This window comes from Anas platyrhynchos, chromosome 6 (assembly GCF_047663525.1).
Source record: "Anas platyrhynchos isolate ZD024472 breed Pekin duck chromosome 6, IASCAAS_PekinDuck_T2T, whole genome shotgun sequence".
NCBI lineage: Eukaryota > Metazoa > Chordata > Aves > Anseriformes > Anatidae > Anas > Anas platyrhynchos.
Window position 1 is genome coordinate 34,813,276 of NC_092592.1, and position 72,089 is coordinate 34,885,364.

At 38.7% G+C, this 72,089-nt stretch overlaps 1 protein-coding gene and 1 long non-coding RNA gene across 2 annotated transcripts; both read right to left on the bottom strand.

Moving 5' to 3' along the window:
- Positions 1–6,299: 6,299 nt before the first annotated feature.
- Positions 6,300–41,986, bottom strand: RAB11FIP2 (RAB11 family interacting protein 2). Its single transcript, XM_005021115.5, has 5 exons — positions 41,304–41,986; positions 29,537–29,979; positions 28,384–28,846; positions 14,706–14,751; positions 6,300–10,959 (listed from the first exon to the last, which is right to left on the bottom strand). The coding sequence occupies exons 1-5, from the start codon at positions 41,654–41,656 to the stop codon at positions 10,732–10,734; spliced, it is 1,533 nt and encodes a 510-aa protein (XP_005021172.1). The 5' UTR covers positions 41,657–41,986; the 3' UTR covers positions 6,300–10,731.
- Positions 41,987–53,249: 11,263 nt separating this feature from the next.
- Positions 53,250–55,675, bottom strand: LOC106017596 (uncharacterized). Its single transcript, XR_001191128.5, has 3 exons — positions 55,502–55,675; positions 54,576–54,723; positions 53,250–54,005 (listed from the first exon to the last, which is right to left on the bottom strand). It is a non-coding gene; the product is annotated as an uncharacterized lncRNA (long non-coding RNA).
- Positions 55,676–72,089: the final 16,414 nt, after the last annotated feature.

Genomic DNA, 72,089 nt, shown 5'->3' on the forward strand with positions numbered 1-72,089 from the left:
ATATCTGGAAAATATGTTCAATGAGCATTAGTAAAGAAATGCAAAATGTTTGGACAGTACGCTGTTTATTATTGTTCTGCAACTAATTTTTACAGCTTTCTGAAGTGCAAAGTCTATACCAATTAGAAGCCAAATTTAAAATACAGGTGAACCAGCTTGTAAGAGTATTCCAACAGCTAATGAAATGGCTTATTCAGAATTGATGTGCAAATCAATGTCTTCAGCTGCTTACCTGTGTGTCAGAGGAAGGATAGGTCTCAGAAAGGAATGGACCGATGCTGCTGCCATCTCTCAAAGATCTTGGAATACAAACACATTATTTTTTTATATAAGTTTACCATTAGACAACCCAGAATATTTCCTGGCAACCAGGATTTATATTCATCCCTAAATTTTCCTGTGTTTCAATAAAGCTAATCACTACTTTGAAAACAGGTGTAGTAAGGATCTGCTGCCCTGGATCCAAGATAGTCATTAACATTAATGCAAAGTGGGAATAACTGCTAATATTAGAATTTAGTGGCCTTTTGAGCTCATATTGACCTGGCATAATGCCAAAGTCTGACATTAATGTCAAAGTTTGAAGAAAAAAAAAAAAAGGTTTATTGAGAATTTCACAACTTTCTACTTAGTAAGGGCCTATAGACAAAACAAAAAACCACTTCACAAGTGGATTGATTATGGTCATTGGCAGGTTTGCTTCCATCTTTCCTCACAGGTAGCAATAGACAGTGAAAACTCCAGGGCCACAACTAAAATAAACAGATTTTGTACCTGAGGGAAGCAGGGGATGTCAGTTTTCCAATGCCTAAATAATTAATATCCAGCAGTTGAGAGATACAAGTTAATATAATATACTGTGGTTTCAAAGTGTACTATAGAAAAAGAATAACAATAATCTAAATGTCATGCTGAGATCTGCCACTGTACAAACCATAAGGTCTCCAGACAGCTTGCTCAAAGGTTTTCAGATTGACGTTGCTGTCCAAGCACCGCCCCTAGATCTACCCTGAGAAAAAGGTGATGCTCTTATGCCTAAGTCTCTTAATGAGCACAGACTTCTAAAATACATTGAAAGTATCACTTTGCATTTGGGGTTGCAGTGAGTGAGTGTTTCATCTGGCCACTGATGTACGAATACCTCTTCCCAAACCAGACTGATAGCTACCCTGTACGGGGATGAAATCAGGGAAGGGTGTTTCCCAGGACATTAAGACCACATATCACAACAAGTGCTGAGTGCTCCTGACCAATGATCACCATTGCACTAAAAAGATTTTAGTTGTAGAAAGAGCTCTACCAGCCTAATGTGTCTCCTCCTCACTCCCTGTTCCTGTGTCAGTCTTTGAACAGAGCAAGGACTCCATTGGCTTTTTGTCATATTAAAAACCACAATTTGTCTTCTGAAGCTGAGTCAAAGAAAGACTCCTATAAAGCAATGAAATATTTAATATTTTATTTAATATTTTATGTATCTGCTAATTGTCCTTTGGGCAAACAGAGAAATATATAAATAAAAACAGGGACTTGCAATTCAAGTAATTTATTTTGGGAGAATATTTGTGTACTTTTCTCCAGGTAATAGAAAAATCTCAGAAATCTCTTCCTATTTGTGTTCACAGCATCTAGCACACTCTTAAGTGTGATGCTTACTGTTGCTACCCAGTTATTGCCTCCTGTAAACAGCAGGTTATTGCTTCTCATGCCTGCCACAGGAAAACTCAGCAAGCTCATTCCTCACCTTCTATATTTGGAGTGAGATGCTGTTCCTGTCTACAGCTACCTTATATATTAACATATGGTCAATAATACAGTGCCTATCTAAAAACTGTCTTACTTCCTCTCCTAAAATTAGCATTTCACTTTTTTACCTAAATGCATAACTCACAGTTGTTTAAAACCATCACAGCCGAATGTTGTTTTTTTTTTCTACTTCTTTGTTCCTGAACACCTTAGAATCCCAGAACTTTGAAAAATACTGTGTTTGTGAGAGAGGCTTTGGTTAGGTTTTTCACAGAACTCTTTTCTCCAAAGCTAGCTTTTCTTTATTAACACACATATTCAACTGCAAAGTACAGCCATCTACTCAGTTACATCAGTTGTAATGCTACACAATTCTCAGCTGTATACATGGGAAGGAAAAAGATGGTCTCTTTATTCAGATGAACAGGCTAATACTAATGAATTTAAGCTAAATGTTCACATATTTTAAAAATTTTCATCTCCAAACCTAGTAACTTTTCAGACAAGTTAATGTACCACATGACATTATCAAGAAGAGCTACTTTATATGTTAACGTGTCTTAGCTAAAGAGCATTGAACTATTTGTGTGTACTAAGCCTAAACAGGACCTGCTTATCCCATCCTGATGGATATGCATTTGGAAACCCATCTGCTTATTTGCTTCCCTTCACTTATGACAAGGTAGTTGCAAATCTTCACCTGTAATCAAGAACTTTGTTCCTACCTTGGCTATTCACTATCTCTTGTTCTATTTAGACTGTGGCTTTCAGTCATTCTTCCAAGGCTTAAGATAATTTTCAAATGAGCCCTTTATAAATTTGCTTTGATCCCAGTTTTGGCAGGCAGCTCCTGTCACATATTTTGATTGTTACTTTACATAGAGGTCCCCATCCAACCCAGCCAAAGAGCAAAGAAGAGGAACGGCCTCCAAATATGGCGAGAGCGGAGCCGCTTTCTGGAGCGGTTTAGCACATCAGCACGCATAAGAATGAAGAGAACTGGAACAAGTTTTAAATAATGCTCTAAATAGAATGTGGTGAAATGTTCAGAACTTAAAACTACTACAGAAAATTGTGAAACAGATAGGATAACTAAGTCCCCATTAGTAAATACAATCATGTGCAACTCTAGCAAAAAAAGGATGCTTCAACTCTCTGAAATAATGCCCAGTGTAACAAAGGTTAAGCATAAGTCTTTCACATAATATTTGGTTTATAAAGAGCTAGATAAATGTATACCATCAAACATGAAGGGTGTTTTTATTTTTTTTAATTATTTTTTTTTTTTCTTCCAAGCTGTTATACTGGACATTTGTAATTGCTTGCCAGAAAAAACAGTTTTCAGTACCCACCAACTGAATCTTAATTCAGATCACATAATTCTTTTGCTTTTAATTAGGATTATTTTATTTCTCCCCACTGCTGTTGGCTGCTCCTTTCATTTAGTCTCTCAACTTAAAATTTATGCTACTTCTCTGTATTCTGTGTGTGGATTATGATGAGGCCAATTACAAGAAGGTCTCAAACTGCAGTAACATTAATCAAGTGAACTTGATTAATACATGCATTAATACATGTATTGTAGCCAACAATAACTATTTCGCATTGTTAAAGGCCACATTATTTATACAAGTCTTTAAATAGGAAAATATAAGAAATGTCTGATTCTGGAAATACATAAGCCTGGCACTCACATACTTCATGCGCACACAAAAGTCAAGACCACATCTCTCATTGAGTCAATATATTTTTTTCCATAATAGCAGTACCTAGCACCTGTTGTAATGTGACTCCTATTCTCGTCCTCCGTTTTATAAACAAAGGAAAGCAAATTTGATGCTAGCCTCTTTGATAAAGGAGTGCTTTGGGCTATATACCCAAAAGTAGTTGCACTGCAGTTTATCCCAAAGGTTTGTATAATTTAATTTATTTATTTAATTAACTTAGGAAAATCTCAATTCTCCCAGAGCTCATTTTTAACTTCTACAGTACACAAAAGAGTATATCAGATACTTTGGCTATGTAAATTTTGAAAAGTAATAATTTGTGATCTCACAATGTTACTTTAAAAGTTAAATATCTAACTGTGGTAGCTTTCGAATCCTAAAATATGGGAGCTGATATCTATAAAGGAATTGAAACAATAAACAGCATAAACACTTTGAATTGCTTTTTGTTATACAACTGTGATGATTTAATTTAGAAGAGCATGTAAAAATTCCCTTAAAATAGTGCATTGAAGAATGCTTATTGAAATGAAATTCTATGCACAAGGCAAGTCTTTTTTTTTTTAAGTGACATTTTGCATTTTGTGATTGTGTTCCTTAAAAATAAGTACTAAGTAATCTAAAATTAGCAAAATATAAGCATGTTTAAGCTATGAATTGTAAGTTAATGAAATAAGCTACTTTAATGACAAAAACTTATTACCAGGAAATAGAAATACTTATGGCTTGAGAGTCAGCAGCTGTTTTTAAAGGATGCATTAAGCTGCTGTTATTTGGACAAAGCTCTGGCCTCCAAGAGGCAGATTTTAATGCATTGTACAAGTCCTTAGCGAATTGCAAAATAAATTCATTAAATTTAAATGGAGAGTGTTTTCTGTAAAGATGTCCCAGGGAGTCAATTTTCAAGGAATTTGTAACGTAAGCAGCAAGTTATCGGAGAAGGAGACATTCATCACCTAAGAAGGCCCCAAATTAATCATTTAGAGAAAGAGGTGGTATGACACTTTTTGGCACTGCACTTGTCAGACTCCACGAGAAGCCAGACACCCACTTCAAGTACCAGTAGAGGCAATCTGGCCAGCCATGTGCTGCAGACCCCAAATTTCATTGGACACTTTCTAACTTTCTTATGGAAGTGGCCAGTTTAAAGTTAATACTACAATGGCAGAGGGACTAAGAAAGCAGAGGTGCCAGATCTTGCTCGTGAAGGATGCTCTGTTACCTTCTTCTGTTAAAAAAAGAATCTGGCACATGCTGGGCAAACAGATCCCTTAAAATTGCAATCCTGTGCTACTAACTTCAGCTTTTTGTTGGTGGTGTTCATTTTGTTTCGCTTTCCCTCTCCAAGAGTGAAATCTATCCAATGTGTCTCTGCTTGGTCCCTCTTCATCACATAGCAGATCCTTTTAAGGCTAAAGCAAAGGATGATCCCAGGAAGCTCTTTCCCTTTTGAATACTGGACTTCACTTAAATATTGCAGGTACCTAAAAGCTTATTAAATTGCTCACTTTTAAACTTAATCTCCATATAACTGCCATTGTCCTCCAGGATGGGATGTATTGATACTTAAATAAGCATTGCACAATACCTTAAAATGGCATATGGTTTTCAAACTGGAATGTACTGAGCGTGGTAGCCTTCCATCACATTATTCATATGTAGAACAGACAAGAGAGTAACAGCTTCCTTTAACAGCTAGTCTCACCCCTCCCTCAGAAAATGGCACTAGTACAAATTAAGTGAACATTTCATTTATTAACGTGGAATGGGGGAATGAGAGATTTGATTTTCATAATTCCTTGTAACTTTACTAACATGTTCAATGTTATACAAAAGGACAACATTTCACAAGTGAGCTGCAGCCAAAGTTTGCACAACACCCCCTTAACAACAGATTAAACAACTTAAATATGAAAATGAAATCCTGATTTTTACCCTGTATGGTTCTATAAAGAACTGACTCAAATAACTTTAGGATATATGTAATTGAAGAGAGACAAATTGTCCATAATAGTCCTTCTAGTTTACATCTAAGTATTTCAATAGATTTTTAACTGCTAAACTATTTTTAAAGTATCCTTGAAAAACCTTTATTAAGTCCCCAAAGAGGTTCAGTGTAGGACCCGGTCATGCAGCCAGTTAACTGCAAGGAAAGGAAGCACATCCAAATGAATTTCAAGCCTCCTCATGTGACTGGGTGAACTACCCATAAAATTATTCTTCTCTGAGCTCAGGACTACCCTCTGTACCTCCTTAGAAGCCAAGGAAACTACAAATGTGCAGGGACAGACTTTGCTGTCTTGCTGCCTCTAGAAAGAAGGAAAGAAGACACGCAGAAGCATCTTTTGCTGAGAACAGTGCGCTGAAGTGATCGTTGAAAAAGTACCCGTGGGGCAAGAAGATACCAGTTTTCTGCCATTCTGGGTGGGTTGTATTTTGTCAAGCAGAATAACAAAATCTGCAGTTTGTCCTCATGCTAAATGCAACTCAAAACTGCAGTGCCAAAGATCTAGCAGTGTTAACACAACCAGACAATCAGAGGAGTGGTGCATTTCAAAGAACTGCCGCTGCCATGTAAAAACGACATTTATTTTAGCACATTAATAACATGCCCCTTTTTCCCCCCCGATTGTAAGGTTTGGACACTACTGAAGAGACCTCCTACAACAACTGTCCTGCATTTACCACTCATGTAGAACCATCCTTAAGGAACTAGCCCTCTCTACGACTTCTAAGTCTTAAAACCTTGGGCCTTACAAACATGTATTTAAGTGGGGCTTAGAAGTTACATGCTTTGCATAACACAGATTAATATCACAATTCAAGGAATACCATGGTAGTGCATCGTGGTGCTTTATTAGTGTTAGACATGCAATTTTTTTTTTTTTAATGGACAGAAATTAAAATATTAAGATAACATTTTAATCAAATTAAAGGAGCTGAAGTTGCAATAATGAAACAAAAATAAAGCTTTTCATGCATTCTAAGTTTATAGTTCTCACATGTGCATATAGTTGTGATTCTGTACCATTATTAAATTTAGACAAAGTACCATTGATTGCACAAGACAAGAATCAACCTTCAAGTTATAAGTAATGCTCATATCTTTTACAAACTTCCTGTATAACCTGGATCTTCAGCTTTTTATAGCACATTGTAATAATACAAGACATCTGGAAGCTTCTAAGATGAATAGGAATGGCTCTATCGCTTGTAATATACAGTGGCTTCTTCGATGTATAAATTGTGAAAAGATAAAGCAAATGCCCACTATGCTTTAAAAGACCATGACTTTTTCCAACAGAAACAAATCTCAAAATCCTTCATAAACAGATTAAAGTGCTACCTATTGCATATCAAATACTTCCAGTGCCTGTATCTAGATTTAGAAGTTATAAATCCCTGAAAATAGGGTTTCATTCTCAAAGTGCTGACAGACCCTTAAATCTAGCATCATGAATACAGCAGCACTATAATCCTTCACCACGGACTTCAAAGAGAGGAAGTTAGTCAACATGCTTTAAATATCGCCATTTGAAAATCATACAGCTAACGCCTCTATCGTATCTACAACAGTAATGGATACGTAAACAGCAAAAAAGCAGGAGCTTACTTTACATACTTGATACAATAATTTTTCTTTAAAGCTGGAAGTGTAAATAAACCTCCAGTGCAGCAGTAAACATATTAAGACAACAGTTCTGTTTGTTTTAAGATGCTTCTAAGAAAGGGCATCCTGTACGGAAAGAACTGCACACTAGTACCTAAGGAGTATGAGTTTCATTAGGTCCCCACATCATGAAACCTTTCTAAATGCAAGGCAACATTTTCACAGCTGGAAAATTACAAATAGTTCTTGATACACAGCCAACAGCAATAAATGTAGTTATGTATAATCTAAGGAGAATGCTACATTCATTAGTAGGTGGAAAACCAAGCTAAACATAAAATACAGCAGCAAGAGGTAACGTACATAAATATTAAAGAAAATATTTCTGCTCTTGAAGAGCAGAAAGTTTTGTTACTTGCAAAATTAAAATATGGCCTTTTTATTTGTTCTTTAAAGTAAGTAAAGTACATTGCTATGAGCAGAGCTGTTTTGAAGGAGAATTTCCAAGTCCATTGTGTGCATGGATGAACTTTTATACTAAGTTCTGACAGATCAAAATAATGTAGAGATATCCAAAATTTTCATCCCTCCAAGTGTAAAGGGCAAGAAAAACTAATTGTAAGTGGCAAGTTATTACAATTTTTAAATGATCAGCAAGAAAATTTACAATTTTATCCTACAGGAGAAACATTTCTTTTTTCTTCAACATATACATTACTCAGTATGAAGTATTTTCATTTGAAAGCTGCATTGTTCATCAAACACAGGTGGGGTGAAGATGCTTTTCAAAAATAATCTCAAAACATAGAAAAATATTAAAATTGCTTTCTAAACAGAAAATTATATGTGTGCAATCCTTCCAGAATTGCTCCAAAGTAGCTTATATCTTTAGTCATAAAGACTCCATAAAATATTTTCAGAGTTGTAAATGTCCCATTCTGTCTCTTTTGGTATCTTTACCTTTTCCTAAATTGCATTTCTCGTTCTCCTCTCTTTCTTGACTAACAAAAGGTGCTTTTATTCACTTATAGATCAGATAAAGACCTGATAGCACATTCAAAGCTTCACTAAATTTCTTCACTAATGCACAAAAATTGATCTTTTCGCTACCTTTAATCTGCTTATCATTCTTGGTATGCAAATATGTCAAATGATGTGCTTTTAGTCAATTATGCAGTTTGATATTCTACATTTACATTCTAAAAGAAGTGATTTCAGAGGTGCTAAATATAGTAGAGTTTCATTTTAATAATTATAAGTTGGCTTGCAAGTGAAAAGTCATTGGAGCATAGTCTCTGGTTAGTTTACTTGTTAAACCCCATCAATGTGTATGGTTTAATCATCACGGATAGTACAGATCATCTCATAGCGTACCAGTTAGTTTTAATATGTCTGTTGAATTCAAAACAACTGCACAACAATTCCCCATTTACAATATGAGAAAACCACTTGCCTCAGCCAAATATTCAAAAATGTTCAAGAACTTTTATGGAAATACTGAGTAACTGCAATACATCTTGGTGTAATTAGGAAATTAAAATCTAATTGAGTGCAAAATCTAACTTCCAACAGTAAACGTACCATAACTTAGTACATAACCTTTGGCACTTCAAATATATTACAACAAATCTACAGCCATTTAGACCTTGAGTGGGTCAAAAGAACATTCATACGGTTTACGAGGTACAGAACTTGATAAATCCTTCAGTCGTCAAAAGAGAAATTACATGATGAAGTTGGCCTCTTTCTTTGTTCCAAATGTCTAAATGCACTACAACTGGTAGGGCTTGACTGGAATTGCTGAGGCTCCATGCAAGCAAAATTACCTAACCTACTGAATCCCAACATAGGGCTGAGAATACTCAAACTGCATTAATGTTAGTGCTGGGGAATGGGAGGCAGTTCCTAAAAATGGAAGAAAATGAAAAGAACAAAGATGAAAAGAAAAAAAAAAAAAAGAAGAAAGAAAATAAAATCTGGGAACAATTGTACCACAGAATTTTTTTGTCTAAGAAGAATAATTCTGTGCTGTCATAGAAAACTAACATTGTCAAAAGCATTAAGAAAGCAGAACTTTTTCAGCTTGTCCAGATGACAGTTAATCAAGATATTACTAATCTTTGCAGATTTAAAAATGAAAATATAGATCTTTTATATCTGAAAAAGAAACAGATATTACTTGATGATATAAGAAAACAGGTCAGGTGTAGAAAGAGGAGGAAAAGACAGTCATTCCTTCCAAATCCAAATCTAAATTGTCCTAAAATTTTTTTAATACCTTCTTACTGTTTCACAGCAACAGACTAAGATGCTTATGAAGGAAATTAAAATTAAGATCTAATATTGTTAATATTGTGAGGATTATTCTCCTACTGTATTTTCCCATTGTAAGTTCATCACGATATTTTGCCAATTTATTGAATAACAGTTATCCTTTTCATATGTCATCTTACAAACAATTATTAAATGATCAGGAAGACTTTCATTACATTCTTCTTTCATCTGCCTCAAAGAAAACTGACTTTTAAAAGCACTTACAAGGAATACAGATCTTTTTTTTTTTTCTTTTTTTCCAAATGATAACCCTTTTTAAGTACTTTAGACGTGTTTCAGCAACACAGCCTAATTCTAAAGGCATATACTTTGTTGTCTTAAGTTTAAAAACCTGAAGAGACATACATGTATATCATGTAAAACTCAACCTTAAATTGAGTCGGTTATATACTTGCAGAATTATCATGTCTATTTAAGTCAGTCTGTTCATTTCTCCTATATTTTTACTGTAGTAGACTAACTGAACAAAGTATTCTTATCTTATTCCATACTTTTCTCCATCCTATTTCTGACTCTATTAACACTGGTCAAAGTACTTTAACATATAAAAAGGCATGCAATAACTCCATACAAAAAGATCCTCAAAATAATCCTGTCATGAGCTCACTACCAAAGTTCAATCATTATACACAAAATTCAGCATTTAAGTGTAAAATAACTGATTCCAGCATGTGCCATTAGTGAAATGGCATGATATTTTTTACATTGTCATACGAAAAGCACATTGTATACAGTACAGCATTTACTCTGCAAAGATTGTGCATCACTGCTTTCTTCTAGCATGTGTAGAACGAACTGCATTCCGTTGCAACAAGTCACATTTAGATTTAGTAAAGCATACTACACTGGCTTGAAAACAGTGGTTTTGATGGCATGCTGTAATATCAGAATTGATATATTTGCATAATACCAATAATCGGTCGAGAAAACATTCAAAACAGCACAGGCTATCCCAGCTGAAACTGCCACACAGTGAACACTAAGCCATCAGATAAAACTGCATGGACATATTTCATGTGCATTATTTACTCTACTGTACGTATGGTGTACCTAAAGGTATTTTCAAGAAAAAAAAACAAAAAGTATGTAGCTAATCCAACAAAACATTACTTTTGGCAGTCTCTGCTAGTGTTTGGAGTAAAAAACAAACAAACAAACAAACACCAATAAAATAAAACAAACAAAAACATGCCATAGTTCTGTCTCCCAATTCCTGAAATTTCTTAGGACAAAAGTAATGAAAAGAAATCAAAATGCTGAAGTGTTATTTCCTTCCCCTAACGTATTCAGCAGAAAGTACCATCAAGGGTCACTATCTTAGCTTTTGGAAAATTTGCCAGCTTTTCGAGAAGGTTCATATGGCACTCTGAGAATGCTAGGTGTTTCTTCCATTACTCGTACAAGAAGATTATCAATGTAATCCTCCAGTTCACGAATATGGGTGTCCTTCTTCTTAAGTTGCTCTTTATGTTTTACCAGCTCCTGCAAAACCTCTTCATAGGTAAGGTTACGGTATCCTGCAGTGGCATCAAAAGGATTTACATCCTATAGAAAAATTAAAAACAAAAACAAGAAAACAAAACAAAACAAAAACAGATTTTATTAAACAGCTCATTGATCTGAACACGCTTTTGAGTTTTCATGTATTTCCCACATACATGTCTTAACAGAAGCCATTTTTCTTCTACAATATAACTCCATTTGCTCTAGAGCTTTTCCCTCCAATAACCGCACTGAAGCAAACAGTTGGAGACATGTTGCCCAGTTTGAACAGTTTCCCTCCACCATCACGTCAGCAAAAAATGTTGTTCTCAGAAAGACATATCCATGGCTTGTCAACATCTGAGCTGTAACCCCAAGAAAGGTTAGCAGGTCCATTCTGGAAACCGACTACATGGTAACATTAATAATAAAAGAAAAAGAGAAAGAGCCCTGAGAATTCAAGCCCAACCATAACGTTCTTGAGTTCTTGCCTTTTGAGAATATTATAGCAAAACATTTACTTAGCTTTAAATTACATCAGCCCTCATCTGTCTTTCATATTCTATTTTTAGTCATCAGTGGCTTGCCAGACCTTGGCCTCTGAATCATACATTACAACTTCCAATTTTAAATTTCAGGTGAAGTTAAAAGGCTGCATCTCATTTGCACCAGAGCACTTAAGGCAGAACTGTGTACTACTAAAAGATCTGGCTTGCTTCTTTCAAAGCAGAAGAGGCACAGAATTAAACAGCAAAGGAAACAGAGGTGTTTCAATAATGACGTCTGCTGACTCAATAAATACAGGCATTAGCAGAGATGGACAAATTAGTCCCTGTAACAAAGGGCAAGACATGGTCCAAAACACCACACACTTGAGTGTCTTATTCTGTGTCAAGAAGAAATAGCTGCAACCTTAAGGAACCAGATTAGGAGACATTTGGGAATGTATAAAAGAAAAAGATTCTGAGAGTCAGTTCATAAAGGTATTAGCACCACAAGACGTGAAAAACGGTAAGTTTTCTCTCGTTCAGGAACTGAAAAAAATCAAAGATAGGGAACCTCTAAGTACAATCATCTAACCTCTCAAATCCTGAACTACCAGGGCAGCAGAAGAACACAAGACAGCTTTTGTTTACAGTAGAAACTCCTCATTAAAAATGATAAAGCATGCACAGCTAGGTAGCACAGCACATAATCAAGTGTTCAGACACAAGTGTTCTGCTTCATTCCTTTTCTTCCCATACAGCTCCATATTTACACATTGGCATATGTCAAATCATTAAAACATGCAGGTGGTCAAAGTTTCCAAATAAACCTAATTAGAAGTGATGGTGTACTGCAAATAGGTTGAAGTACGACAGATCAATCAGCCTCTCTCCATCAATTATATTCTAATAGCAGCTCCTGAAATTACGTGCTTTTAAAGATTTCTCACTACATTTGAGATATTTAATGTCACGTTTATGTACTTGTATTTAGTATCTTAAACTTATCAAGTTGCAGCATTTTACAGGATCAATAATTCCCACGTTATAAAAATGTCTACCTTGATGAAATTTATATATTAGTTAGTAACTGATTTCCAGCAAGTATAGAAGAGAAAATAACTTCACTTTGTGGCTGTTAGATTTTTAACACGTCTTCTTCCACAAGAAGGAAGCTAAATCTTATTTTTACAGAATTATTAAAAAATATATAAAATGAAAAATTCACTTCGATGTCTAAAATATAGGGTTTACTTCATTTTCTGATTTGGCAAAGGAACTGGAATGAAGATGCAATTATGTTTTTAATTATTATATAAAGTTTACTGGAAAACTGTGTGTAATACATATGCTTTAAAGATGTGTTGCCATACACATGCTCTACACAGATCTTTTGAGTGAGTAACTTATCACGTTAAATATACAAGAAAATTCTAAAATGCTTTTACTACTTAGAAATAAATATTGTTAAAATTAGGAAGATTTTAAATGTCCATTTTGAACAATTATGCAACACATATCAGGAAGAACTATATCCTTACAAAAACAGCTACTAGAAATTTAATTCAAAACATCAGTCTTCTAATAAAGTATTTTTTAAAAAGATTTTAAATAACAGGCTATGCAAAGAAGGATTGCCTCAGCTACAAATTCCTACTGGGGAACAAGCGGACATCCAGAGGAGCCGGAGGAAGTGGAGTCAGATAAAACGAAGGCCTGGCAATCTCTGATCATCTCTTTATTGTTCTAATGAGGAATTCTGCTCTGGGAATATCATCTAAGCTACTTTCACATCTTTTGTCCTACTTACTTCATCTTCCTTTCAGTTCTTAATTAGGCCTTAAAGAGCTCACACTGCCCTTTCAACTGGCTACTGCTCCCATTCAAGCACTGCTTTCAGAGACAGGTGTTGGCACCAGAGTAGAAGACATACAAACATAATTACTAAATGTGATGCACAAGGAAGAAATATAATAACTTGGTGAGGGCTATTATTGCAGAACCTAATAATAAATTACTTCAAACACCTTAGAAAGCAATCTTGAACATTTAAAAAAAATAATCAAATGGTTTCATTCAAAACTATGGTTGAGATATAGCTTCTTCTCTCCTAATTTGTATTTTGTATTAGATGAGCACCACCTTATAATCCTGCAACTGACATTTAGGATAGCTGCTATTCCACAAGAAAAATTATCAAGGATTTCTTTTATCACCTTTAAATCCTTTAAATAAAACAATTCACATATTATTTCTTAAAAGAATTATAAAGATGCTTTTACCAGCAATAAATTACATGATTTGCAGTAGTACATTTGCAAGCACACAGAAACTGTAATTATGGTTACGTTACAGACAATAGCTGCAAAGTTAAATCAATTTTTTTGATGTTGTGTTTTGTCAGAGATTAAGTAACCGCCTGGTAGCATTCAGTTTACTATCTGATCAAAGGCAGCATTCATATACTCTGACATCTCCCACCAGTTACTTACATTATAAAAACTTGGGTGTTTATAATAACATCAAATATTATTACAAGTCATTTCCATAAAGCAGCAAAAAACAAACAGTACAAAGTCATACTTCCTTGTGAAATTTGTTTTCTATATATTTTAAAGATTGAAAACAAACCCACGTTTAAAGATTTGATCTATTCACAGAATAAATTCTAGTAAGACCACATTCTCTTGCAGACAAAGACACTGTACAGTAAATCCATGGATTTTGTTTCGTCTTTTCTTTCTTAGTACACATTTTTAGATACCTTTAGAGTCAAAAGAGTATTTGGAATAATAACTTCTAGTACATCTATTTTTAGTGTTTTCTGTGAGGCTGTTCATTTATTATTTGTGCTATTAATCTTGCCACATATCAGTTCATTACTTCCATTTGGATTGGCCACCTACAAATGGTCCTCAGGTCCCACTTTAGTGATAGGAAACACCTGCTAGGCCAGCTAATGCCTTGCTGCCTAATACAGGGTTACTCACCTGACTACACTTCTCTAGAGCTCTCTGAAATACCCCAATGTTTGTTTGTTTTTTTTTTTCCTTACTGTGTGTGTAAAAATCTAATTATCCCTTTCTTCTCTACATTGTAACACCAGAAGTTATCCAAATATTTTACACATTTCCAAGTTTATTTTAGGCCTCTAATTTTCCAACTAGATTTTCTGGAAATAGCAATCAAAGGCAAGGATAAAACAAACAAACAAAACATAAGCATTTTCTTATAAGAGGTTCAATAAGAATAACAGCTCATACTGCGTTGGGCACCAATTAGTCGGTATTTACTGATGGTTTTCCATGACACTTCATAACTCACCATTGTTTTCCTGAGGTCCTCAATGCCAGAAGGATTCGTATTAAAACTGTGGGGAAAACAAACAAACAACTATTAAAGGTCCATTTATCTGAACAAAACTTCTACTAGACACTACTAGTAAACCAGGTGTATTAGGTGTACAAAGTATTTATGATGATTTAGTTACCTGATTTGTGAAACGTATTACAATTAGTACAGTATTCAAAGTTAATGGAAAATTTCGTATATTCTTCATTCACAATTTTTCCTTTCCTTCTGGTCATAAAATTAGAGTAAGCAATGCTAAGATATTACAGATTGGGCTTCACTAGCTCTTTGATTATTTCAAGACTTACCTCAAGATTAAAAAAAAAAAGAGAGAGATACTTTAAATGAAATATTCTGGAAATAGGTCCCTAGGACAAGGTTGTTTAAAAAAAAAAAAAGACTAATGTGTATTGCCAGTTTTCACTGCAGCTGCCAGAGGAGAAAGGCCCTTCAGAAATTTCACTCAGGTCACCAGGTTAAGTTAGAGCTGAAAAGCTATCTTGTATTAATAATATTTATTTTACATATAAATTTGAGTAAAAAAGCTATTATTTTGTAAACTTAGAGATTATCTCACACATCCAGAAGGCAAAGCTATTTCACTGTATTGTATGGTTGAGATGCTTTTCTTCCTCAACTACAAAAGGGCAGTAGATATTGATAAAAGCAGCCATTGTCAAAGTATCAGACCCAAGAATCAGTCCACTGTTCTCATGGGTTGATGTAATTATTTGCAAATGTCTTCAAAACTCAGTGCTTGCTGTAGGAAGTTTCACGAGAAACTAAGTCTTAGAGAAACCGTGCGCAGAATTTGGACACAAGTCAGAATTTGGATATGACTCACTGATAATATTTACTTCGTAGCATCATAGTAGGTATCATTACTTCACATCACAAAGCCTACCATTTAGTCAGGTTGTACCTATTGGCTGTCAAGGGTAACATCTGTTGACAGCTTCTAGAAAACAGATCTCTGGAGTTGGCTGCATTGAACTGGTAACAAGCTACTACGAATGCTACATAAGCTTTCATAGACTTCAGAAGTAACAAGTTCATTTCTTTCATATTTTTTTTACACTAGAGAACCTCAACGGCCTAATACTACTGATTAGTTCTACAGTCAACAAGCTGGTACATGAATACAAATAAATTAGTAATAAAATACTGCAATCCTAGTCTCTGGTTGAAAGAGTAAGTCCAAAAGTTACACAAGTAATTGTACACCTTTTTTAATAATTTTAAATGTAGCTTAAAGGAAGGAATTTTGTGTCCACCACTCTTTGTTCTCTACATTTGAAAGCCATGTATTTCATGGTGTAAAAGTGGAAGAGACATAATACATAATAAAACATCATTTTGTGTACTTTTTTGTTTCAAAAGTAGTCTTTTGCTCATAGAGAAGCCCAGTGAACCATCTGCCAGACTGAGGATATTAGATGAAGATTGGATTACATGACCAGTCACAACCAGAAATAAAAAGGTGTCTGAAGAATCAAGTTCTGGCTAATTCCCATTGTACCTGTTTGTAACAGTGATCTGAAGCATTCTGCTGGAGTTTGCTGGAGAACGGTTTTGAATGAGGGGCCGCTTTCATCGGGTATTGTCTAAGCAGCGAAAGGCAGGAACCCTCCCTCACGGCCTGCCTTTTAGTTGCACACTGATGTGTCAAACCCATGATGAACTTGCTTCATTCATGGCTGCCTTTTGTGATCCAAGCACAAAAAAAATGAGTTAACTGAACTGGATCGAATTAGCTTGGTGAAAACCAAGAATGTCTCTATTTAACGAAGTGTGGCGTTAATTTGGGCTATCTTTCTTTTGGGACTGTTTCCTCATGTTAGACAAGATATAGAATAATGCGGCCTGACTGCTCAACTGAGCGACTTTCTGAAAGGTTAAAACAGCAAGATCTTTCACTGCACTGAATGACTTTATGGTTTCTGCAAAATAACTTCTGGGACTCTCTTTCATAGCAGCAGCTTAAAAGAAAAGGGGCAGTTCTGACTAGGAAAAGTTACATTAGAAAATTAGAAATATAAATCACTGCCAATATGGGCTATTTTTTTTCCAACTAAAAACATATCTTGTTTCTCTAACATTGTGGACATTGCAATTACAAAAGAGTACATCCGCCTATTTCACGTGAAGTAATTTGAATACCACTGCAAAAAAAAAACGAAAAACTATTAAATGCAATATTCACCAATAAAACCCAAATCCCACGAATACTCATATTTTAGAGAGATATGTGGAAATATACTGCTTCTCAGTGAAGCAGGAAGAAACAGGTGCCGAGATTGCGTCTAACATTTTCAAGTCAGATTGTCTAACTAACTGACTTGGGAGCTCCATGGCCTCGCCGAGCCTCTCTGGGTTTCCCGGCAGCTCTTCCAGCCCGAGGTGAACGTGAGCAGTTGCAGACTCTCCCAGCTGCACCCATAATTCACTGTCCAAGAACCTTTTAATACCTTGAAAGAGCATACTGTAAAATTATGAATGCATACAGCTGGGGGAGTTGCAGATATTGTGCACTGAAATTAACGAGAGCATTTATTTTTGCATTTAAATTTCATCACAATAACACACACCCCTTCAGTTATCATCTTACTTGATTGCTTGATAGCTCATAACAGACTACAGAACACACACCTCTAGGACTACAGCCCATGAATTGCACAATGATCATAAGCATCCTTCAAGCAACTCTTTTCTCAAGTCCGTAAGAGCATTCCAAAAGTATTGATGTAAGCAATAATATGAAATCGTGTCATTTTTACTGCATTACCATCTCAGCACATAGGCAAGCTATAGTCATGACTCTTTTTTTTTTCCCCCAGGGTTTGATAAATTTGCAGGGAACTTCTGCTATGGAAAAGTCTGGGAGCAAAAAGCTTGGGAAAAAAGAATCTTTTTTGTTTTTAGAATGCAGTTCACTGTAAAAAGTGATTGTTAAAAAATGATATTATGACTATAATTACTGTCTCAATTATGTCCAGGCTTAACCTGGTCAGTTTATAAGTAAAAAGATGTTTCTTTTCTAATAAATGGATTTTTCACCAACTCCCCTGAGAACTGAAGTCAGGCTGGGTTTCTCTGGCTCATGCATCGTCATTAGGACTGTGTGTACCTCCCAGGTGTTACATCTGATTCTGATGCCTGCTTATTGCATGTACCTTCCAACCTATACAAACTGGCCTGACTGCTCCTTGCTCCTGTTTCCTTCATCATCTCAAGGAATGGAGTCATCTTCTCCTCTTCTGCTCATCCAGACAGGCTGAGAAGCCTCCCTCTCCACCACTGTAGGTCAGGTCCCACAGCGATTGGTATCAGGAGGTCCATAAATCTTCTCTTACAGCTAATAAATTTTCACTGTCTGATCACCTTTAAGAAATTTGGGAACTAGTAAACGAAGTCAAATCACATTGGCAGGTCTGAGGAAGAACGCACAGGTTCAAGATCAGCTGCAGGAAGATCAAGAAGGGGACTGACCAAGCACGCCACCCAGCTTCCACATCCCCTCTAGCCACCAGCGGTACAATAGTCTCATTCAATCTAGCAAAGAAATTCATTATGCCCCCATTTCACTCATCTGGGAATTCAATTATTTGCCTTAAGAATTACTTTATGTCGGATATTTTCATCGCATTAAATCATACCCATTATTGTACTACAACTTTGTCTTTATATGTTTACTGCACAGTAAAGCTTGCTAGAATTTCTGTTTTATTAGCTTAGATTTCAGTTTAGGTATGTGAGATGAGAATCCTTTCCTATTGCCATGTTGCTGGGGGGAGAAAAACGATGAGAAATAAATATGGTATAAAATGATAATGGTGACAGACATACATAAGTCTGATTCTACGTTTTGGATCATAATCATAACAAGCATATTATTTCTACTTTCTTGCTATTTTCCTTAAATGCATTTTGTTAGAATCACATGAAACTCTCAAGCTTCTTTCCTAACACCTCCCCTTTATGAGGCAGTTTCATAGTTGCATTCCTGGCTGATTATTTGCAGTTTAGGTAGGGACTTCAGTGGAAACATTCCAGGAACGGTGTGAAGGAGGCACTCCTCCAGCACAATCAAGGTGAAGCACTGCAAGAAGAGGGGCCACCCATTGCTGAGCCTTCCCTGTGCTAGTATAGCACTGTCTGGGTTCTCTATTGTTAAGATTAAATGTACCTCGAGTTGAAGATTTATCACAAGCTCAAGTTTATAATTGGAGTTTTAAATTTTGTCTTCTGAAGTTTAATGGTAGTTAAAAATTCAAACATTAGGACTAGTGGCTGCTTAAATATTTAGCTTCTAAGTATCTAGAAATTAAAACCATGCTTATTTTTTTTTTCCTACAACTGATTTAACCATTTTAGTGCCTGAACCATTTACTCCGACAACATAATGAAGGGGAATCAGACTCCTAAATTATGCTGTATGGAAATCCTATTTTTCCAAGGAGCGAAAGCTTTTTACTTATGTTATCCATATTAGTTATATGATCACTGCTTTGTATACTATTAGAAATTAAAATGAGGATACTTACATTAATATTTAATATTCAAAGTATTTCATATTATATATGAAGTATATTTCATATTATATATGAAAGTATTTCATATCTTGTAAAATATCCATTGTATCAATTTGTTCAGTGTGAACTTTCAGTTTTGTTTAATTCAGAACATCTCTGTAAAGGTAATTAGCAAAACTCTACCATGGTCATATTCTGTTAGTCTAAAAATTATTCTTCTTCCTACTTACTTAGTCTTTGGCCTGTTGCTTATTTTTCTTTGGATTATCACAACACACATACCAGCAACTCAAAATACTAAGATACAGTTTAAGTTATTACCAATGTACTAGAAAAACAAAAGAAATGAATAAAATCAGATACAGTTAATGAAATTCAGAAACTGAGTTTTCCATAGAATAGGATTAGCCTGCTGTGTCTGGCAATGCAGACATCACTTTAGACTCTGAAAAGGAATGACTGTCACGTCTGGCAGTTAAGCAAGCATATTGCTGTTTCTTTCCCAATCAGATTCTGGGGAACATCACTTAAGACACTTTGCTATATAAATTGTCCTGCTGTCGAGCCATGCTCTGAAGCCTTCTGGAGTTTGTGTAACCCCAGGAGGACACACAAAGAACATCATTTTTTGTTCCTATCGCTCCATTTTCTTAATATTGCTAAGAAGACTCATGCCAAGAGTTAACTGGACCAAAAATCTCAAACTTTGAATGCAAGATGCATTTCTATTGCAAACCATTTGTTCCCAATCTACATATTCTTTACACAGACTTCTTTGGAAATGACCTGTTCATGAGCAGACTGCTGCACTTTGTGGAGCCCTTCTGATAGCAGAAGGCTCCATGAAGATAAAGGATATACAGGCTCAGAGTGCAGTCCTTGATAAAGGTCCTCAACAAAATGCACTTCAAGGCAGCAACCTTTTCTCTTGTATCTCTCTTTATATATAATACATATATATATATATATATAAATAAAATGTAGCACAGTAAAAACACTGCAGTGCAACTAAATAGAAGACCAGAAGCTTTCAGTTACAAAACTTGAATAATTTAACAAAAAATAATTGCTACATACAGGAGAGTTATACTAAATTAAGGGAGAGTTATACTAAATTAATAAATAGTATGGCTAGCTACGGTAAAGAACCTGTTGGCAGAAGTGAAGCACATCCTACAGTGTTTGACTTTCCTTGCTGACTGCACTAAATAAACTGTAAGGACTAACAGCAACTCAGGATATGACAATCCTTAAATAACACAGCCTAAGCACTTTGAAAATTGCATTGTTTTGCCTGAAATGACATATTTTTGAAAGTGTTTTGCTGGTGGTGTTTTTGATGATTTAAATAAGTAAAAGATACAAGAGCACAACCACATGATGTAGTCATTCATGTGTCTGTAAGAAATCTGAGAAGCAGATATAAAATGTTAAGGCGGATCTCTAATTTATGCATATGTATAAACAACTTCATTAGGAAAACAGACATGAATTGGGATCCACAACAGGCTGTGGCTGGTTTTGAGGCATCAGATGCTGCTGGAGACAGATGGAGAGATCTGGAAGCATGCAGAGCTGTACTTGTGAGCTCTACCTGATGGGTAGCCTTCTCCTTCCAAAAATGTTGGTATCTTTCAATAATGGACCTTGTATTTGCCAGAGCTGGACACATTACTCATGTAAATTCACTCATTAGTCAGGTCTTACAAGGTATCTAAACCCAAATTGAGCTTAAGCAGTGTACTCAACCAAATATTAATGCAAGTTTTGGAAACAAACAACAGTTTTATATAAAAAAGTTAGTATTTCTAAGCGTTTAAACATTTCTGCTTTTATTAGGCAGCTGTGCTATGGCTAAAAAACTCATGAATTTTTGTCCACAAGAGACCATTAAAGACCCTTGGTAATAAAGGTTGTGCCAGCACCTCTACTAGGAGACCCTACTTACATGGATCTGTAGTCAATCAAAAAAAAACACCAATAACCCTGAAGTAAAACTTTGCACCGAAAATTTGAGAATGATTTTTAAATTATTTTATTAATAAAGAAACTGGATATAAGTGTTCAATATTACTTAAAAGCAAACAGAACAGGCAGCGCATTCCCCCTTGGGACAGGTGATATGCATCAAAGCCTTTCAAAAAAGATTTCACATAGCCTAATGTGCACCAACAGTTAATGAAAGCTTAAAAAATTATAATTGTCATTCTGCGGGAAGAACTCTTAAAACAGTGTTTCTAACCCAGACAACTAATAAGAAGTCATTGCTGGTAAAGAGTCTATAGCAGAGTAATACTAAGTACTAATATTTCTAATTGCAGAAATAGTTGGTAGTCTCTCTCCAGGAATCAATTGCTCCAACCCATCCTAGTAATGTCACAAATAATGTGATCATTGATTTGTGGCAGCTTTAGGAAAGATTTCATTATTCTCTCATCACATGGTGTGATCTTTCTAAATCAGATACTAACCGTCTTAGCAGGACGGACCAAGACTCCCTGCATGACTTCTCCTGGTTTCGTAGATTCTTTTTACCTCCCATATACCTGTAATGTATTTTTTTTGTTGACTGAAGGATGTGCTACTGACAGCTTTGCCATCCTGAATTAACAAATATTAACAGTCTAGAAAATAATTAATGCACTGCCATAAAAATCAAAATTCTACCTAGCAATGATCACACGACTAGAAATACGCGTAGTCAAACTTCAGTAGAGAACTGAAAAAAAAGAACACTTTCCTATCAAGAAGAGCAATGCAGATGCATGCTGTTCTTAAAACATGACATGCTAACACCAGCAGATGAAACAAAATTCTGAAAATAGTGTAGTTTACCCAATTTCATTTTTTGACTAAGCGAGAAGTGCATGCTAAAATGTCTGAACAGGCCTTGCTCTAGCAAGCGCTGCTATAAACTCATTAGAGATCAAATTTTCTAAACAGGGCACAGAGAAAAAAAAAAAAAACTGAGATGTATTGTGCACTGGAAAACGGTGACCTGCTTTGTAAGGGCCTACACAGACATTACAACCATTTGCTCTGATCGGGCAGTTTCTAGGGTTCCATTTCCATGGAGCTGCGTCCAGTAACCATGCCCATCACACCTAAGTGGGCAAGGCTGAAACCATTCAGCAGTCATATATCTTTGATGTTCAACTTATTGCACTAATAACTTATCTTCACTGTGGTTGGAGCTAACATATTTTACTTGACAAGTGCAGTTGACTGGTGCCAGGCACCTGCTCTACTAACCCAGCTCAATAAGCTGACCTAGAAAGTCAGAGTAACGCATGATTTTGCAATAGCCTCTCTAATTAGTTAACAACCACACATAATATTTCCTAACAACCACACATACATTTCCTAAAATTTAACATCAGCTGTTCCTTAGGCTCCAACTCACCAATAGCTGATGTTTATATGAGTGTTATTCATACCTTCTACTATGTAAGATGTAAGTTAAGCTTCTTCTCCACCTTTCCATCTTGCCATCTCCCACAGTTTTTAGTATATAGCACATTTACTGCTTGAACTTCAGATAAAGTATAAGAAGTATGCAGCATAAGCTTCATCTTATTTTGTCGAAGTTTAACGACATTTAGGTTATGGAAGTGTTATTTTATAAATTGTTTGCAGTTAATGCACCTCTGTATGTGTATACATGTATGTATACATACATACACTTATATTGTGTTCCAGATGTAGAGAACCCTATACATATATCACACAAAAACATATATTTTACGTATAAATATACATACACACACTACATACAATGTTTCTTAGAAGGCTCACAGCTATCAACCCAGTTTCTGAGATGTGGAATTTGATCAGACTAGTAACAACCTGTCAGCTTTAAATATTGGACTATTTGTTTCCCTGTGTCCATTGCCTAAGATCTTGTTAATTACCTAAACTCTCTTTCTGTAGGTCTTGTTAATTACCCGTCTCCTGTCTCAGAGGACCTTGTTAATAACTTGTACAATCTCTCTAAAAAGGTCCTAATAACACATTAAAATTAAAGATGCTTTTCTCTTAGCACTTGTCAAGTGGTGTAAATTGAGAAATTTTCACATCATTTTATTAGCCTACTGTAGTGTATTTTCCTAAACACAAACAATTTCAGAGAAATGATGCATAAGGTTTGGTTACCGCACAATAAAAAATCTTTGTTTTCAGGGATTACTGTCAATTTCTTTAACTGTGTTCAATACAAAATCCACGTGGCTACTGACTGCAAATTAACCTCTTGAGAGCCACAACAACAGAAGTAATTGTTAAGAATGAATGCATTTAAAGATTATAATAGGTGAACCCTTCAAAGCAGTGGATGAAGAAATACGAAGACAAATCTATTACTGGTAAATGCTAACAAAAAATAGTAGAACATGTTGCATGCTCCATCGGCTATATAAGTGGTTTGGAACTAATGAATTTTGTAGTATTTACAAAAGGCATTTCTGCTTTCATTAGGAGACTGCAGCATTTTGAAATTGTCAGGAAAACAGCTCATAAATATCTACATTCCACTTACGTCAGACAACAAAAAATAAATGTGACACTACCAACCCTAACAAATACTAATGGATCCATGCAGCATTTGGAAGAGGTAACAAAGCCCCACTTAATAGAGAATGCAGAAAGAAGACTAAGTCATTTTCTCAAAAACCACAAGAAAAGCCTTTGCCAGAGCTCAGATTAATAGAAAGTAGGGGTCCTTATTTTGTGATTTCCTGACAACTCGTGTTTTACAAAAAAAAAAAAAAAAAAAGAAAAAAAGAAAAAAAAAGGTTTTAATTTGCTTTTTCAAAATACTTCTTAGTCCTTCTTGAAATAACAATAAATAATAGTAATAACAATAAATCATAACTTTAAATAATCCTGGTACACTTTTTGCTTTTAGGTAAAAATATATATATATATATATATCCTGCAACTGTTGTTGAACCAGCCAGGTCTACATTTTCTGTATTAGCAGCTAAGACACACATGGAAAATGTATTTATATTCACTCTTTTAATTAGTAAATAACAGGAATTAATGACAGAGTATGAATGCAGCCAGTTAACACTAAATAACTGGTTGGGGAAGGCACTGCTCAGCAACTCCCCCAGCCCCTAGCCAGCACTGCTGTTACGAGCTGCTGTTCCACAGATCATTGTTGTCTAGTCAAGGCTACCAAACCAAATTAATTAGGATGGACTTGAGGCCTGACCCCATTAACTTTAAAGACCTAGGATTAGGCCCATGGAGTATCCGTCACCCTTTTTCAGACCTGAAACAATGAAGGAATAGAGCGAGTGCACCGACTCTCTAAGCCTGTTTACTTCTGCATGAAACCAAAATCATCTCATGCTCCCTTTTACATGGAAAAGAGTTTGAAGATATTCCAAACATCTTAAGAAAAGCAATACGGAGTATATTATCATGAACTGAAACCATTTTTTTAAATCAATTAAAATCACTGGCCAAGGAACATTAACCATATACACTGTGAAGTGTGGATATGACACTTGATAATATGGTAATGTTTGGGTCATATTTGGGAATTGGTAATATTTGGGTCATAACAATCATAATTTCTGTTACAGACAAAGTGGTCTTTGCCTTGAGATATAAAATTCTGACCTGGGGAAGTTATCAGAGCAGACACACAGCCCGTTCTGCTAGCCATGCACTGAGGACACTATTTCAGCTTTTTGCTCTAGGTACACGATTACCAAACCTGATAACGTCAGAAGTTAAATAATTTTCCCCTACTCGTTCCAAAGTATGTGTTTTACATTTCGTATCTAAGCAGGACAAATATTTTTTCTGTTATGTCTGTTGAAGAAGACATTCAAACAACAAACTGGAAGCCAGGTTCTGCACACTTTCACATCATAGGACAATTCACTGACTTCAGGAGTAACGATGTGAGACTATAAGTCTTCTTTGTTATACACTAATGCAAGCTGGAAGAACTAAAGAGAATGATAGGAGAGAGCAGATAATATCAAAATATCCTTCAAATATTTCATGAGCCACCCACAACTTTAGCAACCACCACATCAGCATGATGTGTAACTGTAGCAGTCAATTTCTAGGTTATGCTTTTCTGCCCAAAGCTGTGATGGCAAATCTAGAACTTCGGCACTGTCAGTAATACAGCAACCTGAACATTTAAACACAGATACATGTCCCCAAGTGCCATGGCAAGTCTCTTGTAGATCCACTGGATTCTAACCTAAAATTTGTCACCTTGCTCATTAGAGGTTACTAGGCAAGGCAAAACCAAATGTCAGTTGCTCTTAAAGCAGGTAAGCAAACTGATAATGCTAAAAATAAAATAGCAAATAAACCTGAAATGAACAAGTGGCAATAGGAGCCTCTAACGACGATGATTAAGAAGGTAAACACATTATCTTTTATAAAAGTGATGACTGATGAAATGTTTATGATTACAAAGAGACAAGTAATGCTAACATGTAGATTATGTTATAGATCACAGCTATCAAGGGAGGCAAGAATGTGAAAAAAGACTAAAGGATCAGGGAGAGATGAATCACTGAATCTAAATGAAAACAAAAGAGAAGGTAAGAGTATAAAGAGGCACAGATGTATAGAGGTATCCCCAGACTGAGACCCTCTTCAGTGTAAGGTAAACATATAGTGACAGATCCTAAAGACTGGATTACACTCATGAGGTTGAACAACCCCCCTGAGATCTTGTTAACTACATGACAGAGGAGAAAGAAAAAACCTTCTTGTGGCCCCGTAGCTGACTTAAGGTATAAATATATTGGCAAAGGTTTTTAATTTATGCAGGTTCCAGGCCGAGGTTGGTTGGTTCACTTAGTGGTTTCTGTTTTTTTGGGGGTGGGAGAAGGCATTTTGTGATTGTGTGGTTTGGTTCTGTGTTCCTTTGTTTTCTTTTCTTTCTGTTTGCACCAGCTCCATCCTGGACTCATGGCTGTAATGCACATCTTCCTGTGAGTTTCATCAGGCAGGAATCCATGAATCCATCATTCAAAGCAAGGCACAGCTCGGTGGAGATAAATGGGAGATCCAACTGCAAAGCAAACTCCTCATCCACACCAGAACACTGATTTTGGACATAGCTTACTAAACAGATAATGCCTGTCTTACTTGCAAAGATGCTATCCATGCAAAAGAGATTAATAGCATACCGAGTAAACAAAAAAACAACTCAAAATCTAAGTTGCCTGTGTATGATTTCTGCATACCGAGTTTGTTACTCAACCTCAATTATTTCGTGCCCACAGATTTATACAGTTCTTTCTTCACAGTATTACTAATTCTAAAAATTAAAAATGGATTCTATTCAGCAAATCCTCCCCAGATAAAAGGTAAACTTAAACTGTAAACTTATTAAATATGCACATTTTATATTAGTTTCTACTTCAAAAGAAAATCATTGTACAAGATACATATGAAAGAAAGTGAACTTATTGTAAAAGATTCTCATAGACCATAATAGTGGTGCATGCAAACACAGAGAGCTTCTAACAAATTATTGCATGATAGATATTATTCCATAGTAGCTGTCTTATCCATAAGGTCAGAATGTTTACTATTTGTGGCTTTTTGAAAATAACAAAATAAACTTTTGATAAGACAAATAGATATGTTTACATAAAAGTCAAGAACTAGTAAAAGAGTCTCATACAAAAAGGGGGAATAAATGACTAGAGTCCTTCTGAAGGGGCACTGTGATGAGCTTTTTAATTACAAAGAAAAACAGTCCATCATGATTACCGTTTATGATTTATATTTATCAAGATCTGTTGCATTCAAGAACTTCAGAAGATTTCACTACTTATATCTAGCATCTGCCTCAATAGAAATTTTCATTTAAAAAAAAATTAAATGCTATGTAATTTTAATTGTTATTTAAATTACTCCTCCTTAAAGGAGCTTATTTAAATGAAAGTTTAACTTCTGACAAACGAAGCTACATCCTAACCTTACTCTAATCTTTATTAAATAAATAATATTTTAATACTCTGGCTGTAAACTTGTTATTTAAGACAGTTGCACTGACTTGTCTTGTGGGAAGCAATAACTCACTGAAGTCCATACGCGCTTCTAGCAACTGAATCTTTTCTACAGTTGTTCCATTTCAGTTTATCTAATTCACATCCAAGATTAGTTTTATTGAGAAAAATGATTATAAGTTTAAAACAGGAGTGCATACATTCAAACCTATGAATAAAATTGAGTTGGGATACAGTAAGTCTGATTTATTCTATAATCTTAAAGAACAAATTAATGAAGAATGAGTTAATTATTAACTGTTTAAACGTATATATTGGACTCAGCATATGCAGTGTGTATGTATGTATGTATATACATATATGTATATATAAGACTATCTTTCTCATTGGTAAACAAAAGCCAGAAGGGAAATGAAATTTTGGATACACTTTTTTTTTAATTTAAGGAAAACAAGTAAACTGTTGATAAGCAAACAAAGATTAGAACGGATTATTTAAATCAAAGTTTCTTATCACCCCCTGTAACTCAATTCACTTTGCTTAGCATATAAACTGCTGTCTCGTATAAGGCCTTGAATACACATGAACTCAGGAAAGCTACAGTGAGCCAAATGATTTCAAGCATGATAGTGCCCATGCAGATGCTCCCATTTAGAAACAGAATGGTCTTCAGCTCCTGAGGTTTCACACAGAATCTAAACCCAGTTCTTTCCCAAGTGGTAAGAAGAAGAGCATTTGTTATCATTACTCAAATTTTCTTCACCATGTATTTATTCTGTTTCACTTTTCCCTTAGACTTAAACCCTTTCCTAGACTTAAAGCATTGTAATAGTGATGAATGTTCAATGAAAGTAGAAGACTCTCAGGAAGAACCCATTTTGAAGCATGAGCAAGGTTTTCCGCAAACGCAAGTAACCTAGAACAGTCAGAGTTCATATTAGCAATATACATATATCTTCTAAATTAAATAAAACTGTATTAGAAGTTGCTAACTTTTACTTAGGAGCAGATAAGCAATGATATAAATGTATATAAAGCACAAAGATTGTGTTTCTCAACACTTTGCATTTTCAATTATATAGCATATTCAACATATCAGATCAAAGTACAGTAGAAACCTACCTTGAAGATGGCAACATGCTTGGAGGCTTGAAGTTTGTCATAAACGGATTAGTCGACTCATAATCAAAACTCTCCTGATGAGTCTCCCCAAATGCACTGGGTGATTTCAAGTCCGTAGAACTCTCTGATCCCCCATTGCTAAATTTATCTGACCTCCTGCTGTCTTTTTTTCCAGTCACTCTTTCAAAAAGACTAACTTTCTCTCTTTTCTCTTTTTTCATTTCTTTTTTTATTTCAACAGGTTTGGAAAACAGACTTATGTTTTGATCCCATGCTGCTGGGCTTTCTTCAAATGGATTTTTCTGTCGTGGCAGTGTAGCAAATTTCTGGGGTAGCGAAGCACTCACATTGGTAAATGGGTCGTTTTGTGCTTCAAGTGCAGCTTCATCAACTGTGCTGTCAAGCTGGTTCATTTTAGAAGTATCGACACTTAACGTCCTTCTATGTGGAGACTTTACACTCCCTACAAACAATCTGTTATTAGTACATTATCAATGAGACAGTACAGCACACCTTACAACATGCAGAGAACCCACTCTAACTTAGTTCTAGGTTACCAATTGAGTCTTAGCTCAAACCATGCTTGAATAATTAATGTATTTTTAAAAATGAACAGCTGTGGCCTCGACTTGGTGGTTCAGAAACGTTTAAGGAAGCAATAGATACTACAGAATTTTATTTTCTGTGTGAAAATTAGGTTGTACAAACAATACAGCTGTGGCTAGCGTGGCATTCCAGAAAACAGCAGTAGTCTATTGCATAATAACTTTGCACAATGCAAAATACTTTCAGTTCTTCGTATAAATCAGGTTTAAAACTTTGGTGATAGTTTCTAAACTTTTTAAAGACACTTTTATTTTTCAGAAGACATTATTTTGCCTAGAGTTCTTTCTTGTACGCAATGTTTCATTACAACATACTCTTAAATGAGGACATAAGAGGAAAAATGATAAATTATCATACACTGTGGCTTATAAATGATTCCTTATGCTCAGAAACAGCATTTATAAGTAACCACCAACTAACAGAAGTGAAAAAACATATATATTATTAACTATTTAGCCTTGGAATAGCTTCATAAACTAAAGAAATAGACTTTTGAATGTCCTAGTGATTATAATTGTCAAGATTAAGTAGCATGAGTTTTACTTACCGCCTTCATCAACTGAACCAAAAGATTCTAGCTGGCGCCTGAAGAGATGAGAGTAGCCGACTGTGCTGGATTTTAGTTTTTCTGAGGAGACGTGTGATCCTGTTAAATCTGACATCGAATGAGCTGAAGATAGCCGCTGAGGTCCCAAAAGGAAAGGTTTTTTTGGTTTTGATTTCATTTGTACTTCTCCACTACATATCTCTATGTTTGCATCTGGTATGTGAGTGCTTGGAATGATGGCAGAGGATGTATCCGAAAACGTCCCATCATTTTTTCGACCCTTCATTTTGTCTTTTAGTTTAGCAAAAGGGGATTTGGTTTTGTCCTTCATTGACAAATCAAACATACTTGCTGTCATGTTATTCCTCATAAACTGAATATTGACCTTTATTTCACCTCTGTCTTTAGTTCTTTTTCCTTGTCTGGACTCTAGGTGAAACCACCTTAAAGGAGAAGAAGAACAAGTTAAGCTGTGTTTTCTGGAGGCTAGTCATTAAATTCTAGTTAGTTGGTTAATGTCTGGCTAGTACAGTTAAAAATAGGAAAACCAAATTTCATACCAAAAATCAAAATATTCCTTTATTGAAAAGCTTTTTAGTCCATATTTGGTTTTGAAAGAGGAAACATTTAATAAGTAAAGTAGCATGAAGCTCTTTGCACTATTCACTTGTTGCAAGAACCAAAGTCAGTCCAGTGGAAGCTCACTAAACTTCACCAGACCTAATGGGCTCACATCTACTTACAGATAATTTGTACCTCATTAATTATAGACACAAATAAATATTGTTGTGCTATTTAAGGAGCACTGGTATTCTTCAAGTAGTCTTTATTTACCTGAGATGCATTAGCCAAATGCTTACTACATGACAACTATTTCATTCATTAACCTATTCTCGTTTGATTTTGCCTACGTTATCTGCTAGCAAACGTTCTTCCTCTCTGCCCCTTCCTTCTAACCACTGGTAATGATTCATATCAATTGCACTACCAAGGAAATATCTGAGACCTCAGAATGATTTTACAGTCAATCATCATTTTGGTTTTGCAACTGGAACCCCTGGCGACAGCATCTCCACACGCAGCAGTGGCAGAACAGCGAGCATGTAGGGGTATCTAACACCTGCCCCATCTTTTGGGGGTCACCAATAGGATTAGCTTTAGGACTATTTCCACAAGCTTTGGAACCATGTCTCACACCTCCACTTTAAGCTTTTTCTAAGTATTAAAGTACTCAATGGCTTATTTGCTTGGTACCATGAAGGAAAAGAAATACACCACTTCACAACCTCCCTGAAAAGTCTGGGGAGGAGAGGACAAATCCCCTAAAGGACAAGCTCTTCCACCTGTCTAGAGACGAAACTAAACCAAAAGTCCCAAAAAAGTGTGCAAATCCCTCACTATTTATGGAATTACTAATTTCAAAATTCTGTAACAATAAATGTATTTTAGCTCAGTGCTTACACAAGTTAGACCAGGACAAAGCTCAGCTAAACACAGGAGTAGTAGCAACCCTACAGTTACTTTAAGACCGTCCCGTGTAGTAATGCATTGCTAGGAGCAATGCACGCATCCCAGCACAACAATACATCGTCATGATCAAGTAACTTTTGAACCGGAGACTAAGAAATGAAATTGCCTATCAACGCAGATGCAAAATTGATTATGCAGTTACACATGCATTATTCAACACTGCCAAACACACAAAACAAGGTCAGAAAAGGAGAAAAATAGCCCTCAATTTCCTTTCAGATTTCATAAATATTTTTAAAGGTGACAGCTGAAATAACGTTTTCAGGAAGAGATACTATTTTTTTTGAGATGAGAAAATACTTTCAAAAGTGACCTTCCAAAGAAATAATGAAAGGGTAAAGAGCATTATGGACTTTACTGTTGCCTTGCGACATCCAAAATGTTTTATATACCACAGTAAAACAGAATAATTAAGAAATATCAGACCACCTCTGTCCTGACACTGGACAACACGAACCCAGACCAGCAGATCCACAAGTTCAAAAAGAAGGACAATTAATGCAGGATGATTAAACTTCTTTCCTAAAAGTTTTCCTTCTGCTGTGAGATAACTTCGCTTATGTATTTTAAATGAAATGCAAAAACTGAAATATGTTAAGTGTCTAAAAAAGATGGATTGTTTTTCCTTTTAGTTAATAAAATTTCACTTCTTGGTAACTGATTCCAGAAACTCTTTAATTCATCTACAGTCTCTAAAGAAAACATACGCAGCAGAAACAAGAGTAACTCTCTTTTTTATGATGCATAACATCACAAAAACTGGAAGACAAGATAGGCTGCTTTCTTTAAAACTCTTTAAAAGAGATTATGTTCATACGTTCTTTTTTTTATATATAAAAAAGAGCAATTAAAATACATGTAACAAGCAAGCAAAGACCTTGCTTATAGATCTCTACAGATTTTGTCTGTGTGAAAAAACAAAAAGAAAAAAAAAGAGAAAGCCCTGTCCATGATTGCTTACATAGTAAACAAATATATATATATAAGGCTTATACTTTTTGACACTCAAATTTATTAGCTCACCCTAGACAATAAAGAAACATTTTCCCTTTCCCTCCACTCTTATCTCTCAAACATCGTGTCTCTGATAAGATTTTCATGTTTCTAGTTAGAAATAACCGAAACTTTAAACACATACGACACACGCTAACTTGTTTTAGAGCAATATCAAGATATAAATTCTTCAGCTTTTGCTGTGTTGAAGAAAGACTTTTCATTTAAAACTGAATTTAACCCAATTATTGACATTCTTATCATGAACTAACAACTACTCCATGTCGCTATCAGCACTCCCCACTAATGGCATACCCACACATACTGTTTTGACATTCACCAGGTCTGAAGGAGAGCATTTCGGTACACAGCTCATACACCGACATCTGCGGTTCGTACATTTGTTTTCAAAGCAGACTTTGAAGAACTTTACACCAAAACTAAGTTCAGCTGAAAAAACAAAGAAACTCTCCTTACCCTAGTGAGATAGAGGTGCATGAGGCACTGGACCTTGTACCTGGTGGGACCAGGCTCAACGCTACTTCTGATTCCAATAGAATTTGATCATAAACTTTTTACTCCAGCTAAATTCCTCTGGACTTCAGTGGAATTTCTATTTGAAGAATGATTGCTAGATCAGGTCTGTGTATAAAACACATATATTTAATTTTTATAGGCATTTCAAGGAGGGTTTTTTTGTTACCTTGGAGAGTTTATCTCGATTAACTTACAATGAAGGTTCCATATGCTTCAGCTCATAACAGGACAATATGAGAAGCAGACTCAATGATTTTCTTCAAATTCAAAGGCAAATAATTATTTTTTTAAACAGATGAGAACAAATGCAAGCAACACATTTGTGTGGAGCTGCACGTGAATAAGCAACCGAGTCTGTAAATGTTTCTTATTAGAATCTGTTTCTACAACACATGGGCGTGAGCAACAAATAGAAAAACAGTGCTGAACATAATAGAAAAAAGAATTGGAAAATGAAGTCCACTGTTTTCAGATAACATTTTGATCTTAAAATACTAAATTCCCCTATACCACTGCCAATTTTAAAAATTGTAATGTATTATAAAAGCCAATAAAACTTGCTATTTTGGTTTTGTTTACAGTACTTTTAGCCACAATAAATGCTCCATTTGTCAGGCTGCCATAAGCTTATTCTATAGAAAGCCTGAACAAAGTAGGAAAATAGCCAATAACATACACGAACAAAACAGAGTGGCTTTTATGAGAGCAGATGCCCTTTTATTTAATAACCAAATATTACATCCAGTCTTGCAGACAGTCTTTATTTAAACAGACCTTGTACAAAGTCTGGCAAATTTTCTCAACTTCAAAGGAAGCCCTATTGCCTCCTGAATCACATTCATACTTCTTGCTCTCACCTTCCAATGTCCTGTAGGACAACATCCTCCATACACCCTCTAATTTCTTCTTCTCCCCTATGGTTTCTATCAGAAGAACCATTGCTTCTTTTTCTCATATGGTTTGGAGTGTGCTAATGGGCTTTCTCTGTCCTGCACAGGTTTCTGATCATTGTTATTCTGTAAGTATTATTTAAACTGTCAGTCTACATGCTGGCAATTTTTTGAACACATAAAGAGATCAAGATTCATGGCTGAATAGGAAAAATCCTGTTGCGCAGCCCGTCCTGAAAAACAAAGCCCCGATCTGCAGAAATGTGACAATTTTCTAACCATGACAAAATTACTTAATTTTGGCCACACCTACAATTAGGGGTGGAAAAAGAAAGCTCCCTTATTTCTGGGAGAGAAACTAACAATCGTCTTCATATTATTAAATTGTATGGTATGAGCGGCACTGAATCCTGTACCTTAGGAAAGACAGACAGGAAGAGTGAAGGAGAAAAGTGAAGTAAGTTACTATTAATAAATTACAAAAAATCTAGTCTGCTTAATTCCACCCAAACAGCTAGCAATCCATAAATATTTCTATTTTCAACAAAATTTCTTCAACTGCTCTTTTATTCCCCTTTTGCTGATTTCATTTTCTTTCCATGTATTCTGTTTTTCAACTCACTCTTGCTTACCTATACTACTCCCATTAAACCCTTCATCCTGCATTCAACAAGTACTTTGAAAAAAGCGTATTTTTTGTCCCCTACTAACAGCAGGAAGCTGATGTCATGGTGCCTTATCCTCAAACACTGCCATGGAATTTGACTGTTCCAAGCCTTGGTCCTCTCTTTTGTTTGAAGAAGCATCACTCAACCTACTCTGCTGAATATGTGATTAACAGTATGGGCATGAAAAATCACTATCTATTTTAATCATATACAACTTTATAAGCCTCCAAAACCACTGGGATACCTATTTACCAACTTCAACAGGCATTGGAAGTATTCTAGCCAGCACATTCAACCTGTGCATGAAAGAGCATCTTCTGACTCGGTTTCCTTGCCGGTGCTGAAGATGGGACAAAGAAATTTTCCCCTTCATTTTGCTGCTTTGCAAATATGGTATTCTGCTTTCACTCCGCAAACACCTACTGAGTTGATCTAATATCACTTTGCTGTAATTTTGACTTGCAATTAAAGATTTTTGCAAAATCCGGATTTTAATTCCCAAATTACTGAATTAATTCTGTTTCTAACCTTGATTTTATGGCTAAAACCAGTAGCCTGATCTGGTAAGTGACATTACTCTGCTACCTAGTTATGAGGAGGCCAGCAGGTACTTATCAAACTGCCCCTAAAAATGCTACCAAAATCCCAGCGACAGAACATGCCCACCAGCCGTCATGGAAAGGAACTACTTTGTGTTAGATTACATGTGTGAGTTAGGTACAATGAAGAAATTTACTCCACCAAATCTCAATAACAGAAATGTCCCCAGCTAATGGCTAAAAACAGCATCCAAAGTGCTGACTTGTCTAACAAATTCCTTAGCAGCAAACACACCTTTAAAAAAATACAGGAGGTATTTTTTCCCAGTAAGTCACTCTGATACCATACCAGGAGTTTCACCATAAAGGTGGAAAAGTAGGAAAATTAAAGCAAGGGACTGAGCCCAGCCTCCATAGCGCATGAGGGGAAATGCAGAAGAAAATGGATTATTTATTAAGATAAGTGATGACATTCACAAAGATGAATACTATTACTTTCTGGAAGCCAACTGAAATGAGATATACAAAGTAGAGTTTAAAAATAAATATTACAGACTGACATTGTAACACCACAAAACATATGGGAGCTGACACATATTACAATACCCGTACAAAGGGGTTAGCTAACATCAGCTGGAATCAAAGTAATTAAACCGGTCTTCGTTTACACTATTTATTGTTTTGGCTGAAGACCGCGTGTGAAAACTTTTATTTCAGAAACAAAATGAGTGAAGGTATGAGGATTAAGGCGAGTTATTTCAGTTGTGTGTGTGGAAGCATGCGTGTGTGCACAGAAACCGGCGCACAGAAGGATTGCAGTCCAGATGGCACTCAGGCTCTGAGTCAGAATTATGACTTATTCGGGATACATGCTCACAGTTGTTGTCGAAACCTAAATGCTGGGAATATTGCTAGCCGATTTTAAAATATTGCTATGTTCCAGCTACAGCTGGGCTCCACTTCTTGGTTTCCCCCATAAGCAGCTTTTTCTTCTGTTTGTTCCCCACTACCAACTTTCCTCCTTTGTTTTGTTTGTTTGTTTCCTGAGCGCTACCATGAAAGCAACAGAACGAATTCATATGGATCCTCCATGCTGCCTATTTCTTTTGTACCTTTGAGAAATTGTGTAATTGCTGCTCTTCCCACTTTTGACTAGAGCAGAATGAGTTTTTCTCTCTTGCTTTAACCACAACATTTTGATAATTTCTGTTCCAGCCTGCCATTTCCACTATTATTTAACACTGTAAAGTGAGCCAAAATACATTGTTCTGGTTTGAAATAAACATAAGGCTCAGAAACAGTAAATAATATTTATTATGTTTTGTATAATTATTTATAAAAGTGCTTCTTGACGAGCGCTGAGCCCCCCACAACCCTGCTTTCTGTTTATTCACAGTTGTTTGCTGACTCGATCCAAGCTGCACTGGAAGCCTGCCTCCTGCTCACGCTGCTGCAGATGAGAGAGGACAGGGAAGAGGCAAGCGAAGGGGGAACCTTTCCGTATAATAGAGGGCGGCTGATGAGAAGGAATTCACATTAATTTGGAGGAAGTCACAACATTTTCCTCTCTTTCAGGAAGCTCAGCAGTCATAAGAAGAAGCACGTACGTTAATGTGAAGTGGTATTGATCGAGGTCAATCTTCAATTTTTGTGCTTCGCTTCATGAGAAGTTGTTTGCGACTCTTTTATATGGCCAGCGTACAGAGGACAAACATCTTAGATAAGGCCAAGACTCCTTCACTGTACTCTGCTCAGATAAACATTTTTGTCAATACTGCTGCAATTTGATGGTGTGGAGAGGAGGCTGAGGTATTACAGAAACCAGGGAGAAGGGGAAATAAGTCACATACCTAAAATGTCTCCTCAAAAAAAAATAAATTTAAGAAATAACAACTCTACTACAGCCTGCCCCCTCTAGATTTAACCTTCCAGAGAAGTGTTGCACCTTGAATCAGCTGAAGGTATAATAATATTAGCTCTCCAGGAAAGCTAATAAAGGAATGGACAATAAATAATGTGGAATTAAGAGGACAACAAGGACCAAATGAATGCTGATGAAATAAGTAATATCACGGTGAAAGCTAATGAAAATTCTTTTTTCTGCTGTTGTGCTCATTTATCACACAGGAGTAAAAAAAACAAAAACAAAAAAAAAAAAAAAAAAAACAAAAAAAGAAAACTATGCACAGTCATTAAGAAAGCTACTGAGAAATACTGCAGTAAATTGTGTCAGTAAATGGGTATTTTTCACTCCATAATAATTCAAATATTTGTTTTGATGTTACACAGTGTCAGATCATCAGCAGTATCAAGGCAACTATGAATTATAACAATTGAAATAATTACAAAAATATACATACACTTTAAAACAATACAGTCACCCATCATCATTTAAATTTAACTGCAAGAGCAAAAGAGGTGCATTTGTTCTAGGATAGCAGGCCAAAAAAAATGCAACGTATTTACCAGTATGAATAAAAAGGAAAAATGCCATGGGATTTTACTGCAAAAAAAATAAACTATGGCAGAAATCTAAGATCAGAAGAATTATGTTCAATATACCTCCAATGAAGCCGTATCTCCCAAGTTTCTCAAACAGTTAAATAAACTCACTAAAAACTCCAGACATCTGGAGCCTAGTTTCAAGCCTGGAGAAATGAACAGAAAGAGTAAAAAGCGCCTGCCCATTCCTAATTACAGCAGAGTCGCCAGAGAGTCAAATTTACAAAGCTACCACAATGCGATGGGCATTATTTTTTTTTTTTTTTCCATAAAGGCAGAAAGAAAATGAACTAGGATCCTGCAGATGCTTTGGCTGAGGTCTCTGGAAGAAACCTAGCAAATGACCATCTGAGCAGCATCTGGATCTAACTGTTCCAGGAATTTTCACTTTTAAGAAATTGAAAAATCATCAGTTTAGGAAGAAAAAGGACATTGCATGATGGTGCATACAGAACTTTCACTATTAAATTACACTAAATCGTTGCTTTGTTTCATTAAACCCTGTGTCACAGCAAGTTTCTTGGAACACCAGACATGCAAATCTTATCGTGAGGCCTCTGCCTAAAAACTTCACTGCATAAAGTATTTTTCTTAAGGTGTCACAAGCAACAAACAAAAAACATTATACATAAAAAAGGATTATTTTTCTCTAGCATATTTTTCAATCTGCAGTGAATATGTAAAAGGTACCTCTTCCAAATTAGCAAATATTAAATTAAAAAAAAATACAAAAAGCTGAACGTCACACACCCTGTACTCTTCCTAGGAATTCAAAATCAGCTGGTAGCCTTCACTTCTCATACCTCCTTACTAAAAAAGCACTAGGGAATTGCTGACAGGGTTCAGCATTGTGTAGAATATTAAATATCTTTTTTGCAATACCCTGGTGACTCTTGAGTCTGTCTCTTACAGCACCATATGTACAGCTGTGTTGGAAAGAGGAAGCTATTAAATATATTAAAAAGTAGAAATATTACCAATAGACACTTCATCAAATAACTGGATCTCATTCATCCCCAAACAAAGCAAGAAATGTTAAGGTTACATCAACATAAGAAAATAACTCTGGATTTAATAACACCACAAGCCTGTTGAACATATTTGAAAGTAAAAACATTGCTTAATAAAACAGATTAGTGTTTCTGAAACAATGAATATAGCTTTCAACCATCAAATGCTTCGGTAATAAAGACATTGGACTCAGTCTTGAAAGGTACTGGGTATCTCAGTTCCCACACCACAGTCACGGCTGGATGGTCTTCAGGTCCAAATATATCACCCTCAGTTTACTGCCAACTTAGGACTCAGAATATTTTGTATCAAAAAGGATTTAATAAAAGAAAAAAAGAAAGAGAAAGCATTTTTTTGCGATCACATTTTTGAGTATTTTCTTGAAAGTTTGCCCCCCTCTCACATACACATTCAAGTATTTCATCCACATCTCCAGCTAACGCTTATGGGAAACAGCAACAGCAGACATGCATTCACGAAGGCATAAAGGAGACGACCACAATAACATTTCAAAAACATCTACATGCTTAAGGACCACGTTATTTTTTTTTCCAAAATGATTTTCCAAGGGACACATTTTTCTTGGTTTCTAAGCGTATAAAGACCACAATAAGAAAGTGGATTTTCAATGGCTCCTACCTCGTAAGAGTTTAAATCAGCAGTAAGAGAGCACGTGCTGCCAAAACTCCAAGCAACCATTTAGCTGCGCTTTTACACGCAAGACTTTTACAAGTAGGGCTGTTAGGCTCTAGAAGCCTAACACCCATCAGCTTCTAATAAGATTTGCAATCTTAAATGCTCAAGTAACTCCTGAAAACAGGACTTAAGCTGTTTGTAAAAGTTTCCCGACGGGCCCCTGTCTGGTGAAGCATAGCTCGCAGGCAGCACAGAGCGCTCTCAGGAGCCCTCGCGTTTTCAGTGGTGGTCTGGGGAAGCATCGCTGCATGTTTACGTAGCAGGAGTTCTTCTCTCACACTTCAGAGAAAGAAATGAAAGAACAACGAACATACATATGAAACCGGGCTAAGCACAACTTCACGTAAAAAGTACTGGCAGGATCTGAATATTTATTGAATTGACAAGGACTATGTTAATTTTGCCAGTTATAAATTCTTGAGATAATTTTTTAACACTCCAAAACTATTTTTACTAAAATCGATGCAGAAGTGTCTGGATCCCCAAAGGGAAACAGGTTTTCTTATTCACAGTAATACATGAATAATTTACATATTTTCCTCCAGTTTGTGAATACATATTTTTATCTAGTTTGACAAAGTTTTCACATTTAGTAGCATTTTTATGTCATCCATTCACCTTTTTCTTGCAGAGCAGCTAGGTGTTTAACCTAAAGCAGTTGTCTGCTGACTTTCAAGATAATTATGGCTGATGATTAAAAGAATATTTAAGATCCCTGTCTGAAGAACACTGAAACTTTTTGAACCAAGTGTAAACAGAAATTAAGACCTTAAGGCTAGAGGCATTAACATGTATTGCAAAAAGATAACTGTACCGCTACTGGTTTTGCCTTATCTTTTTAAGATAAGCAATTAAAAGGTGTATTACTTTGCACTACAGACCCACAACAGATTCTTTATGGACATGTTATTCCCTGTTATATGGTTAGTGAACATACTGCTTTGCTAAAACTTCAGTTTAAAAAAAAAAAAAAAAAACACAAAGCAAAGACAGCTTTGACCTGTCTTTGGTGCTCCTTCAACCTCAACCACCACTCCACATAAGCAGAACCAGGTTTTGAGATGGTTTTCAGGCTGTGATCAACAAGATCTGGCTAGTGTTGCTGCACTGACTGCCGCCTCCAACTGTCTGCTCCAACTCTGCTGGAGGTTGACGCCTCCAGAGCACAGTCAGCAAAAGATAAACGATGCCAGAGTCTTAGTCACTTTGATGCAAAGTCCACCACCTCACCATAAACCACCACCTCTAGCAGAATACCTCTAACAGAAGAACTGCCTAACTTTGGTTTTACCAGCTGAGGTCTGGGCATGGGTTCCTTTCTACTCTACTGAAGAGAGAGGAGGGAAGAGAGACGTCTGGGGCAGGAACTTCTTAACTGCTGCAGAACATCTTTGACCACTCACAGCTTGCTTAGAGGTCTCCATGCTGTTCTTGTACTACTTCTGTGCGACAAATCTAGCTAAACCAAACACAAATAATTTAGTCACAGGCATGCTAGCAGTACACTTACACCTCTACAGTTATTCCCATACACTTTGAATGATAAATCAATGAATCACACTGGCACCAGACATCTTGGTACAACCATTCCCTCACTAGAGATGCTAACAATTTTACTAGTTTTGTTAAATAACAGACTCACAAGAACAGTTGGATGCATTTACTGTTAAGTCTAATAAACTGCTATGATGCTTTTTTAAATTATATTTTTATTTTTTGCATTCTAGTGAATTTGCTGGCAAACAACATTTTTACTTGAAAAGTATTCTGTAGGTAATAATGGAGGCTACTACAATGGCAGAAATTTCTCTTCTGTCTTCTCCGTAGAGGCCTCCGTGCAGGATCATGGCCTAAGACTAAACAGGATCAGAAAAGTACCATGCTGCTGTGGGAAGCCTTCATTAAGTCACAGCTCATTAACCACTAAAACATAAATATAAAATATTTAAAGACACATAGTTGGAGCGATCGGAGAAAAACATTTTTAGAGGGAATGACACCAGGCTTCAGAGTCTGAGTCTCATACATGGTTCAAACAGGTACAAGCTGAACAGGGATTCTGCCTTTAGCAGAACAGAAAAAAAGAAATCATTAGAAAAACAGACTGTAATGAGCTCATGTTGCACACAATAATCTGTCAAAAAGTGTTAATGTTATTGACAGCCCTGCCCTGCGCTGGGTGACCACTATGATTACAGTAAATTTCTCTTTGGAAGAGGTCAGTCCCCACTGACAGAACTGTATATGCCTGGGGCTTTGAACGCACCATAGAAGAAAGAAATGTCCTAATTTTGTTTCAGAATTCCTTAATCACGAGGCTTCTATTTCCCATCCCCCCTCCAAAGCGCGTGCACACAAGTTATAACGAGAAAACAAACAAAACCAAAGAACCGTCACTCACTCTGTTTTCCTCCTTTGCTTGTCCTCAAATATATCGTTCAGGCTGATCGCCACCTGGCCCAAAAACTTGTCCAGCCCCACCAGCGACCTGTGCATGACAATCAGGTACAGGATGTATCTGTCTGGGTTCTCCTGCATGAGTAATCCGGGCAGCTCGAAGGAGGCCTCCTCTTTCCATACCGGATCCAGGGTCTTCTCGGCTACCGAGGTGGAGTACTTCTCCTTGCCCAGCTGGATGATGGTGTACGCGTCGTTGGTGCCGCCTTTGCCTTTGGGCTTCAGCCCTTTGGCTTGAAGCACCGTGACTTGCACGTGAGTTGGGAACCACTTCTGGGCTTGCTCTGCCAGCATCATCTTCGAGGCAGCAACACCCGGGGGGCCGCGAGCCTCCGGCAGGGCACTTCCAGCACCGACACCTGTCAGCCTCAGGGCGCTCCCCAGACACTTCTCCCTACGCCTGGCACCCCCCGGCCCCCGCCAGCCCTACCGGCGGCTCCATCCGACCCTATTCGCGTCCCCTCGGCCCCCGGCTTCTCCCGGGGCCGCCCGGCGCTGCCCGGAGCCCGGCTCCCCGCCCGCCCGCTGCCGGCCGGCCCCGCCGCCCGCAGGGCATCCCCCGGCCCCGGGCCCGCCTCAGCCGCTCCCCCTTCGCCCGGGCCGGGCTCCCCGCAGGCCTCCCCCGGCCCCTTACGGTGTCAGTGCTGCCGGAGGGCGGCGGGCAGAGCCGCGGGGCCGGCCCCGCCGCCGCCTCCTCCTCAGCCTCTCGCCGCGCTCCCCCCGGCCTGACGGGCCTGGCGGGCCGGCTCCGCCGCTTCCGCCTTCCCCATGCTGCCGGCGGCGGCGGCGGTCAGAGGGCAGAGGGCAGGGTTCGCCCCCTCCCCGCCGCCACAGCCACAGCCACCGCCACAGCCGGGCGGTGCCTCCCCTTCGCCTTCCCCGCCGGGCTCTGAGGAGCTTTTCACCCGCAGCCGCCCGGGGAAGGCTTCTGACGGGGGGCTGAGGGGGAGCAGGGCTCGCAGGCCGGCCCCAGCCCGGCTTGTCCTGGTGCAAGCTGCCTGGGGAAACCCTGGAGCTTCTGCTGGTTTATTTTTTTTCCTTCCTACCCCACCCTGACAACCGTATTTAACTTAAATGAGGAAGCAAAGATAGCCGGCAGACGTTTTGAGGGCACAATTCTGTTAACACACCTGGAGTCAATGGGTGTTTGTGCAAATGCACCTGTAAGCAGAGTCACAGGCATTAACTTCACTTCTGCAAAACAAAACAGCAGCCCACACACACAATATCAGTTGCCAGGGTCTATATCCCACCCATGTAAACCACAGCAAGCAGAGAAATCAGCAGCCCAGTCAGATAATACTTCATCCACCACCCCTCACTCACGAGTCCCCAGCCCGTGGCCCACGGGTTAGCGAGCAACAAAAGCTTGGGAGACCTTCTCCTGCTGCGCTGAGCTACAGGAAATTAAAAAGTTAAAGTTGAAGGCCATTAGGGAGAGTAAAGTATGATGCTGCCCACAACACGTAACGCTGAGCGAGTTATTGTCCAGGGTCAGAAAAGGTTGGGGATCGCTGGTCTGCACACAGTCATTAGTTTCCCTTTACAAGCTGAGCCTAGGCTCATGTTATCTCTAACAGTTTAAATAACTACTTGGATGACCCTTAAGTTTTGACTGTGAACTGGATATTTGTCTGCACGCTCTGATAATTAATGCGGTGCTGGCATGTCGTTCCTCTTCCTCACTGTATCTGCTTTCTGTTCATGTTGGAAGATAGTCCAGTTGGAAATGATAACTCCAGAACATTTCTTGGGATCATACTTAGACAAAAGCATGTAACTGAGTTATCAAGGGTAGCAGTTTCTTGAAGAGTATGAACGCCATCACTGCAAATATCCCCCACTGCCTCCTCCTTTACCCCTGCTGTTATTGCTGAGCGCGATGCTGTAAGGTGTGGGACATCCCTTTGGCCAGCTGTCCTGGCTGTGTCCCCACACAGCTTCTGGTGCACCCCCAGCCCAAGACGGGCCGAGCAAAAAGTCCTTGCGTCTGTGTAAGCACTGCTTTGCAACAACTAAACATCAGTGTGTTATCACCACTGTTTTCATCAAAAATCCAAAACACAACTTCATTTGAGCCTCTACAAAGAAAATCAACTATCCCAGAAAAAAAAAAAAAAAAAAAAAAGACAAAATCCACCCCTTATTCCACACTTCTTAAGCCATGCTCAGGTCCCACACTTTCCTATACATCTTCATTAATCACCACTCTTCAATTAACACACCAATATCATTCCCTTAGTCTGTAGACCACCCCTGTGATGTCCATAAAACGTCCACGGGTTTTTTTTTAGTCCATGATTTAGCTTCTCTGGTATGGTGGTTGCTCAAGACAGGAGAAGCAGTATGTTGTGTGAAGTTACTGGACACCAAAGCCAGCTCAGGTCAGGTCACTTGCTCCGCTGCTTGTGAGGCTAATCCTACTACATTTCAAGTGGCTCCTGCTATAGTACTTCCCATAATATGCAACTCAGAGTTACGGTAATTTAAAGATTTATCCATCAAAATCTCCACCCTTGGTCCCTTTGGACCAGACTACAGGGTTTAAGATTGCAAAGAATTCCTCCCCTCACCCATGCTCCAGCATGGACTTATGCATTGGCCACAGTTCTTCAAGAGGTACCTGCTCCAGCACGGCCTTTTCCATGAACCATAGTCCATTCAGAGATCTACCAGCTTTGTAAGCACTGCTCAGCAACAACTAAAATATCAGTGTGTTATTAACATTATTTTTCTCCTAAATTAATAAAAACAATCAAACAAACAACAACAACAAAAAAACACATACCAGCCACTATGAAGAAAATCAATTCTATCCATCTGAAACCATGACAATGAGATACCATTGATCAAATTAAGGCTGCACATCAACTCTTTGGGATAAATCACCTTCACCCCTCATCTGGAAATTGCTTGCCCTCCTCTCCAGCTGCCAGTGTCCCCTAAGATCCTTTGGTTTCTTTCCCAAATGTGTCACAATAAGTTTTTAACAAAGTTCCCAGGCTGAATTGCTGTGCTTGTGGATGGTGTAGCAATATTTAAGACAAATGGCTGGAAGAGTGAGGAAGGATAATGATAAAAGTGTTCTGCAGGAGGCTGAGGCAATGGGGATAAAACACTGGGGAACCAGTAAGACACATTTAAATCACATTATTTCTTAAATGAATTTTACCACATACAACTTCTGTTTTAATGCAGTATTCTTCATTGCATCAAATCTAAACCAAGCATGATGCAATTGTCAAATCAAAACAAGAAATTAATTTTAGGTAGGCAGAATGTATTTATTTAATCAGAAATTTAAGTCAGAAATCATGTTTTGCATGCTGTGTCGTAGAAAAAGTTTTATGAGCTCTTACAGCAGGCAGGATTTGTGCTTTTTCCTTGAATTTTATTGGTATTCTATTTTTTCATCTCATCAGATCTTTCTCAGTTGGGGCTAGCTTGAATACATATGCTTGCAGCTGAACAGAGGAAGAGGAAGGTGAAGGAACTTTTGTAACTCGGCCTAAAATACACCAACACAACACACAGTCTGCTGTTCTTGATTTAAAAGTCAGTGACAGATTATTAGTCCTCTTCTCCTTGTCCGCAACCTGGCATGTGAGAACAACAGAGGGGAGCCTTTCTTCCTGTCATTTCTCTCCCTCTCTCTGTTCATCTGGCGGAGCAGGCAGTGGGGACCTCTCAGCTCCCCCACTCCCGTGAATTAGAGTGAATTTTGTTCAAAGGTGCACCAGATATAATTTATTCCCTCTTATAGCCCTCCAGGGTCAAGTTGCAATCCAGCCTTTTGATTCCATCCTCTTTGGAATAAGGACATTGTCTTCTTGAATGTAACGTGCAATATAAATGACAAAACATCTCAGTTAAATAATGATATCTCCAGCAACACAGCATCCCCTGACACTATGTTAGAGCATTAATCCAGAAACGACTCAGATTCCCATTTACTAAACCACCGCCACCACTCAGTGGCTGCATGCACTGTAGGTTTTGCTCATCACCATCCATGATTCACCGAGTATCACACTAGAAAAATCCATTTTGTTTTCTATGCACTGCTTTGGTGACGAGACTGTACTGTTCCTTCACTTTTGCTTTTCCTCCATGTTGAGACCAAGCATTGTGGGTGCAGGACAAACAGTGCAGGAATATCCGTGGTCATTAAGATTAAATATGTTGCCTTAGCAGTACAGTGGGAATGCTAATGAGGATGACTAATCTTTGAGAAACCCTTTTTTCTGCCTGAATTTGAAGCGGGCACTAACCAAACAACAGTTCATGTGGGGAAAGATACCATGATGCTGAGGGGTGATGGATAAATTCTCTTGTCACTGTCTTTTTGCTGATTAGAATAAGCAGACAAAAATAGATACAGGAGAAGGAAAGTCCTGGGACTCTGGAAGAGATAATTAACACTCAAATGCCTCTTGGGTAAAGAGAGGCGTTTTCCTTAGACTGTGTTTTTGGCAAGATCTGCAATTCGTGCTTGCTCGTGAAAAGAGCTCATCTTTTTATGTGTCAAGGTCATCACGTTCCTTCCTCTAGTTAGCTCATGTCACTAAAATGCATCTTAGTCATAAAAAGCTGTTCATTTTAAGTGGTTTATTTAGGAAGGAATTACAAAGTGGACTGAACATGAGGGAAGGGGCGTTACCTCAAAAAGAGGAGGTGCAGGAGCAGTCACAACAGGACAAGTAGTGCAGATCAGAACCATAGAAGCCTTTCTGAGACCATCAGTTCTAGATTTGATGGCTTTTTTTTCCAACAGCAAGAGTTCTGGCCTTGCTTTTCTCAGCCATCTTCCTTCAGCCCTCCACTGGGAAGAGGGAGTTAGGGGAGAAGAACAAGGCAGAGAACGATGCAAGAGCTACCAGGCTTCCTCAAAGCAAAATCATTTTTAACACAATGTAGCTCTCAAGGGAGATATTTTTGAATGCAAGCTCTAAGCGTAACATTTTAAGCTCAAAAATCTTTAAAAAAGAACTGGAAGAAAAGACGTGATTGAATATCCTCAGAATAAGTGGACTTGGACAGAAAACAAGGTACAATGATGAGAGAGTTTAAAAAGCGATTATCACAGAACAACAGTGGATATCTACAGTGTATTTAACATGGAACCTTAATCCTCATGTGTGCCATCTATCTCTATTACACATTCTTCCAGGCATTTCTGGCCCAAAAGATCAGCTTTTTAATTTTTTGTGTTTTCATTTTTTAAAAAAGAGTATTCCAAGAATTACAGTGGATTTTTGTCAGTTTCAGTAATTTGAAATTCCCTCTCCACTCTCATTACTGAGCCAATGGTACATCTGATTAAACATCAGGCTTGATATTCTGGCTGCCCTTGCACAAGAAAAGGCAAGAAAATCTTTTAGCCTACTCTGCTCTGAGGCTGTTCGATGCTCTGCTTTTCATTTCCAGCTGCATACTTGCTAAAGAGGATCAGAGCAGTTTACAGTGGTAAACTGGAGCAGATAATCTGGTGATTTAATTTCTCCCTGACTTCTATTTATGAAGTAGGAAGCTTTTTGCCTTTTTTTTTTTTAAATGCTATCTCTTCTTTGAAATTATTTTCTGAATGATTCTTTGTTGGCAGATCTCGGGTGAGGTGTTTGTTTTGAACATTATGCAGTTGTGAGGCACAGGCTAGTTTTGTCTAGACATGCAGCAAGCTCCTGCTTTCAGCCTAGACAACTAACTTTCAGTAGCTGTTGCAACTGTCCAGATTACACATTTACTGGAGAGACTATGCAAATTTTTGAGACTGAACACAGTTGTTTGTTAACTTTATCTTAGCTTTTGTTATTGTTTCAATTACTGACTTCTTCAGGAATTCAGCAGAATTAATTGATTGCAGAAATCAGATTGCTGGGCTCAAACACACCACAGTGAATTGGAAAGTTTTTCTCATGCTACTGTTCCTGTCTGCTCTCTTGGTTTGAGAAAAACAATAAGTCGTTAAGCTGAATGTATTTTGATGGAAATATTGAAAGCTAGGTGAACACATGCATCGCGTTTCTGGTCTGAACACAAATGTTGCATCCCCAAATATGAGGATTCCTGGTTTTCTGAGGCTGAATGAGGTAGGCAATGTCCCGCTTGGCACAGTCCCTTTTACTTTTCACCTTCATTCTTATGGCCGGTTTCCTCTGGATCTCATCCTTCAGCTCCCATTGGCCTCAACAGGAGGGCTGAATCTTCCTATAGCTCTCAACAGCCATACACACGCTTTCTTGCTGGTTTTAAGCTCTCAGGTACTGCCACTGTCATTGCTTCTGTGCCTTTCTCCTCTGTCTCTAGGGTTTTTCCTCCTCTTTGCTTAGGATGTAGCTTCGGTCTTCCCTACCTCATTCTTCACTGGTACACGAAGGATCGCATGACAGATAGCAAAGTAAAAGTGTGCATAAAGAAGGGGGTGAAGGATTGAAATCAGGCAAATGCACATTGGATTTTCCATTGTTTTAATTGAAATCTGGTAATCTGGTATAAAACTATTCAAACAGAAATCTGGAGTCACAGTTACACTAGAATAAGTAGAATATTGGACTTGAAATAAACACTAGGTAATACTACAAATGTTGGAACCATCATCTTTTTTGTTCATTTTTCATTGAACTTCTTTCACAGCCTTATTAATAGCCTTCCAACGGTGAGGGTGACAGGGCATTGGAACAGGTTGCCTAGGGTGGTTGAGGAGTCTCCTTCTCTGGACATATTCAAGGCCTGTCTGGATGCCAACCTGGGCAGCCTGCTCTGAGGAAGGGACCAGGACCGGGGACCAGCTGAGAATCCATGTAAGTAACGTCACTGAAAACAGACAAGGTGAAGGAAGTCCTCAAGCTCCCCAACACAAAACAACTGTAGAACCCAGGAACACTTACCTGCCATCTTCTGAACTTGAGTCACTGCCAAACTACTTCACAGGGAAGTAGCACCACCAGGGTTTTCCTGTTCTGAAAACTGAAAAGTCACCACCAATGTAACTAGCTCATAGAGTCTCAAAAACTATTTCACAGAGATAGTAGAGAACCTGAAGAAAAAGCAGCCTACTGGGGAACACTGAGTCCATTTCACCAGGACAGTAGAAAAGCACCCTAAGTAACCTGAACCTCAAACTCTCCTGGAGTGGCAATTCTTCCCATAACTCCTCATGCTTCCTATATAGCAAAGGTCAAATGATCCCCCCACCTGGCAGATTTCACCTCACAAGGGTGGAGCCAAGAGACCTCGTGGAATAGGCTCATCAACCTGGCTTCAATGTTTTAGGTTCAATTGCTCCTTATCGCTAATAGAAATAACCTGACAAGGGGCTTAGTGGTTAGAGTTGACCTAATGAATTAATTACAAAAGGCACATAAGGGTCATATTTCTGCTAGTCATTCTGTGAGGAAAATTAGTACAGAGCCTGTTAAAATAAGATAAATAAACATAAATAAAAGAAATAAATAAAAGAAAAAAGAAAAGTACCTAAAAGGCAAAATTGCTGTCATAGATTTTCATCTGTCTAGTCATGACAGATAAAGAATATAGCAATCAGAAAGACTTTTTTTTGACATTAATGTTGTTTAAATTTGCTTTTCTGAGATCTCTTCTTTCTGCAGGACTTTTCAAAATCTAGCACCATGACCTCTGACTGCAGTATTTACTTTGGCTGCATATAAGCTACCACATATAAATGCCGGGATCCAGATCCTCACTCCCTATTCAGGTCAAGGACTGGGCTGAAAGTTTTGGCTTTAATTTGGTTACATGACTACATTGCTGTTGTGGTTTCCCCCGGCCGGCAGCTAAGCAACACACAGCCGTTCGTTCGCCCTCCCCTCTCCTTCTATGGGATGGGGGAGAGAAATAGGAAAATGAAGCCTGTGGGTCGAGACAGAGACAGTTTAATAAGTGATGCACAATGCAATTGCTCACCACCCGCTTACGCATGCCCAGCCTATCCCCGAGCAGACAGCCCCCCCATCCCAGCTAGGCACCCCTATCTATTGTTTAGCATGACACCAGAGGGTATGGAATATCATATCCCTTTGGCCAGTTTGGGTCAGCTGTCCTGGGTCTGTCCCCTCCCAGCTCCTGCTGCACCCCCAGCCTGCCCACTGGCAGGAAAGAGTGAGAAGCTGAAACGTCCTTGGCTTGGTGTAAGCACTGCTCTGCAACTATTAAAACATCAGTGTGTTCATCCTAATCCACAAGGTAGCACCCTACCAGCTCCTAGGAGGAAAATTAACTCTATCCTAGCTGAAACCAGGACAGCTGTTTTCTGGCAGGTCATGGGAAGAAGATTGGCTGGCTTGGGAGAGCTTCTGTACACGTGGCTTTTGGCTGCAGCCAAACTGTTCCTCTAGATCTGGAAGTCTGAAGATGGCTGAGTGGTTGGAAAGCTCCCTGGCAGAGAAGGACCTGGGAGTGATGGTGGTGGATAGTCGGCTGAATATGAGCCAGCGGTGTACTCAGGTGGCCAAGAAGGCCAACGGCATCCTGGCTTGTATAAGAAACAGTATGGCCAGCAAGACTAGGGAAGTGATCGTCCCCCTGTACTCGGCTCTGGTGAGGCCGCACCTTGAGTAGTGTGTTTTAGTAGTGTGTAGTAGTAGTTTTGGGCCCCTCGCTACAAGAAGGACATGGAGGTGCTCGAGCGAGTCCAGAGAAGGGCGACGAAGCTGGTGGGGAGTCTAGAGAACAAGTCCTACAAGGAGCAGCTGAGGGAGCTGGGCTTGTTCAGCCTGGAGAAAAGGAGGCTCAGGGGCAACCTTATCACTCTCTACAGGTACCTTAAAGGAGGCTGTAGCGAGGCGGGGTTTTGGTCTGTTCTCCCACGTGCCTGGTGACAGGATGAGGAGAAATGGGCTAAAGTTGCGCCAGGGCAGTTTTAGGTTGGATGTCAGGAAGAACTTCTTTCCCAAAAGGGTTGTGAGGCACTGGGATGGGCTGCCCAGGGAAGTGGTTGAGTCACCATCCCTGGAGGGCTTTAAAAAACGTTTAGATGTTGAGCTTAGCGATATGGTTTAGCGGAGGACTTGTTAATGTTAGGTCAGAGGTTGGACTCGATGATCTGGAGGTCTCTTCCAACCTAGACAATTCTGTGATTCTGTAAAAATTATTGACATTTTTCCTCACAGGCACGGCAGGAATGAACGTCCGGCAGCGCCGGGCACCTCCCCTCCCGCACAGCCTCGTCCCCATCCAGAAATGTCTCCTCCGAAGCACTGCGCCGTCGTGGCACACGAGGAGCACAGCATGCACAGGCTCCATCACCCAAATTTCTCTCCGCAGACGGTGCTGGGGGCTCCCACAGGCCGTGCAAGGGGAGCCCGAGGAGCTCCAGCACTCGGGCAATGCCAGGGGTTGTGTGGGGACTGAGGGCAGGGCTGGGGGGCTGTGGCAGGGCGGGGCCGCGGGTGACAGCACAGAGGACATGTCACAATGGGGGGACTGCTTTTAAGGCAGCCACAGGCAGCGCTGCTTCACTTTGTCCTGAGCCATTGGCGAGGTGAGTGAAGCAGCGGGGGGAAGGCTGGGCCGGGCCAGGGCCGGGGCACAAACACCAGCCCCCCGAGGGCTGCTGAGCCTGCAGCGAGGGCCCAGCCATTCTGGGCAGGGCTCGTGGCTGTCACCGCCAGCCCTGGGGGTCTGCGGCTCCTGCCCCGGCTCCCTCGGCCGCCAGCCAGCTCCCACCCAGCCCCACTGACCCCCTTCTCTCTCAACTCTTGCAGACCATGGTTTCAGAACTCTTCTTTGCGTTGACTTTCCTGGGCCTAATTCAGAGCCCAGCGAATGTTGGCGATGAACTGGATGCGCCTACAACCGCGCGCATGCAGCAGCGCGCAGAGGAGCTGCAGGCTCGCATGACGCAGCTGCTGCTGGAAATCGAGCAGATTGAGCAGGAGCACGGCGGGGCGCGTGTGGGAACCCTGCTCCTGTCGCTGCTGCAGCAGTGGCAGTTCTGGGTTGTGACCGGAGAGATCGTCCTGTTCTTTGTGCTCTGCCGCATGCTCATGAAATTCTGCCGTGAGCAGCGCAGTGCAACCAGGAAAGGCATCTCTGGAAGAAAGGACGATGACGACTCCGAGGAAAACCCCAATGACATTCTGGGTGCCCGGAACGCCTCCAATGAAAGCCTCTCCGTCGAGATCAAGCTCGGGGTCAAGCAGGGTGACTCGGACACCTTTCTGACCTTCGAGTAGTCAGAGGCCGGCGTTCCCAGCAGCACGAGGTGGCCCCAGAGCTGCGCTGTGCCAGAGATGCTCTTCTTCAGGAAACACCTCGGCATGCTCGGCACACCTTCCACCTCCAACATCTGCAGCTCTGTGTCTGTATGCTGCTAGGCACCAACTTTGCCACCCGTGCCTCGACGACCGCTGTCACCCACCTCCTGACCTGACCACCATCCCCGTGGCAAGCCACGCACAGGAGGGATTTCACCAGCGATGATTTCGGTGGCTGCAAAGCTGAAGGAGTGACACCCTGCTTGCCACATGCCCCATGCCCCAGAGCTGAGCACGCTGCCCATGGAGACGATGCTGCTCAGCTGGGAATTGCTCCTCCATGGCATCTCCGCAGCAAAACCACCCCTGGGGGAGGCACACCCCGTGCAGCTGAAGACACCGCTGCAGGGAAGCTTGAAGTAGAGACTGCTCTTTCCACACGGACAGTGACCATCTGGGCTCCTGGGGAGTGTCCACTCACTCCAGGAGCTCTGAGCTCTGCAATATATAATTGCAATATATATTGCAATTTTTATTATATTGTTCATATATTGTTTATTATTTATTGTAATATATGTTGTTTATTTGAACAAAGACTTTGTCTGTGAGTGTCTGTACCACACCGGGTCAGGAAATGCCACAGCCCCGGGGAGCATTTAGCTGAGGAGCTGATTCCGTGGGCTCCAATTGCACTCCTGGAGCTACAGCTCTGCTGCCTGTCCTGGCTCCTCCAGCAGGGCAAGGAGAACAGCTCAGCAGCCTCCTCAGTGCCGCATGTTGCCGGTGTGCTGCATGGAGTCTGAAGGGGGGACTTGTGGAACACGAGGCGAACCATGCCCTGGGAGCCCGACAGCTCCCATCACAGTCCAAACGCTTCTTAAACTCCTGTCCCAGTGTGTGACCACCCTCTTGGTGAAGAACCTCTTCCTGATGTCCAGCCCGAACCTCCCCTGCCTCAGCTTGACCCCATTCCCTTGGGTCCTGTCACTGGTCACTAAAGAGAAGAGATCTCACTAAAGAGAGAGGGTTCAGTACTGGGGCCGGTTCTCTTTAATATCTTTATCGATGATCTGGGTGAGGGGATCGAGTGCACCCTCAGTAAGTCTGCAGATGACACCAAGTTAGGTGCGTGTGTCGATCTGCTCGAGGGTAGGAAGGCTCTGCAGGAGGATCTGGGTAGACTGGAGCAATGGGCTGAGGCCAACTGTATGAAGTTCAACAAGGCCAAGTGCCAGGTCCTGCACCTGGGGCGCAATAACCCCAAGCAGAGCTACAGGCTGGGAGATGAGTGGTTGGAAAGCTGCCTGGCAGAGAAGGACCTGGGAGTGATGGTGGTGGATAGTCGGCTGAATATGAGCCAGCGGTGTGCTCAGGTGGCCAAGAAGGCCAACGGCATCCTGGCTTGTATCAGAAGCAGTGTGACCAGCAGGGCGAGGGAAGTGATCGTCCCCCTGTACTCGGCTCTGGTGAGGCTGCACCTCGAGTACTGTATTCAGTTTTGGGCCCCTCGCTACAAGAAGGACATGGAGGTACTCAAGCAAGTCCAGTGACATTGTGGTATAGAGGTATAATTTCAGTTCACACTAGAAGACATTCTTCTCACTACAGTTAAGACCCACAAAGTGCCAAAAAAAAATAAAAATAAAAAAATCACACACACATACACTCACACAAAAAAAAAAAAAAAGTAATGTATTTTCAAATTAGTTTTACGTGTTGGCATTATTTACTTGTCTGATCTTGCATTCAGGGCTTGATTTATGTGGAGGGGAACATGTAATGCCATGCAAGGTTGGTTGGTTGTATGACTGAGAACAGAACTTTTGAACAGAACAGTTTTTGAACAGTTTGAACTGTTTGTATAGAAGTAAAATACAGAAGAGTACACTATTCCCAAGGGAAACGTAGAAAACTGCCTGTTGCTTCTTAGTTTTAGTTTTCCCTTAAAAGGTGTAAGCATCTGTTAAAGAGTATGAAAAGGTGTAATCAGCTGTTTGAGTACAATTCTTACATATACATGAACATTTTCTTCTACAGTTTCCAACTTGGAGTGCAACACTTTTCATCATACTCTTAGATCAGGACTCTGATTCTAACCATGGTTCCTAGTGCAGGGAACTTTTCCAGACAAGAGAGAAGCAAACCAGTCCTCCCTGCATTGAATGAGATGGAGATAGCAAACAAATGTAAAAGAAGAAAATAAACCTGTGGGAATGTTTTCCAAGAATTGTCATAGTCCAAAAGCTTTTAATTGGTTCAATCCCTGAAAGTTAATTAGTGTAAACTCAGTTTGCATCACTGAACTTGAAGCAGTAGGATAGACTTGCACCATTGCAGAGCCTCAGTCACGGATTAAATTGCCATTGCCTCTAACTCTATGCAAGAACGAAAGAGAAAAGCACACCTTTTGACTTTGTCAGCTAATGGCAGACCTAGAGAGAAAAAAAAAAAAAAAAGTTGTTATTTAAAAAGTAACGTTGTTTTAAGGCATTTCACCACATCTGTAATATTTGGTAGTAAGCAGACAACAAATGAAAGGGAAGAGGAAACAGTGGAAGGTACTTGCATGGCCTTAATTCATGTGGCAATTGACAACAAGAACAACTTGCAATGATTTCAAAGTGCCTTCCACCATTCAACCTTGGGACTCTCAGGACCAGGACAGACTCTGGGGACCAGATATTCTCCCCCTCTCCCTGCCACACATAACTCTCCTACCTCTCAACATATTTGTGCATGATGTGCTTTAGGATTTATTTAACCTTTGACAAAACCTGAAGTGCATTCTGGAGACATACCAAGAAGAACGTGCTCGTCTGAACATCCCAAGGATAGTCGAAGCTTTGGAAGGCTACCAATGTTTACGGCTTTAGCTTAAGCCATAGGCAGGCAAATCATTCTTTTTTTTTTTTTTTCCCCCCCTTCTTCTTCTTCTTCTTCTTCCCTGTCAAAGCATCCCTATTGTGCAAACTCCTCATGCACTTCTAACATAAAATACCTACAGGATACCTCAGGCACACCAAAAGGCCATGGCCTTGTCCAAGACCTGCGAGGATTCACATTGCCTTCAGGCAGACCTCCACATGGGATGGCACCAGGCACGTGCAGTCCCTGAGAGTTCGATTCAGATTTGATTTCCCTTTGGTTCTCCTAAAATGTGATAGAAACCTCCACGTGAACTCTTAGGGAAGCACCCATTCAAAAGAGACAGAAACACAAACTGAGGGTCAATCTAAAGAATTGCATTAGAAATAGAAATTGCCTATATGATATCTATTTTCAGACCTAAATATGCACATTCTTTTCTTGTTTGCAGTACATATCTAATGCTTTTGGGTTGCAAACAACTTCTATGCATTGGAACTTGACATAAAAATAACATAAGGAGAGTCACAGATAATTTTGCCATCTCTACAGAGAATATATATATATTTTTTGCACTTGACAGAAACTAAGAAGTGTTAGCAATATAAATAAATGACTTAAAAATTATGACCTTTCCTTTTGAACTAGAAGAAGGAAAAAAAAAAAAAGAAAAAAGAAAATGAATAGATTTTTACTGTTGTCTGAGTATGAGGTTTGTTTAGAAGTATTTTTTCTGGGTTTAAATATATTATGCTTTTATTCTCTCTTTATAGGTCTCCAAGGATCTCAGAGACCATAACCTCAGAAATTATCCCAAAGTTATCAACTGTCAAGGAAAACCTCAGCAAATACCATAAAATTATGTCCCCAAAAAAGTTTTTAACAACTGGAGTTCTGACCTTCTCAACTTCTTTTCCCTTGTTTACAAGGCCTAAACGTTCAACATTAATAGGCTGCCACTTGAGACTGGGTAAAAGTAACTTATTTGCAGATACATTAAACTCCACTATTGCTTTGTGTACTAAGCTTGTAGTTACAGCAAGATGGTGAAGTATCTACCCACCTTAAAGCAGAAACCATATACTGCTTAAAAGAATAAAAAGAACCTTCCTTCTTAAAGGTTGGTCTTCTTAACAAAAACACGTTTAAACTTCCTCCTCATTCCCAAGACTCTTTCCCAGACTTAGTTGCCCCCCAAAGCTTCTTCCCAGAAATTTTCTCCTACCAAAGGCCTATCCCATGTCTCTTCTGTTGTTGAAGGGTCTAATGGGATCCACCTGCACCACTGAGTCAACTGTGATTAATCTGCAGTTAACTGCAGGGTCTCAACACCTCCAATGTGTTGGTAACAGGATAATCCTTATTCCCTGATGATACTAGGGGAGAAAATAGTGGTAATAATAATCAAAGAAAAGTAAAATAAAATAACATAGCATAAAATATTTTAGGAAGGAAGGGAATTTTATATATTTGCTAGACTTTGACTTAACATGTATCCTTTTCAAGCCTTGATAAACCAAGATGTGTATTTTCTAACTCTTCATCCCATGTCGCAGAGCTAGTATAAATCTCAGAATGATATTTGTCATTTTGGGAGAGTTTTTTTCTCTTGCTGTGTTGATGAATAGTTCAGATTTTCTATCATCATTGCCTTCTAGCAATATAAATTTCAATTTGGCTTCAGCAAGATCTTAATATAAGTATGTGATTAGAGAAGGAGTCTGAATTAAATTGCTGTAGTTAAGTTTTATGTGCATTAAATGTATGTACTCCAAGCACTCTTCTCCAGTGTTGCTTACAACCCTCTTTTCTTTGAAGCATGGTTTATTCTTAGAAAACTCAAGCTGCTCCTAAAATTCTGCTCCCAGTAAGAGACAAATTAGATAAAAGCAACTTATTGAGAGAAGAGAGCTTACAGAACTCATGCAAATAGACATAGAGTGCCGCTTGACAGCCTTCTATGCTATTTTTTTTTGTTAAGAATTATCCAATACCCAGACATATAACAGATAAAATTTCACTTTTCCAAGATATCTGTACTGCATCTTCCCAACACCAAAAGTTGGAAGGATTGTGAGGGCTATGGGAATACTGCAAATTTATTTTGGCACTGCCTAGTGCTTCAAACATCCTGGAAATCAGCACTGGATATGTTCTCATAGTCTAGATGTAAATTAGCCATATGTGCATTAGTGGCGTTATTTACAGATTGAATTGTGCAACTATACTTAGGGCCTTAGATAAATTATTTGTATATTGGGTCCAATTTTTGCTGTCATTTACAGTAATATAAATCTAGGATCACTCCACTGAAGTCAGTGGGGTAATTATTTTGAACTTTCTCCAGTATGACTGAGAGCAGAATTTAGCTTCTGATTAGCATTTGCAGCTCTGAAGCCTTTTTCCCTACACTAGAAGTCTACTGAGAAGTCTACTCTGTCAGTTGTGTTCACTATTGCTTTAGAAATGTGCTCAGAGACTTTATCTCAGTCTGAAAGCAGAGCCATGCCGTCAGATTTAGTTCTTCTTGGAGTAAATAAAAATGAAAATTGTTACTCTGTTTTACAATCTTTTGTTGGATATATACCTTTGTCTTCTTTGTTTCTAATACAGGAATTTCCATGAAAGTTTGTCATTGGAGCTATAACTGGTTGAGCCTCACTAATGAAGTCATCATTAACAGCGTTAGAATACAGGGGCTACCCTCTGAGCTTCTTCACCCACCACTTTGAATGGACCTCATGTTAGCAAGTGATATACTTCCTTACTTTGACCTTTGTCTTAAGCTTTTCAATGTATCTTCATGGCTTAAGCCAGTGGTGCTCCCTTTTTCCCATTTATATTTGACAGCATCTTCTATCTACCTGTGAAAATGTGGTGAATACAAGTAAAACTCCATCTGCTAGAAAAATAGGAAATCAAAGATGAAGCACATTAGTCTCAATAGAAAAATAGGAACCATGCTAACACATCAGCAACTGTTCCCTAGAAACACTCTCACTGATGTTGGAGTAAATAGGATTGTCCGTATAAGAACACAGATGTCTCATCATCCAGCAACACATGATGTTAAGACATACCAATGTTGGATGCAACTTTTTAACTGTGGTTCAAAGCTCATGTAAGAGAAACACACTGGGATACTGGTTATATCTTTTTCAACTCAGTATTTCTAATGAGAAGAAGATGTCTGTATTTTATGTAGGTCATAATCATTTGAAAAAATGCATTAGCAGGCACAGGTCTTGTAAGTGATTTTAAATCATCTCCATATTTTGTTTTTCTTCAGCTTCTCCTTTGTTTCTTTGCTTCTGCTCAAACTCATTTTTTCTCTAACCCATATTACTACAACAGCATGTTTACCTTCATTTGCAGTGCTAGAAAAGGCTGTATAATTAGACGCTTCATTTTGGCCATCAGATGTTCCAGCTGACTCATTTATCTCATCTGGATTTTGTACAGTGTCCTGCCACTACCTGGGTCCTTACATTCTATTTTATAAGCCTCAAAATGCTTTCAAAAATAATTTCACTTTTGAATTTTTGAATATGGTTTGGATAAGGTTTGAGGAGAACAGGAACAGAATGATTACTGTTTACTTATTCTGTGTAAGTGTGTAACATCTCATCATAGATGAATCCTTAAAGAAGGATCCTCACAGATTAAATGTTCTAAAAGCAAAATGTCAGGTGATAAACTTTAAGTAATGCATGTACTCTTCATGTTGGACAGTCTATCACTTTGCAGAGTGTACTTAAGAGCTGAGGATGCCTACTGGGTCCGTTCCCCTCTGAGGGCAGTCCAGGCATGGAGGGCATCAGGAGGGAAAGTTCTTAGTGCTGTGGGCCAAGTTAGGCGCTGGTGACAGAGCTTCCCAGAGTGTTGGCCTCGCTTGAAGAGGGGACCATTTGGGATGTAGGTTTCAGTGTGGTTCATATACTGGCTTTGATTTTGCCAGTGAATTCAACCAGGTAAAACTGGACTGACTGCCACACATCCTTGGTCATGGGGATCACCATGATTAACAAACCTTTCCTGGCCACAGTGCCTCACCTGGAAATCCTGCGCCCAGCCCAGTTCATAGATCAAGCAAATGTTTCTTCTCACATCAACGTTATCCAGCCTTGACCTAAAAGCTTCTGGGATGAGGAACTCATTATTAAATTTTCCTGATGAATAGTTAACCTCACTGCTAATTGTATCTTCTTTATCCATAACCTGAATTTGACTATGTTCAGCTACTAGGCCTTGATGCACTTTTATATGGAAAGTTTCAGAGCCATTACAAATCTTCTCCACATGTAGATAGATATTAATATGTCATAATCAAGTCTCTTAACCTTTCTTTTGATAAAGTAAACAGATTAGGCTGCATACATCGATCCCTACAAGGCAGATACTCAAGATCTTGAAATCATTCTTTTCTGATCTATTTTCAATTTTCCATGCCTTCTTTGAAGTGTGAACACCAAGACTAGTCATGATATTCCAGTAGTTTTCCCACCAGCTCACACACAGCTGTACTTCTTGTGCCAGAATCCCCAGCCCAGTAATTCGGCTGCTAGCTTAGGTTTAGGAAATTCAATCTGGGGCATTAAAACACTTGCTATATATTTTCTCTTCATAATTGGAAAGCAGTGAGAGATCAAGCAAAGGATCAAATTAGGGGAAAAAAAAGTTTCCAATTCTCAAGCTAATTGTCCTGAAAAGTTTGGAGAAGTTTGCTAGAGAGATACTCTCCCATAGAGCAATCGAGTGCTGAATGTAAGTCTGTTTATGCTTTGGACACATCTGTATGGCAGCAGCATAAAGAGTGTGGCATGCTGTTTAATATCTGTCAGGCTTCTTTTTTAAACCACTTAATAAGCATGTATGTAAATTCTACGCAATAAAAAAGTTCTAACAACCAGAACAAGAATAACCTTTTATGTGGTGGCTCCCACCCTTAATCCCAGCTTCTACATGCCAGTTCCTCCCCCCGCTTTCACATCCCCATCCCTTGACAGGTGCCAGAAGGTTTCAGAATTTCCTTGTGGCTTCACCATGGGAACTGCCATTTCACCAGGAACGAATTTGACCCGCTGAGCAATAAAGCTGAGGCAAAACATTTATGCTCTACCCAGAATTGCTTGTTTTTCTGTTGGCACTCTCCTCCAGCATTTTTTTAACCAATAAGACCTACATGTTCACTCAACCTCCCTCTCAATTCACCTTGAGAAAGGAGCAGAACTTTGAAAGTGTCGTTTTCCCAGCAACAGCTGCTGTTTTTAGCATCCAACAGTCCTTAAATCCATAGAAGGCTAGTTTATACGGACAGGGAAGCATTAAATGCTAGGAAATGAGGGTCTTTAGGTAACTATTCCAGATCTGCTATATCTGCAGTTACAGCAATTGGTGGTGTAGGTGGTGTTCTTTTACTGGCTTTTAATGAGACACATTTATTACTGCCTTGCGATAAACCAAAGTAAAGCCATAAAAGTGACTTTCATTGAACATTTGTTTGAGTTCTGCCTGGGTCTTATAAAGCTCCATTTGTTCAAGACTTCAGTTTTTGTTTTACATGCCTGCCACCTTTTTTGTAACAGCTGTTATCTCCTTCAATAGCTGCATAAAATAAGCTTACCTGCTGTGATACAACAAAAACTTGTTTCATGACTTGTGTGAGACATAGTCTGTGTCCTTGCTCGTGGTGGTAGATCCTTCATAATCTAGTAAATCACTTGAGAAACCCACCTACTCCCTATGAACGCATAGAATGCGGGATTGAAACCACTTATATTTATTGCAATTTCACAATAGCTGAGAAAGGATCTGTGCAGGTTGATAACAACTGAAATTTTAGAAATAACAGCAGCTAATCCATCAGTCTTCGTCCCAGGGAGTGAAGTCTCAATGGCTTCTGAGGGATCTGAGACAGACCAGAACCTTCAGCTGAGCCGTCATGCTTTTCTAGGTCCAGCAGGGAATCCAAACTATTTAAGGCTTGTACATTTTCTTAATCTACAAGACTTGTATGCATTTCACTAAACACAACTTCCAATATTGCAGCTAAACTCTCTGAAAATATTCTTCAAGAAATGGTCTTACCAATTCACCTTCATAATTTAATACCTATTAAAACCTAAAAATGAATTAGATTTGGAATTTCCTGGATTCTTGTGTTTGTCATGCAAATTTTCAGGGCTGTTCTTTTTATGATAATATGAAATAAAGTAGTTTCTTATAGTAACATTGTAAATCATTTGCTTTCTATTAGATGCAGCTGGTTTCGTTACAGTAATGATTTTGTATGGGTGCACACTGCAGTGCATATTAAAGGCAATGAGACATTCTTTTTCAGGGCTCACATGCAATTGATGTTTGTGCAAATATAACCAGGTAATGACAAAACCGTAATTTATTATCATATATTAGTGAAGTTGTCTTTTTTCCCTTCTCTTCTCCTAAATGCACCTTCTCATAAGCTGCCCTCCCCCCCGAAGAAATCCTTATTTTTTCTGTTTACAGAAATGACTCTCCACCCCTGCAGATGCAGATTACAGTTTTTCAGCTCACTAGAGATCCAGAATCAAAATCTAAACCAGCTGGTGTTTTCAGGCGGGTGTCTTACTTTAGCTTACTCAAAAGAACACAAGATGAACGGTAAGAATTAAATAAACCACAAATTATTTTGGGGACTGTCTGGTTTGTATTAGAAATAAACTTTTCACTGCTGGCTGTTGTTTCAAAAATATTGCCTCTATTTTTGATATTCATCCTTGGGATCTAACACAAACTATGTCTTACTAGTTTAATCCATTGTTAGACCATGTTTAAATATCTTTTATTATAGTCATGTGCTATAAAATAGTTCTCACTGGAGTTTGCTGGCTCTGAGCCAGAGGGTAATACTGCTTCAAGTGGCACAACACAGTATTAAAAGATTTTTTTTCCTTTGGTGTTGGTACTTACCAATTTCACACCTTGAAAGGAGCCAAACTACATTAAAAATGTGATATATCTACTTTGAGTGCAGTGACTAGAAAATGATTATAGAGCAAAATGAGAGCAAAGACAACATTTTAACTGTATCAACATTCTGTTCATTTTTTTGTGTGTGATTAGCAATTTATGTAATTCCTTGCTGTAGAGCCTATCAATTATATCCAAATATTTTTTCAAGCTGCTGTTTTCAAAAGTACTTTTGTTTTTAACTTGCTGCAGCAGGACCACTCACAGGACTATGATGACCACAGTTTAGCTCATAGCTAACATTAAATTAGGTCATTTGTATTTAGAAAGATTTTTTCCTCTCCTGAAATGAATGGTGTAATATCTCCAATTCAGCTTCTGCAAGCAGTTTTTTCTTTTTTTTTTTCTCATGCACAGCCACAGTCACAGAAACACTGCCAATAATGTCAATGAAGAATGATGATAATGCTTAATAATGTGGACCTTCAACTCTGCAAGCATTTCATCAAGAGCAGATTCCTTCCCCGATGCATTTCAAAATATTTCCAGGTATGAACTAGGCTCCATTGGGATTATCAAGGCTTAAGACAAAAAATTGCTACCATTACTTCATCACCGTGGTTTGCACCAGCACCTCCATTCTGGGATATTATGACATTCAGTTCTGTTGTTTCTATTATTCATGGGGAAAACATGCCCAGAAAGGAAGGAAAGAGATTGTTAGGAGCAGTTAACCTCTGCAGCTTCCAAGGAGAACACTAACCTTCAGTATATGCCAAATGCAGACCCATTAGATTGAATAATGAGTAAGTATATCTGAGACTTTGTATGAGACAAGATGAAAACAGATTGGGCAGGCTTTTGTACCGTACTTTATTACCTAGTGAAATGTAATTTGATCCATTTGCAAGAGGAAGAACCAGAGATGCTTGTTTCAGAATTCAATTGTTCCAGAAAGATGTAAGTACCCCAGTGTCGTTATTTCTATACAGATTTTTATGAAACACATGTCGTTAGATTTTTACAAGGCAGTAGGCTCTCTTAACAATGGCAGCAAGATGAGCAGTGCAAATGTTAGGGGTCTGAGTACATTCCTCTGTCAAATCACAGGGGCAAGAATATACACTTGCAATACAGCTTTGTAGAAATAAAACCAGGAGACATGCAGCTCAGACAGGATGTGGTCAGTTTACTTCCCAGGGAGGTGACTGTGTGCTGTCGCTTCATTCTCCCAGTCCCAGGGTGGGGATGTTTAATGAAGTGCCTTAACTTTCAAAACCCTGGGCTAGGTTCTCCACACAGCATCTTTAGTGGTGAAAAGTCAGCTTTGTATTTAAAATTGGCTATTGATTTCAAGATGTGGTATTCTCTACTGTGATTTAAATTTGTGTTCTAGAGATTTCTATGTATTTGCTTTATTTCAAGAGTGAGAATAATTTTAAATTTTGATCCTGCATGCTTGAATTTGCAGTAGGCATGTTAGAGAAAGATTATGTTTGAATCTTTAAAAGCGAAGCACAGAATTCATTAGCATAACTTCCACTTTTTTTTTCCTTGAATCCCTCTTGAGTTGAAATAAACAGAAAAATAAAAGACAAGGAGATATGGTCAGAGAAAGGAAAAAAAAAAAAAAAAAAAAAAAAAAGAAGAAGAAAAAGATAAATAGCCCTTATATAAATCCCAGCAAAAATGCTGTTGAGAATAGACACTGTTGTATTATCTAAAATACCTGTTAAGCCAATATCAAATAAGCCACATACAGCTGGACACAAAAATCAGCTTGCTGCATATACCTCCAGGAGAGGACAAGAAAAAACATCACTCTCCATTATCACCAAATTGGAAATATTTAACATGAAAAAATACACTATAGATAAATTAACCCTGGAAGTCAGACAGCAGCCCAGTCCCTTCCTGTAGAGGGAGGCTGTATGGGCAAGTGTTCTTTTAAGTTTTATGGAGATACCATCATAGTTTCTAGTACTTTTCTTTTCTGGAAAGTATCACCAACATCAAAGATCTCAAGGCTGACTCATTCACTTTTCTGTCCTCTTTAATTTTTCTTTTTTTCCAACTTCATTGGCTTTTTTTTTTTTTTTTTTTTTCTGTGCAGACTTGGGAGGAACTCCTGAAATGTCTGAAATCATGTGAACTGACACACCCTTTTTTCCTTTTGTTTCTTGTTCGTTGGTGTGGTACATGTATCATCTCTTACAGTAACTCTTTCCAACACTTATCTCAGCTTCTTTCTTCTCATTTTGCAACCAGCATGTTCTAGAGGCCTTTACTCTAGAGAGGCTTTTCTCTGAGAGGCTCTTCTCACTATTTCTGATTTTGTTAAGTTCTGCCTTGTTCCTGGAAGAAAAATCCCCATCCAAATGTCTTCATCTTTTCTTGGACATGACTGGGTCCTGCATTCCTTCAATCAGTTGCCTCTTTCCTTCTGGAAGAAGACCTCCTGCTGGTATCCAGTTCACTTTGCTTTTGTGTCTGCTGTCAGACTTTGCTCCCTTTCCTCCATCCCTGTTACTCTGACAATGGCCTCAGCAGGTTGGGTGTGAAAGCCACACACTTTCTGTATCTCTGCTCACCTCAGCACATACTGGCTTTTAGCTTGGTATATGCTGCCCCGGCAGAAGAGCATTCACAGATTTTTCAGGACATAACAAGTGATACTGAGGTTTCCACATGCAGTAAGTGCAAACACCATCTGTCCCTGCAGTCCAGTCTCCAGGCACTCCCTGGGGGCGGCAGCTGAAGTTCGGCATCCCTTCCTTCCCAGCTGTAGCCCTCAGAGATCGCAGATATAATTTTAGTACCACAAATTGTGCCTTACAAAAGGTATTGTTAATCCTGTACATAACGTAACAGGGAAGGATGTCAGCTGCAAAATCCAGGTTGAGATCCAGAGCCAGGAGTGTCCAGAGCTTGGGATTTGATTCACACCCATTCCCAATGCACAGCATCTAGATGAAGAAAGAATACTTAAGAAAGCTCTTTGAAGTATGTCTGAACACAAGAAGAGATTCCAACCACTTAAACATGATCAAAAATCCCAAATGCGAAGCAATTGTAGTTCATTATACTTCATCATTTACTCGCTTCCATATTTTTCAGTCTGCTTTTAAACTCAGAAGCATCTGAAATACATAAATTTTAAGTCTTTATCCTCATTTAAACACTACTGTAAATGCCATTAAAATATCCATACGTAGGAAATCTCAAGAAACATTCCTATGTAATATACTTAAAGATTTATCATGGTGGAATAATATATAAAGACAGGGTAGCCTGAAAACCACCATATAAAAGCCTATAGTAATGTATAATGAAGAATCTTACCTTTGGTACAGTAGTAATACGCTTTTTATCTTTCTTGCACACATATGCTAGCTGCATATGCAAATTGAAATGTTGTCTTGAGCTAGCAAATCTGTCCTAATGTTTTGTAACTTTTTATGTAGAGGAAAGATGAGGACACACATCAAATGTCTTTGCTTGAGAGTTATTTTACTTGCCCTACTCCATGAAATGGAGTGTGCTGGTAAACTGATCTTCTGGGGTGTTTCTGAATGTGGTCTCTTTATCATATGACTGACTGACTATTAACCTAAGAGAGATCAGGATTAGATCTCAGTCTGCTAACTTCTGTCGTTTAAGTAAAAATAAATAAATAAATAAATAAATAAATAAATAAATAAATAAATAAATTCTGAGGGTCTCTTCCACTGTGCTTCCTGAATATAGGTAGTTCAGAGACAAAAGAAAGCTGATGTTATATCCTGGCTCCTGATCTTGAGACACTTGCTCAAGCTAAACTAATGCTTTGCTCACATGGATATCTGTTTGCACTTTACTGAGGGAGAAAGAATTCAGAGAAATAATTGTGGGATCTTTATTCAATAATCTGTCTTTTATATGGATAACAACACAGCTTGTAGTGCAAGTGATGAATAAAATAACAGCACAAGAAAAACATAACAAATATTTGGAGATCCTATAATGTTTGACTCTGAAAAATGCATTTTTGCATGAATGTTCATGTCTGAACTAAAGGTAGGATTCTCTGTTGGGCCCAGTTGACCTGGTGAAGAAGTTCACAGACATCAGCTTTCTGCTAGAAGCTCCCTTGGGTGAAGAAGCCTGCCCTGAGGAGTAACAGCCAAAGGCCATCTGAGCTAAGCACTGCAGAAGGCTCTTGGGAGTAGAGGAGATACCTGTGACACGGCCTGAGTTTTATCTGGACATCAGATATATTCACAACTCACCTGCAGCAGTCACCATTAAGGGTCAGCCAAGCTCGTAGTTCAATGCCACAGTGAAGAAAACAGCCCCACCCTGCCATGAACACATCTGATAGACAGATGGACTGAAGAGTGTTCTGGAAGTTAGCTATTCACAGCATGAGGATAAAAACAGCTTCCAGATGAAATCACAGGTGTTCCATCGAATTCTTTTAAAAACATACCAGAATCCGAAAAACAAAGGGAGATCCTTAGCCCTGTCAAAATAAGGAAAAACATCTAGAGCGTCATGACAGTAGAGACAGAAAAGAAAGGAACTGTAAAGTGAGTAAGACTAATGGGTTATTTAATGATTATCCTGACTATCTGGGGTGGGGAGCATCTCCCTTTACTGCAGCCATGCTGAAAAGAAGTTGAATAACAGGGCTTAACAGCCATCTACTGAGCTGGAGATGGAGGCTGGCTTAAAAATAGCCCTCCAGAAACTGCCCTATAAAGCTATTATTCCATGACACATCTGGTTGTGGATAGATTTTCATCTGAACACAAGCTCTGCCTGGTGGTACTGGATTGCTTTTACTGGTGGAACATGGCAAGGTGCCCTGGGCCAGAAGGGTTCCAAAGCTGGGGACAGATGAGGCAGGTCTGCGACTCAGTTAGCATGGCACAGCTTCAGATTTTGGCAATTCACAAACTGCTAGCTCACATTCATATGTGGGAATGCAAACGTCCTGAGCAAATCTCAAGGTTTCCACCATAGCAGCAGACAGACCATGGTGAGCCACCTTCGACAAGAGCAAAATGAGGGGGCCTGGCTGTAACCATTCCTTTCCCTATCGCCTGCTCCTGATTTCCATTCCACCCAACACCTAAATTGTGTCTGGGAGGAAGTGCCAGTATCTTTACAGGTGATTTAACAACTGTGGCCTGGTGGTATGAGCACAGAAAGATCCCCTTCCTGACCACTGTGCGTCAATACCTACAGGAAGCAGCCGGGCCTACCATTGCACGCCTTGTCCCATTGCTGTGCTCGGCCCTACACAACCTGCAAAAACCCCGCTCGCCGACCCTGGGGCAGATCTTCGCCGTAGATCAACAAGATTAATGGCACGAGTTGTTAGTTTCAAGACCCAGCTCTCCAAATAAAAGATATTTTTTAATTACTGTCCAACCCTATTAGGCACAGGGCTGAATAACATGTGTTTCCTCTTAGAGATGAGCTGCCCCGGCGGCGGTCCCGGAGCACTTTTTGCATAACTCTTTCCCCCTCCTCTTGCCCTTCGTGTGCCCTACCTTTGTGCTGATGTGTTAATGTGTGGACACAGTGCTAATGGCTTGGGTATGCATCATCTTAAAAAGCAGTTTTGACCTGCTTTTTTTTTTGTTGGGTCTGTGTCACATCCATGGTGCTGACTGATTCCTGAAAGTGGGCAGGCAGTGCCAAGTGGTTTTTGGATCTTCACTCCTTACCACCTGGCCTGACTTCTCCTCGAAGATAAATCTCTCTCCCTTACCCACCAAATACCAAGGCTGTTTTGACCTAGGGGGTTGGTTTCTTATCTGGTCGGATCATTCTCATTTTTATCCATATTTTTGTCGTTTGGTAGGGTTTGTCCACTCAAGAGATGTTAGAGGAGGAGGTCTGCAGGCATCTGCAAAAGGTGCATATCGTTTTGGCATTTGTCTGAATGTGTTTTAGGGCAATTTCCTTTCCCACGGTGTGTAATAATTACTCGGATTCAAGCAATAGTTTTCACTTGGATGAAAGTATTTGAAAAGGTCTCAGCCAAGCAAAGGGGGGCACAGTGCTTTGTTTAGCGGGTTTTGTCCATCCAATAACCTGGGAAGAATCCTACAGCCTTTACCTGTGCGAGTAACTCACAGCCGTGTGACTAGACTTAGCAGGATTACATGGATAATTACAGGTTATTCAAATGCAAGACAGTTGCAGGATCAGGCCCATCATTTTCAGTACGACGGCTGGAGCAGATGGTACATGCTGCAGTAGGGTTGCAGGATGAAATTTCCATTTGTAATTCTGACATGCTCCAGTTTTCTCTTACTTTCATTTCTGTCTGTCCCTGCTGCTGGTCAAACCTAAAATGTTCCACCATTCAAATACCTAGCAACAACAATTTAATTTGACAATTTGTAGATGGTATTCCTGTATTACCCTTTAGGACCTTAATAATAGGTTTTTCTTTAGTGAAGCATTAAAACATTAAAGGCCATAAATTCCACAGACACCTGTATCCATTTATTGCTAATTTATTATGGAACATATCATAAAACTTTGCTTGACATATAGGCCTCTTCATAACTATAAATCTTTTTTCAACTGTTTAGATAACTTATGCTTAAGTTCAAGGAAAGACCTCTACGAACAAATATTTAAAAAATCTATTTATTATGCAATAGTAATACATATGAACTACATGGAAAATACTGAGAAAAAAAAAGAAAAAGAACACAAACACAAAATAATCTACATTCAGATTACTTACCACTTCACGCTTTTATAGGGATACAGCTATTATAAAAATAAAATAAGAACTCTGTGTCAAGTATCTGCTTTATTAAAAGGTTTAAGAGGTCTAACTGAATAAAGCTGTTATTACAGTTAACATCAAACATATAAATGTTACTCTTCAGATCTGATTTGTCACTTGTAACCTGGAACCACTGTAAAGATTGTAAATGTGCTTCATAAAAGTGAGCTCATCAGAGAGAAGACAGAAGTTTTCAGACTTTATAATTCCAAAACAAAGTACAGTCTGTAATACCGTGCTACAGAGCTTGATCTTGCTCTCATGAAGTCAATTTTAAAATCCCAGTGATGCTGAATCAGAGTCATATACAGAAATAATTTGGATGTTTCATTTATTTTACCTCAAAATAATAGTGTTGGCTTTGATAATGTTTGTTTGTTGTTTTTAAATTACTTTTTGTTGTTTCATATGAGAAAGTGTTCTTTCTCTTAGTGTATAGATATAAAAGTTTATTGTATATATCAAATCAGCCTTCTACAGAATAACTTTTTTTCCTTTACTATTTTTACCTTGACTGAAATTTAGAATGTGTTAGCATACATAGTAAAACAACTGGTTTTAACAACAATGCATGTGCATATACTCAGCCAGCTTCTTTAGCAAGAAATTGATTTGTAGAAAAAAATTTTGGATGTTTCATTAAAATACTGTTTTGCACTCCATGTTTCCAAGTTATTTTTTTTTCCCACAAATCAGTTTTCTTGCACATCAAAGGTCATTTTCATTTTTGAAACAAATTTCCATCTTAGTGCTATCTTCATCACTTCAGTTTGGAAGGGGTTTGTATATGCTCTGTGGCCTCAGGATTTTCTTGTAAATTGTTCAACTACAGAACTAAAGCTATGGTGAAAGGCCAGAATAGTACAGGAAGCACAAGTCTCGTTTGGGTATATCAAAGTCAGAAAAGAAGGATGTAAATCTGCAAATCTAGATGAAATGTTACTTTTTCAAGTCACCTTATTGTTTCCTTTTCATAGCAAAAAAATCACAATTTCAAACCACAGAAGTTTGTGTAGCTGAGAAAAACACAAATACCACACCTTTAGCATCCAAAAGAAAGCAAAGCAACTGGTTTTTCCAAAATGTTTCTTTCTTTTCCTTGTCCTTTTGAGGACCCTTTCCCCCATGCAGCACATGGAGGCAGCTCCAGCAGCCCAGTGCAGCACCGTGTCACTTGGAGAATGGCAGATTCCAGCATTGATTGGGCTGCATGCACCCTGCTTTTACTTAGGTTTTACTCAGGTTCATATATTTTATTAATATAAAAATATTAATGGTTTGGGCCTCGCTGAGAGGAATAATAAGTCAATATACACCTCTCCAAGAAATAATGCCAGCAGTCGGTAAGCTTAAACAAACAAGTTATGTTTTGATTAAATTATCTATAGCAGGCTCATTTTAATATTACTTACAGACTTTGCGTGCCTTTGCAACAGGCTCCCAACACATCTCTAAATTCTCCAGTACCACAATAAATAATTTTTTATATTACTTCCTAAAAGTTGACCCAGATGGATTGTTTAATTACCTATATTGCTGATATCTGACAGAATAAGCAATTTTCCAAGTTATTTATGGTCTTATATTTCACCAAACTATGTAACACAATGTCTCTTTAAATGCTGTCAGGTGCTGTGAAAATTATCAGCCTCCAGCAGTGATGCCTGTGGAACAAGACGAGGTTTAAAGCTGTCCCAAGAGTAAGTTTCAGTTACTGATAGCATCTTACCAAAATAAGAGATTTACCTTTAATAAATATATTCCAGGACATTCTGTGATGGGACTCAACAAGCCAATTAGCCGTTATATTCAGATGCTTTTTTTTTTTTTTTTTTTTTTTTTAATCTGCAGAGAAACTCCTGGGCTAGGCTCCCTTCTGGCACAAGTCTGCTTAAGTCAACAAATGGAGTTACACCCGAGATGAATTTGCCATGCTATGTTTTTCTAAATAGATTAGGGGTCATTTGAAAAGCTGTAAATAAACCTTTCAAATTCTTTAAGGCAAAAAGAAACAAATCTCCAAGAGGAAGAGAAAGGGGAAAAAAAAAAAAAAAAAGTAAGAAAGAAAGAAAAAAAGATTTATTCTGCTTTCCCAGAACTGCAAGTTTCCAGGTGTTCACCTTTTGATCTGGCTACAGGCAATGATTTTCTGAAGTGGTTTCTGATGGTGCCTGACATCATTTATGGCACTCTTGAACAATCTTGTAATGTGCTAAACTACACAAAATTAAGTGAGTTAGTGGCTAGCTAAGAGCAGCAAAAGGGCCGAGGGTATCGCAAGTGCTTTGCTACTTGCAACAGCATCTGTTAGTTGCTTCGAAGCAGCGTTATTTCTTTGATTTGGTAACGGGAATAAGATAATGACTGTTCCTAATTGTTAATAGGACAGTAGGGTGAGAGGCCCTTGGAGTCTCGCTGTGCTTGATGCTGTACAAACACAGAGCAAAAAAACAGCCTGTCCTAATAACTTACAGCCCAACCGAAGGCAAAGCACGGTGATGCAGGCAGCAACCCATGGGGAGGAGAAGGAAAAGCAGGGTAAACTTGCATTAAGTCAGCACAGCTGTGTGTGTGGTTGGACAGCCGACGTTACTCGTGTTTGATCATTTTTTTAACATATTCTTCATAGTTTATAATTAAAAGACAGAACAAGCCTTCCTGTGAGATAGAGGCACATCAAAGCAGGACTAAGCTGAGCCAGTGGGAACATTGCTATTTATTTGCGTGGTAAAAGGCCAGGCCCATGCAGTAGAAGCAATGTTGAGTTTCACTTTTCTCTTATCTTACAACACCCTTCAGATAGATACCCGTTAGATACTTTAAGAAGCACGATGACCTACATCTTAAACAAGCCTAGAAAAAACTGGTTTTGTCAATGTGTTCAAGATGCCTGCAACAATGCCTGGATTTTGGTGCCCAGGTCTGGGAGATCCCAAGTACCACTTTCTCACCATCCACTTCACGCATTTCAGTAACCCAGTGCTTCTCAGGATCAAACTCAAAGTGGCTCCAGGGTCAGAACTTAGTGAACTCTTTAAATAAGGGAGCTGCACACCTGAACAGTGTTCTGTGATGAAGCGGAGGGCAGATCTGATGCGGGAAAAACAGGGCCTTGGGAAAACAGGAACTACATCGTTTATTAGCTGGCATTTCCTAAGATCTAAAGGCTTCTTGTGAATATGAGCTCTACGTGCTGCTGTCCAGGAAAAAAATATTATGGTCATTCAGAAATGGGATTATCGCATCATCACCCAGTGTGGTCACCAACACACCAGAGATTCTTCTTGTGAATATTTTAGTGAGACAGAAATCCATGCAAGGTATAAGTTCCCAGTGCAGAAATGAGTGAAATGCTGCAGTTCTGTCATTTACAAAATATTTAATCTATAAATAAATAATTAGGAGCCTTGCAGAATTTGTCAGTACAAATGTTGATTCCAGAGGTTGAATTTGTTAATAGCATTTTAAATTCTCATTTCCTATCAACAAAGACTGTGAATGCTTAGCCAAATTAATAGAATTTTGCATTGTCTGAAATCTCTTCTCCCACTGAAAAAGTATAAGAAGAGAAATATATCTTTGAGATTTTAAAGTGATTTTGGGAAGTCTTTTCCAAGTGCTTATTCTGCAAATCACTAGATTAATACCATTTAGAAAGATCAGGCAAATGAAGCTGCAATTAAAAGAATTAGTTAAATCCATTATAGGCTGCTGGCCTTACTCTCCAACTCAGGAAGGATTAAGCACCACACCCAAAGTCTGTTTGATCCTATCTTCGGGGCACTATTTATTAATTGCACTTAATTATTCATGGCAAACCCCAAAATGAAGCAGTTGAACATTAATCCAGCTGTTACCTTTCCCTTAATTCAGGGGCTACTTTGACATGCTTTTCTCATCTTCTTGT

Bases quoted from the DNA above. Each gene is read 5' to 3' on its own strand.
- RAB11FIP2 (XM_005021115.5), bottom strand. From the start codon at position 41,656: ATGATGCTGGCAGAGCAAGCCCAGAAGTGGTTCCCAACTCACGTGCAA. The intron at 28,847-29,536 runs GTAAGTAAAACT...GATTGTTTGTAG, and splicing joins TGGTTCAGTTGATGAAGGCG to GGAGTGTAAAGTCTCCACAT. The intron at 14,752-28,383 runs GTAGGTTTCTAC...TTTTCCCCACAG, and splicing joins AGCATGTTGCCATCTTCAAG to TTTTAATACGAATCCTTCTG.